Source organism: Colius striatus, chromosome 4, assembly GCF_028858725.1.
Source record: "Colius striatus isolate bColStr4 chromosome 4, bColStr4.1.hap1, whole genome shotgun sequence".
Lineage (NCBI taxonomy): Eukaryota > Metazoa > Chordata > Aves > Coliiformes > Coliidae > Colius > Colius striatus.
Genome location: NC_084762.1, coordinates 51,635,551 through 51,707,342, shown reverse-complemented (window position 1 = coordinate 51,707,342; position 71,792 = coordinate 51,635,551). Strand labels below are relative to the sequence as shown.

The 71,792-nt window shown below is 40.7% G+C and overlaps 2 protein-coding genes across 2 annotated transcripts; both read right to left on the bottom strand.

Moving 5' to 3' along the window:
• Nucleotides 1–11,137: 11,137 nt before the first annotated feature.
• DSG2 (desmoglein 2) lies at nt 11,138–36,727 on the bottom strand. Its single transcript, XM_061995747.1, has 15 exons — nt 36,464–36,727; nt 29,931–29,966; nt 28,911–29,045; nt 26,712–26,870; nt 26,294–26,438; nt 24,863–25,023; nt 24,012–24,146; nt 23,688–23,873; nt 21,871–22,130; nt 20,880–21,022; nt 19,988–20,215; nt 18,496–18,726; nt 17,375–17,506; nt 15,957–16,285; nt 11,138–13,917 (listed from the first exon to the last, which is right to left on the bottom strand). Exons 1-15 carry the CDS (start codon nt 36,506–36,508, stop codon nt 12,946–12,948), a joined length of 3,297 nt encoding a protein of 1,098 aa, XP_061851731.1. The 5' UTR covers nt 36,509–36,727; the 3' UTR covers nt 11,138–12,945.
• A 13,140-nt stretch (nt 36,728–49,867) lies between these two features.
• On the bottom strand, nt 49,868–69,694 carry LOC104561509 (desmoglein-1). Its single transcript, XM_061995202.1, has 17 exons — nt 69,647–69,694; nt 63,545–63,580; nt 63,040–63,168; nt 62,186–62,341; nt 61,901–62,048; nt 61,155–61,318; nt 60,781–60,915; nt 60,052–60,237; nt 59,610–59,869; nt 58,578–58,720; nt 58,209–58,427; nt 56,852–57,130; nt 56,534–56,776; nt 54,563–54,711; nt 54,008–54,068; nt 52,282–52,487; nt 49,868–50,839 (listed from the first exon to the last, which is right to left on the bottom strand). The coding sequence occupies exons 1-17, from the start codon at nt 69,692–69,694 to the stop codon at nt 49,868–49,870; spliced, it is 3,534 nt and encodes a 1,177-aa protein (XP_061851186.1).
• Between the last annotated feature and the right edge of the window lie 2,098 nt (nt 69,695–71,792).

The window sequence follows — 71,792 nt, the reverse complement described above, 5'->3', positions numbered from 1 at the left end:
TAGGATAATGCCCTCCTGCACCGCTCTCTGAGCATCCTTGTGATGTTGTGGATCCTCCATAAGGTGTGATGACTGTTGCTTTTATTCACCAGTTAAGAGTAATTTCCAGTGAAGAAGTTTTGGCCCATTGGTCCCTTCTTCTACATTCCTCCTGCTTATGACGTATGATCTTAACGCAGTCCATGAATGTATTTGTTTGGATTAATCCCATGCTTCTGTGAGTAAAGTTTGCTAATTCTCATAATCAATTTTATTTGCCCTGCTGAGCTGGACTTTGGGCAACCTGAAATTCAGGGGTCTGCAAAACAGTGCTGAAAGGCATGATATAACCAGTACCTGGAAAATCTCTTGTGCCTGCCCAGAGAGGGAACTTTTCTCCTCTCTGCTCAGCAAAGAGAGGAATTTTAAGTCATTCTGGCTTCCCACTCTCAGTTTGTAATTCTGTTGCTAAGTGGCAACAAAAGAAGATTATCGGATCACAGATTAACAAAAAACTCTATTCAGTGCTCTCGTGTAATTGCACATTTCAGTTACTCATTTGAGAGGTGATTTTCAACTGCCATGCTCCTACCCCACCGTCACCCCTCCATAGATCCATTATCCTCAGGGGATGCTCAGGATGCTGAACAACTGACTCTTCATTTCCACATTCAGCCCCTGTGCCCCAGTGTGACTCTGCCTACCAGGGTACCCTGAGGGTCTCTGCTTTTGGGTGCAGTGAGTATCAGACACTAAAGTCCTACCCTAGTCCTTCTAAATGGTTTATTTAGAGAGAATGCGGGCAAGAGGGGATAAAATGGTTTGGAAAGTTCAGATTTTTCAGAGGTCACTCCCACTTGCTTCCCTCACCAAGAAATTACTGGTTTCTTTTTTTCTCTTCTCTCCACTAATGCGATTCCACTCACTCAAGCAAAAGTGGTCAAGCAGCTTCAGAAAGTGGAGGAAGAAACAAAGCTGAGTGGCCAAAGTAATTATTCGTAGAATCACAGAATGGTAGAAGTTGGAAGGGACCTCTAAAGATCATCTAGTCCAACCCTCCTGCTCAAGCAGGTCTACCTAGATCAGGCCACACAGGTTTGGTGATCAGGTTTGGTAAACCTCCAGAGAAAATGACTCCACATCCTCCCTGGGCAGCCTGTGCTCCCTTACCCTCACAGTAAATAAGTTTTTCCTTAAATGGAGCTTCTTGCATTCCAGCTTTTGTCCATTATCCCTAGTCCTGTCACTGGACATTACAGAAAAAAGTGTTGCCCCATCCTCTTGACATACACCTTTCAAATACTTGTAAGTAGTGATGAAGTCCCCCATCATTAAGTTGTAAGGGTCAACTTCTGGCAGAAATTGCTTAGAATGCAGTTTGGGACTGAAGTGCTGGAAACTAAAAATATCAGGAAGCAGACCAGCTGGCCAGTGCCGAGCATGCAGGCAGAAAGGGAGTCTGGGAAGGAGATGCAGTTTCTCTCCTGGGACGAGGGGATGGCAGTTTAGCTTATTTTAAGCAGAAAATATGCACCAAGGATAACCATGGGAAGAAGAGGAGACAGAAAGGAGGTCAGAGCTGCATGGGGATCCATCCCTGGGACTGAAGGGGAGGAGAGGAAGGAACACAGAGCATTAATTTAATAAGAGCAAGGAAGGGGAGGAAAATAATTGCCTGGCTAAAATGGAAGTAAAAGGCAGGCTCGACATGGAGGAAGAGTGAGAAGAGCTGCAAAAACAACAGAAGGGAAGGATGTGTGGAGGGAGAGAGGTAAACAAAAGGATATACATTTAGTAGGTGATGGACACAGGCTGCCATCCAAATAAAATACAGAAACAAAGTAGTGAAGTGTAGAAAAGCAATTCTGTAGGCAGTTCAATATACCTGCTTTCCAGGGAATTGGTGTTTTCTATGTCTTTTTACTTGAGTCTCCCAGTGAAGTAGTAACTCAAGAGAAAACATGGCTGAAATAGTGTTTTATAGGGCAGTCTCTGTGTTTTAAACTGTAGCTGACATTAAACGTGCTGCCCATGTGCCTACTTAGGGCCTTGTGTTTGATGGACATCCTGCTTTATGGAGCCCCTTGCAAGGGAGATATTGGGAGATTCCTGGTTTAAAATTTTAGAAGGAAAGAATATGCATTGTCCTTTTTTTCTGAAGAGCTTGTGTAATTCTCCTGTCAGCCCCCTCTGCCTTAGCTTTGCATGTCATTTCTCTTTGGAAATTAGTGGGCTGTTTTCAAATAGGACACTGTGTTTGCTAAGATAGGGTTTATCTCAGTGGCCACTGCAGTGCAGCTAGTGACTGGAGTAGTGGGCCCTAAAATGGAACTCCTCTTGCTGGGATACACTAATTCAGCTGATCAAACACAAAGAAAACCTTTACTTTGCAGTTCCTACCCCAGAACAAATTTTCCCATGTATGTTATTGGATCTCCTTCAGACTGGAAGAAAAGAAGTGGTTTTGATTTCTCTCCATCCTCAGCAGCAAGCTGCAGGAGGATTTTCTTTTTTTTTATCACAGCAGACAGAGAGAGGTCACTCTCTTCCTTTCCTTCCCATCTGAGTCCATTCAATTTTTTCAGCTCTGAGATATGTTTTTGATATGCACTGCCTCTGCTTTTCATTGCTGCTCTCATGAGCAGTCTGCTTTTGGGGGAAAAAAAAAAAGGCTAAGTTTTGTGTGAGATCAGGCAGAGACTTTCATCTGAAGGCATTCTGGAAGGAAGAAAAGTACTCTTCAAAAAAGAGAGGGCATTCCCTTTTCAGTCCTACAAACATCCTACTGTTTTTGTGATTAGTCATCTGTGGTCTAAACTCCAACCAGAGTTATCAAAACCTAAATTCCTTGCACCCCTGAAAACAAAATTACTGGGACTATGGTAGCCTTGAAGAATATCCAGTTATGACAGGTCAGACAAATAACACGTTCCCCAATATGATAGCTGTGATTAGCAGCTCCTGTTAGAAGTACACTTGCCTCTCACGCCAGGCTAAGCTCTGCTCAGAAGGAAAAGGATGACTGGACCCTTTGCATATCTGCTGAGGAAAACTACCAAGTAAACCCCGATGAAGCAAACAATACTGTCTCCATGTCAAACAGGGCCTAGTCTTGACCCTAGGACAAGTCTAGTCTCTTATGACTCTCTCAGTATAGTGGGGTGGAAAGGATGGGGTGTGAAAGAAAGAAGCACTGATAGAAGAAAAATGGCTTCCTGTGGAAAACCTATGAAGCAAGGAGAGAGAAAAGGGTACTGTGTTGCATAGCACCTAACAAGGCTGTTAGCTTTCTGACTGTGCTGTCTTGTGTGATTTTTTTTCTTGATCCCTTCTTAATATTTGCTGTTAAAAACCCCAATCATCCATAATAGGTCTCTTTTCTAAACGTTATTTCTTTTGACTTGACAGTCGCACAGAAACTGCCACACAGTGAACTGGGATACTGGAATGTCCTTCCCTCTGTGCCTTGCCCTGTCCCCTGTGCCTGGGCTCATCACCTTTGTAAGCCCAGCACACTGGTAGGGCCGCCTCAGGTTCAAATCATGCAAAGCAGAGAAGAAGAAGAGCGAAGGAAAGGAGGATGGAGAGGTACTGCTGCAGACTTTGCCCCAGCATTAGTCGATGATAAGACCAGAAACGAAGCTCTCTGCTCCCCCAGGGTGCCTTTGGTTAGCTGCAGTTCCATTCATCAGGATAAGTATTGTTTTTCTTTTAATCGCAAAAAGTGTCAAAACTTCTGAAAGAAAAATGCCGTAGGTGCTTTTTAAGGGATCTGTCCTTTGAGAACAGGAAGGTGTTGGTTACTTGCCAGAGAACATCTTGTTTAAGAGATTAATGACAAAGTTGGAAAAAACATGATTATTTTTTTGAGAGGATTTGTTACCTACATGAAGGGAAACACTGGAAAAGATAGGCTGTGTCCAAGACCTTGTTCTTTATTCCCGCGGGCTTTGTTGGGAACGACTGGGTACATTTCAACGCCAGTAGCGACGAGAGGGCAAAACAAACCACCAGTCTTTGGTGTGCCGGGCGGCCGGGGCAGCCTCGCTGGCCGTGGCGAGGGGCCCGCTGCTCGCCGAGGCGTTTTTTGCTGCCCATCCCTTCAGAGGCGGCCGGAACACCCCTATTTGGGGTCCCGCCGTGTGAGCCGCCCCATCAGGGCCCGTCTCTGCCGAGCCTCCCGCCTCCGTCCTTCCCTGCGCAGCAGCGCCGAGTCCCGCGGGCAGAGGCCAGGGGCGAGCGCAGGCCGCCGCCTCGTGGCCCCCGCAGGCCGCCGCCTCGTGGCTCCCGGCACCCGCGCGGCTCCGCTTCCCATCCCTGCTGCCTGGAAAAAAACCCTTGCAGCTCTAGGCGATGGGGCAGGCGAGGGAGCCGGCGTCGTGCGCCCCTCCACAGAAGGAAAGACTTAATGGTTCTGCTCCAAGAGTTGCGTGAGGCCGTTCGGTGCCCTTAAGGCAGCAGCTGGTCACACAGATAACGAACCGATTGTCTTTGCAGTGACACCGGGGAGGATGCCTGACGTTCCTCTGTTGCCGTGATTCAGAAGCTTATCTATTGTGGCAGAGCCAGACATAAAAAAACCCCAAAAAGCAACATCTTCCCCACCTCCCTTTCTGTAACCGAGGTAAATACAGAAAAAAAAATTGCTGAGGGCAGGTTTCCCTTCCCTCTGAACGCCTGGGTTTCTGTCCTAGTGCTCTGCAAACAAACTTAATGCCCTCAGATAGGTCAGATGTTCTCAAACTCCAACTCCTCTAAACAAAAAAGCGCCGAGCCTGCTGGATGAGTAGGCGGCACAGTGGAGTATTTTGATTCCCATTGATCCTTTAATCTGGCTGTAGAGCCCAGCAGGAAAAGGTAGACGTGGGAGGGAAACAAAGAGGGGTTATCTGAGGGGCAAGGCTTCTCAAAGGAGGCTCTCTGACATCAACTCCGGTGGTACTGACTGCTAATTTATTTGTGGTACAAATTCCTTCCAGTGCAGCAAACATCCCTTGCAGATTATTTCTTTCTAACACACAGTAGATAATTTTGTGAGCTTGGAGTGAGCAGCAGGTTCAGCCCATTCTCTTCCAGAAAAGGCTTAAAATAGCAGCTTCTCTTCATCGTCCACGATGTCACGTATTGTGTCACAGTGGCCTTTTCTGCTAATCCCAAACTCCAGCTGATGCAATAAATGAGCTTTCAGCAGCCTGAAATCATGTTTACAGCTCACTGCTCTGGAACTTTCTGCCTTTTTTTTTTTTCTATTTCCTGACACCAGATCACATCAAGAATGTTTCTGTTCCATTTATGTGCTTGAAAACTATTTCATTTTGTCATAGGATGGAATACTACTTCTTAGTGAAAAATCTGAATGCAGTATCTGATAAATAAGCAAAGCCACTCTGAGACAGCACCATGTTCATTCCTTTCAGCTTTGGCACCGTGGGTGCAGTGTCTCAGCTGTGCATTCTCCCAGTTTCTTGGCCACCTCCAGCCTACTCACTGGTAGAGCAGAGTGAGAAGCAGAAAACGCCTTGAATCTGTATAAGCACTCCTTGGCAATAACCAAAACATCTCTCTGTTATCAATGCTATTTTGGTCACAAATCCAAAACATAGTACAGTAGGAGCTACTACGAAGAAAATTAACTCTATCCCAGCCAAAACCACTACAGACTGCACTAGGAATTTACCAGTGGGATTTGTAAAAAGGGAACAACAATAAAAGGGTGACATTTTTTATATGTTAGACACTAAAATATCTCCTATAAATGGGTTATTGTAGGCTTTGAATATTCAGGATTTTTTGGGAGAACTTTTACTTAAATAATTCCTTTAAAAGATTTCCTTGATCCTTGAACAGCTCAGTACATTTCAATACCGAGCTGTATTAATGAGTCTGATTTTGCTGTGGTTGCTTTCCCATCTTCTGATACTGTGTTATGCTCAACAGGGGCAAGGTACTTGTATCTTTTAATTTTAAACCAGTTTGCAGGAATTTTCTTGGATTTGAAAGGAGAACACAACATGAATGGATGAGGACTTAAAGGCAGGATCATTTTTGCTTCTAACTGCATGTTTCAAAAATATTTGATTATGCATGTCTTAATTAAGTATTTTGAAGTAATCTTATGAAGTAACACAAAGAGAGTGAGGAAGAAAATTTAGCAGAGTTTATAACAGTGGTTGCCTCTGTTCAAGTTGTAAAGGAAAATTTTCAGTGAGAGAAAACCTGTGCTCAAGTTTCAGCTTATCGTCCCTTTCTTTGATAAGAGCATCCTAACTAGTATCTTCAAGGACGCTGTAAGGTCACTTTCCTTGGACTTGTTTAAAATGGTACAAAATATATAAACACTAATTCAAATAACAGGGATGTGAGAATGATTCTCCACCCCTTGTACAGACACATCCTTTTGATCTGTTACAGATGTTTACCTGCTGTAGTCTGGACTTCATCTGCCCCAGGCGACTGCCATTTATTCAAAGTGTAGTGAGCTCAACTACTAATTCCACTAGCGCTACCCACTAGGGTGGTATTTAACCAGGAAAAGGGAATTTGTGGCATTTAGGGGGCAACCATGCTTTTATACATCTGACACTAAGTCCAGTTTTCTTGTTTGTTTTCAGAGATGCCTGAAAAACCTCACACAGAACGCTGAGTGGATGTAGTTTTGTTTGTTTGTGTTAGGGTACAATATTTTATTCTAGTGATGCAAAGTGCAGGGAGGTGGAATAGCCCTTCTCCAAGTAATCAGGACTACAGAAAATTAAATGTTTGCATGGATCTGTGTTTCAGTTCTCCCACATCTTGCTTACAGGAACAAAACAAAGACAGATGGATGACAAAGAAGCTTTTCTTCAACACATCAGTTATTTTGACAATAGCTCTCTGGGGTCCTGATTCAAAATGATTGTGAGAGGCCTTTTCTTTCCTACTGTTACAAAAGTCAGTCTTGCTGGCTACAGGACCAAAGCGTTAGGTGTATCACAGGATGATAAATGGCAAAATAATGAGTGCCCCTGCACACAGAATGAGTCTCTCCCTGCCAGCACTAGCTGTGTTGTCAGACATGAGTTACATCAGGTGCAATGCATCACCTGGAAGATATGATTTGCCTCCATCTAAAAGCCGATGCTGTAAGTACATAATTCTTTCTACTTGGAAGCTCTGCTTTTAGTTTTCCTTTCAAGAACGGATGAAAGGAGTAGTTGGTTATGCCTGCAGACTGAAAGAACAAAAAATAAATCTGCCTTACATTAGAGAAGAGTTTCTCATGAGGGGAAGAAATCAGAGGAAGTGAGGAAAGCACCAGCTTGACCAGTGTGGGTGGTAAGAGGCAGCGGTGAAGGCAGCCAGCCTGGCTGAAGGTCACCTAATGAGTCAATCATAGCCCTGTCCCTGGTCCCAAGCACGGGGTACTGCTGCAGCCCATCCCTTCCTGCTGCCCAGTGGCATGTCATGGCCACCAAGCTACTCCCAGCAGCTCAGCATTGACAACCATCTGGTGTTGCACAGCTGCTCCCAGACACCCCCATCCTGTCAGAAGCAGGGTAGTTGGGTGCTTTGGGAGGCTGGATGCCAGACCTGCGGGAGACCCTCAGGTCAGTTGGTACCAGCACTGTCCTCTCAAACACCTGCGGTCCCCTGAGGTTTAAAATTTACCCATGCTCCAAAGATCTTGGATAATCATTAGCCAAGGGAATCAATTCAGTTTGTTGCTTAATCACTGAGTTTTATTTGCTAGAGATAAAGATCTAAGAGAAATGTTATGATGAAACATTTGAATCGTAGGTCAGAAATCAGTTTGGAGCTGAGGTGGGAGGGCTATAAGACCCTTAGGCCCCCAGTGCCCTGCAGAACACAGTTTGCCACACCATCTTCCCCCAGCACATCTACAGCACCTTCTAGAGGCATTTCTGCTCTTTGGCTGAAGACATAGTTTCATATTTTAAGGAAATTAGATTCAGGGCAATTTTAAAACCAGTGCTATCACTTTGTATATGTATTTGAGTAACTAGAAGAAAATAAAGTGGAGGGGGGAGCATCTGCATAGTGTGAATAGTATGCCCCTCTCTTCCTGGGCTTCCCCAGTTCATACAAGATAATGATGGATGTTTCCCTCAGCATTTGGCATGACCAAAAATTTACTTAGTATTCAGGATGAGCATGAGGATTAAATAAAAATGTAATTTTCAGCTGGTGCCCTTACCTTCATGCCTCCTTTCATTACAGCCTCAGTGGCCCCGTGAATGGGGAACTGTAAAAATGAGGATAACCTCCCTATATATCACTTCTCTGCAACAGAGAAGCAGGTACCCAGCCCCGCTCTGCCACAAAAAAGTAGGTGCCTATGCCTACTTTGGTGTTTTTTCCAGCTGTGGAAATAAAGACACAGTACAGTGGGGAGGATGGCACAAGCCACTGGTGCCAACTGCTCGTACAACTTATTTTGTCTGTATCTCCACAGGGTACAAAACCTCAGACCCTCCACATGGTACTGCCCATGGAGCTGCCTTTTGTGGTAGGCAGTCAGCAGAGCACTGTGGGCCTGGTGATGCTCTTTGCAGCAGCACCTGAAGTTAATAAAGACCACATTTTTGAGAGAAGCTCTCAGTACCTGTTCCGCATATGCTGTATGCCACCTACTCCTTTCTTGGATTGGCAGTCCTGAGGTTGATTTGCAGCTGCCAGAGTGCTGAGCAATAGGAGGCCATAGAGGCTTGACAACCTTCAGTGCTGGCTCCTTGGGTGAGGCTTCCCAGAGAAACTGGGGGCTGGAGACTGCAACCTTTGTGTGGTTCAAGGGCCATAACAGCTACATTTCTGCAGTTGTTTCTTGGTGAAGATTACCACTAGAGGGTTGGGACACTGGGCATGGCTTATCTGGCAATCAGGGCCGTGCCCCACATCAGCTTTTCTTTCAGTGGTTGATCTCTCTGCAGAGAAAGAAAACTACCCTAGTTTTCCTCAGCCAGTTACCTCCCTAATCTACTGTCTTTTTGCCTCAGGTGACTACTGTCTTGTTTTCCCTTGACATTGATCCTGTCCTGGATCACGCCAAGAATCCTTCTCATCCAGTGTCTCATCATCAGCTTGCCCAGAGCTTGGAGCTGTTTCTGTGTATTCAGTAATGCCCAGTGGCTTGCTTTTCCATGCATTTGTGCCTTGAATCTGTGCAAACTATTGTTTGCAGCAGCCTTTTTAGCAGAGTGTATGCACAGTGTGCACTGTGAGATGGGAGACACGGTATCCGTTCCCACGTGGAGCATTCCAGGGTGGGAAAGCAGTGGGCTCAAATCCCTCAAGGAAAAGCCAAAAATCCCAAATCCTTGGCTGTGCTCTGCCCCCAGCATACCCAGCAATGACATAAAGCACAGTGCCACCCCCGCACCTGGGCTGCAGCTCAGGTCATGTGGGCAAGACTGGGGTATGTATGCTAGCCAGCTGTAGTCCCTCAGCCACCTTCATGCATGGCCCCTAGGCCAAAGCCTATGTAAGCCCAGGTGGACAGGAGCCAACAATGCCAGGCCCCACAGGGAATCTACCCTGCAGCTCAAGGTGTGCTGGAAAATTGGGTGTTATGTGCTGAGCACCTACAGGCCCTCTGGCACCTTGGTGCTGAGCTTCCCAGCTTGTATGCTACAAGACAGGCTCAAAAACTATGCCTAACTGGCACCCTGAGCCCCTGAGGAACCTGTTCAGCCCAGCCTCATGTCCTCACACACAAAAGGAGTCCGATTCCTCCCCATTGCTTCCTTTCACCCAAGTTAGTTCAGCTGGAGGAATGCATTTGAAAGCCTGTGCTGGTACCAGCCAGAGGCTGACTTTTCTACCCACAAGGCTGGAATAGCAAATGGCTGTCACTGAGTTTTGAGCTCATGGAGAGCTCAAGGGCCACCCAGGAGAAGGGGCCAGCAGACAAGCTAGCCAGAGCCACTAGCTCCACTACTGTAGCACAAGCAGAGGCAGTGATGCATTTTTGGGATGCCTCAAGGCCATAAACACTTACCATCACTCTCTTAGGGGAGAGCAGATGATTTACTGAACCGATTTACTGCTGATAACTCTGACAAGCTTTAAGACTTTGATAGTGGATGGTGGTCAAAATCTCAGGAAAGAATGAAGCCTGGAAGAAATGCCCCTGTCTTGCAAAGTCTAGTCTGGCTCCAAGCACACGCTGAGGCAAGGAGAGGAAATACTTTCTGGTGGGCGCTGGGGCCAGGCGCTCCACTTGCCCTCCTGCAGGCATCGTTGTGGCGGCAGCCCCGTTCACGTTCCCCGAGTCTGACGTGCCTAGTGAGGGCTCGCAGGAAACATAAATCGTGGAACAGCAGTGTGGATACAGCCCCTGTCATGCTGGTATTTCAGCATCACCGTGCTCTGTTATTTTTAGATAAGAAAATTACAGGCTTTGTTTATACTTTTGAAGTCAGAGGAGGCCTCACTCACAAAGATAAAGTGTCTCAGGCTGGTCCCAGACTTGGGGTTATCTAGTGGTCGGATGCTAACCAGGCCTTTCCATTAGTTTGGGTCTGCACATTCCTCCCACCAACCACCATCATTTACAAAATACGGCTTCATTAGAAGCGACTTATTTAATCTGATGGATGTTCTGCCAGCATTAGCACACACTGATACCATCTAATGTCTTGGTACAAGACTAAGCCAAATAAATAATGGACATTGGCTTGTAAAGAAATCTGCTCAAATAGACTCTTTACAGGACTAGCAAATCTGTGATAAAAGTTTACACGAAAACGATACACAGGGAAGTCAGAATTTCTGTGACACGGTCCTGAGTCTTATGTCTTCTGGATGTTAACAACTACATGTTTTAACAACTATAAAACTGAGACAATATTTTATGCCACGTTGTTTGGAAGTACAAGCTCATTAGAAGAGAAAGCCCAGTAAAACTATGGATGAGATGCTGTTGTCTTGCATCAAGTTGTTACAGAATTTAGTGCACCTCACCGGCAGTCAGAAGTCACATTTTTTTCAGAATCTGTGAGTCAGGAGGTCACCAACTTCTATTAGATCTGCAGCTTTCATATATTCCTTCAGCCTGTTTAGGAAACCCCAGAGCTCACTGTATCTTTAAACTTTTCACCTGCAGTAGGAAAGCCAATGTTTTCAGTGGGGCAGCTGTCTTATAGAGGAATGAAGAATAAAATAACCGTACAGTAGAGTTCTTTATTTCAAGATTGCATAAGACCACAGAAATGCAAAGTCAGAAGTAAGCTCATTCCCTCATACTGTGGGAAAAAGTGATGACTTAAAACTGCATGCTTGCTTAGAAGTAAATACATGTACTTTAAAAGAGAAATTTAAGACATAAATAACCAACAGCTCCAAACAAGCAAGTAGTTTGATGTGCTTGGAAGTACTCCTCCACTTAACGCAATGGCTCATCTGTCAAGATGTACCCTGTTGAGTGTAGCCATGGCTCCTACTTTTTATGTTTATGGTTTTGAATCAACTTCTACATCCTTACCAGTAAAATCAAATACATCAGAAGCATTTCTAGTCTAAGGCAAAACCTATCAGTGGAAAACATAACACTGCAGCTGCAGGAAAACTCCACGAGAGATGGAGACAGCCAGAAAGCTCTGCAGGTGCATGGGCTTTGCAGTACCGTATGACCAGCTTGCTGCTTTTACAGCTATGAGATAAGCACAGTACCAATACCTAATCTAAAAATACTTCTACTCTAAGAAAACACTAGGAGTGTTTTCTAGTTTTTCCTTTATAAAATTCACTTTAAAATGCTTCAAACTGCATATAAATATTTACATGTGCATATATACATAGTGCCAAACAGTGCAGTACTGTCTTCCAATGGATGTGCTTTTACCACACAAACTTCATGGGAAGAAAAATAATCTGAAGTGTTGCAGACTTGCAAGGAGCTTTCCCTTGTTTTGTCAGAGCTGAGGAAAGCTGCCATAATAACGCACTACAGAGGCCACTCAAGCTCTGGTACTGGAGCCAACAAAGCCTCATGCACACACACATCAGGCTGCATTTCTGTCCTGGATCTGTGATTTCACAGACGGAATTAATCCTACAGGTGTCTAAAGGCCAGAAACTCTGGTGGCAAAGCCACTGACTGAATCTCTGGCTCTAAAGCTAAGGTAAGTTTTGGCTTTTCTCAAACATTTTTAAAGGAACAATTAGGAGCCAGGGAAAACTCTGTACGACACAGGTGCTTATTTGCCCATGTCAGCCTAGATCCACATCAGGTAATGGAATTTTGTCATCCAGGTACCAAAAAAATTGCAGTTCTTGGCTTTTTTGCTACTTGCTCTCTTTAACCCCTGTGCTAATATGCAAGTATTGATTGCTTAAGGTACAAATGCTGATAACCCCACGTTGTGACATCCCTCCAGGAGACCAACACACCACTGCCCTGAGGACGTACGAGCTTTGGTGGCCTGCGCTTCCCAGGAACAAGAGATTTCTTAGCAATTCACTAAGGTGCACAGATCTACAGCTGCAACTCAGGAGGAGCTGCCCTTGCTCACGAAGTAACAGATGGCCAACATGCAGTGAGAAACTGCTGCTCCTTTGGGGGACTTCAGCAGATATGCTAAACAGCTGTTTAGAAACCCAACTTGTGCTTTGCAAGCTACTATCCATCACTGCATTGTAGATCTTTTTTTTCTGCTTTCCCATAATTATGCAACCGTGGTTATGCAGTATTATTACATTAACTGAACAATAAAAAGCAATTACAAGAATAGCAAACAAGGAAAAAGTAAAGTATTTCCCACATCTCTCCACTTCAAAAGCATCGCTGCCAATGTTAAGTAACAACAATGGCAGATTCCCTCACAAGCTGGTCATAATCCTTATTCATACCAACTCCTGCAAGCAAGTCCCAGTCATTCTGAAAGCTCCAGCAACTTTGGGTCTCAGAAAAAAGCCTGAAGCAGGCAGACACGAGGGTGCCAGACACCACAACCCCAACAAACAGTCAGGCTATGAGCGAGTGTACTGCACTGTGCTGTACTTGGTGACCCTGGAAGACTTGCTCAGTGTGGCGCTGGCAGGAGGTGGCCCTTCCAAGCTGGAGCCTACCTGGTTAGGCAGGGAGTCTGTGATCAACACATGCTCTTGCCTTCCTGGGCCGGTCCCTGCCGCCTGTTCAGCTGCCATCAACCTTCCATTTGCTGCCAAGGCAGGGAAGCCACGCGAGGCCTGCTCTGCAGCGGGCACCAGCAACCTCTCCCGCTCCCTCACCACAACATACTGGGAGTCAGGCAGATCCTGAACCGTCAGGGCTCCCGGCCCAGCACCCTCTGACTTCACCATCCTCTCTGTAACCACCATATTGCTTCCGTGTGTCAAACTGGGGATTTCCACCATACCCTGCAAGCTCGAGGCGGGTGCCAGCACTCTCTCTGTCACCACGATGTTCTCCTTAAACTGAGGCTCTGGAAAGAGGGTGGCTGAGCGGGCCGGAGCTCCCGTGGAATAGGATGTTCCTGTCACGGTGAAATTGGTCTCTGCATGGGCTGTGGGAAGAGGCCCGGCATCATGCTGCCCAGCGTGAGACGCGAAGGTCGTTTCTGTGACCACCTCCTGGGACAGGGTGCCTTCTCCCGCACCACTGCCTGCACTGGCCTGGAAGCGGTTGCCCGAGGCAAAGGCTTGTTCAGAGCTGGGAGCATTTTGCTGATCTAAGGATCGTGACTTTGTGTCATTAAGACCAAAGCCTGACTCATTCCTGGAACTACCGTCTTTCATGTTGATGTGTCTGCCTATGCATATTTCTGCCAGAGTCTTAAATTTGTCTCCTAAATCATCAAGGAAATGGTCATCAAGATCACCCTCAATAAAGCTACAGCAGCCGACAGAGCCATGGGGGGAGCCTGACTCTCCCTGGGAATAAACCAGGAGACAGTCGTTTGCAGCTTGGGCTTCATCTTCATCCGCAAAGGAGACAGCTTTCTAGAGACAGAAAACAAAAGCAAGCAAAAGTTAATTAGTGTCATTTCTAGACTTAATAAATTTGAAAATCAGTAAAGGAAAAATAAACGCTCAGAAAACGTCGACCAAGAGACGGTAGTACCTAAAAGAGCTTTTTGCTTTGTTGATGTTGGTCTGAACTTGAAAGTACACTTGATGGGAAGAAGAATCTGACACTGAACCGAAAACCTGGGATACTATCACCATCTACTGCTGTTCCTACCAGGAATTGTGCCATTTGTGGTACCACTCCGCCTTCACAAAAAGATTGCTTTTAGTTTGGTCCAGTGAATGAATTTCACCTCTAACTAGGTGTGTTTGTGGGAGAGTGCCAAAACCATGCCTCAGAGTATCCTAATATTTAAACACACTTTTAATGAGTACATGCTGACATGTTATCACCTGCCACAGCTCTTTTCACTAGTACAGCCTGCAGGATCACATCCAAGGAGCCCAACAGCAAACAAATTACAAAGTCAAATGGCTTGATAAGTATGGGAACATAGTCCAGCATATAAAATTTTAGGCTCTAGGCAGGCCACTTCTGCAACACAGAGGGCTCAAGGCTTCTGACTATAATGCCTCCAGGAAGGGCCAGCTCAGTCCAAAAGCTGCTTCTGCTTTCGGTGCTAGCACAAATCCCTGTGTATATGCTGGCAGCAGCTCCAGTTTCAGGAGTGAATATAGCCAAATCCTCTGGCCCTGCTGAACCAGTTTTACCCAATACAGTTGCTGACTTGAGCTCAGAACCACTTTTGTACCACATCTGAAGTTCTAGAGTGCGTATTGGCTCAGGCATTTGTGTAATGTGGTATATACATCCAGACTCAAACTGACCCTGTGTATTTATCTGGGTTTGATAGTGGAACTAGGCACACTACCTGAGACACTTCAACAAAAATCTGCAGGTCTGAAACTATTTGGTTTGGTTACTTGTCTATGAACCACCCCCACCCTCCCCTATAGTCTGAGATACTATAACCTTTACTAAGCTCTCTTGCAGAACTTTGTCAGGCAGCTATGCTTAAAGCATGTCTTAATATTAGGAAGCACAGAGAGCAGAAGGAAAGTAAAACTGCTACTGTTGCATCTGTTTACTCAGAAGACAAGTAGCTAGAAAGCTCAAGCAACATAAAAGTATCTTAAGCTTAAAACCTTCCCTAGCTTGAAGTGGTGATTCACACCTGCACAGCTACTCCCCTGCTGAACTCCAATATCAGCGAGCTGGAGAGTATGAAATGTTTTGTTTGTACAGCTGGTGGACAACACATACACTCCCTGGCACACAGAAGTGAAACTTTCACTGAAAGGAGCTCACCAGCCTAAGGACTAATGATGTATGTTACACAACAAGGAATAGCTGCAAGGAGTAGGAATAGCCTAACAGTCAATGGTTAGGTCACCAATAAAGAAGTCAGAAAGGAGGTTGTGACACATGCTTCATATGCTTCTGATGAATGGCCCTTTACCCAGCCTCTTGAGCAAAGAGACAAGTCCAGTACCACTGACTGACTCACATCAGCTACTTTGAAAATGCAGACCCACCCTCTACCGCATGACATCTACGGCTTATCTTTCAAAAACCTGCTTCATGGTAAAGTTTGTAGCTGTGACTCACAATGAATCATAGGTGCCTCCCTACAGGCTGCTTTAATGTGTTTAAGTCCCTGAGATTTTGATCACGTAGCCTTTCTCATGGCTTCCTCCTGTGCAAGAGGCTCCTTGGTCATTGCTGAATATTCTGGATCCCATTCCCAAGTACTGCCCTCAAGAGAAGGGTCACATTCTGAGAGACCTTGTAAGCACCCATGCTACAAGACTGAGCACTGTCATGTTCCAAGTCCCACATGCAAGTCTAATCCAAAGATCCTTAATGCCTCCATGCACACAACATTGGCCTGTTATAAACATCAGGACTGTTTATACACACACACATAACTACTCATCTGTGTTTGTTAATAACATGAACAACATTTCACAACACTAAGTGTGAATACCGAAACACTGTTGTTTTTGCTTACATCACTGAAGTAGTCTCTTAAAAATTCTTCATTCATGGCTCCTGCCGCTCCCATTGTGACTCCTCCTCCAGCCAGCACTGTCTTGCCTTCTACACTTGCTGTGCCTTCAGCCCCTCCAGCTGCCATGGCTCCATACCCAGCATCAGAAATGAGATGTCTTTGTTCTTCCCATCCTTCCTTGGTAATGGTGCTGCGATGCTCCCTCAAGTGTGAGGCAGAGCTGCCTCCCTCTCCACTCATTCCTGCTGCTGCTGCTGCTGCTGCTGTTGTTGCTCCGCTGGTCGCTCCTCTCAGGTTCCCCAGTGTAGTGGGTGGAATGAAGCTTAGCACTGGCTATATAAATAACACAAATTAGGATGTGACATGAGAGCTGAGCTGTCTAGAACATGGAACTCACCAAACCAGCAGCAGGGTTGGGTGGGACCGGGGAGGGTGCCCTTTTATGACTTGTTTGAATTTGTACTCATACATGTTGCTGCAAAGAGTAAAAGGCCTCCTGAAATAGGGTGCAGCTTCCACCAATGCGTTCCCAAGTAAAATCGTAGAGGTAATTCTATAGGTCATTGTTTTCTTGAAACTCAAAGGGTTGGGAGTGAAAGCAGGGAAATTAAAACCACAAAGAAAACACCAAAAAGGCACGAAAAACTCCAGGGAGCTCAGCTGTTCCAAGAAAGACTTTACCCAGCTTTCCTCATGCAAAGTGAGTGAGTGTGCACTGCCTGCTGCCTCTGTGGTGCTGACTGCCTCTCTCCTCTTTTCTAGCAGTTCGGCTTCCCATTAATTGTCGTTTAACAAGAATTTGGCATGAGCATTGGCCCTAAATCAAAGTCTTTTGCCTTACTTCTGCTTCTTTGTTATTGTGCAAATGCATGCCAGTGTTGTGCCCTCCTTTTGAAATCTGAGTTTTGTAGCATAACAAGAAAGGGCAAACTTCTCTGAATTCCTTGTTCCCTCTGCAGATTTTCACTCTCTGCCTTTTTTAATTAAGAATTTCCTCTGTTTAATAAGGCTTAAACACAGGGAGGTAATTTAAAATGCTACCTGAAACTTTAAACTGGTGAGGAGGAGTTAAACTTTAGAACATATTGGCTACTTTACCCTTTGTCAAGGGATGTAGAACATTCCAGGCTTGCAAATGCAAATGCTTCACTCTCAAAAAATTAGATGCTTTTCCCACACTCCTATCTTCTGCTCAGATACCATCAACATTTGCTTGACTGGAGATTTAAATACTATGGTATTCTTTTCTACAACTGCGGGTGGAATTCATCTGCCACGCATCCTTCACTGAGCCTCACAGGGTTAATTTAAATTAACCTTCATACGTGGTTGAAATCTGCTGTACAGCTTTAAAACATCAGCCTGTACTGTGGAAGAGGTGCCTTGGACAGAAAACAGAGACATGCTGTTAGGGATACATGCCTTCTCCTGGGGAGCTGCTCCTTCGCTGTTCCACTGACGCAACATGGCTTCGCTGGTGTCTGGTATAGCGGCAAACGTCTTCGCTCCTGAGACGCCGCCGGGACACAGCAGCAGTAACAGAGGGACAACTACGGGAAAAGGACGTTTGCCATTAATATGTGATGACTAAGGTCAATGCATATAGACAGCCAGTACTGAAGTTTGGTCACCACTCATACTGAAATGTATTTTTAGTGAGCTAGTTATCAGTATCGAGGGTTGATAAAAGACTTGAGACATTCTCAAATATCCAAGATATTTGCTAGACACATATGCCAGGACGGCTTCCTACAGAGTAAACCAGCAGTTAACACTTCAGGGCCTCAATCCTGCAGATGACCATGCATGTACACAGCTGTACTTCTATCAGAGATCTCATATACCAAACCCAAGGCCCAAGTATCACTGTACAGCCTCAGTACTTCTAACTCTATCCTACTAGATAATGACATAGTGTCACATAAATTCCACCTCACCACTCCTATGACACATATAAAGCATTGCCTGGGAAACTCAAAACAACTCGGTTTCAGGAGCAAAGCACATTCACGTGGCATGAACTTTGTTTTGCCACAGCTAGGTTGCTACCAGTACACAAAATGAACTATTACCATTTTAAATGCAGCACTAGTATACATGGCCATATCCTGACTACAAGCATTCTTTTACTTCCAAGCTTCTACTTTGTCCTGCCAAACAGCAACATCACATGCCACTCAGAGTAAGGCATCAGACCTGGGTCTGCAGTGTGGTTTGAGTGGGAGGAGTTGGGGTTCACACCAGGAGGTGTGGGAATACCAAATGAATTCCCTGCTGTTTTCCCACCTGTTATTTACAGCACCATAAACAAATATTAAAATTCTACATATTAATTTAAAAATGCATGGCTTGAAATCCCTTGAGGGTAAAATGCTGATGTTACTAAAATGAGTTGTGGATCTGCCATAACTTCACACAGGCTAGGAGCTTAAACAGAACATACCAAGGCGATAAAACCTGGGAGCTGGACAGTTTCTTTCCTGATGCCCTGCAGACCATATTTACAGTACTTCTGAGATGATATGAAATGATTACTTACGCAGCAGAAGTAAAAAGGCCAAGATGATCAGCGCAATCGCTGCCGGTCCCAGGCCCACTGACTTGGCGCCAATAAATCTCTCTCTGCAAACGCCATTGTTTGCACACTCACAAACAGTCAGTTGCAGAGACTGTGTCTGAGCACAGCTGAACCCTTGGAAATCCTGTATTAGGATGGGAACTTGAGCTGTTCCTGGCTTCAAGTTTTGTGGTACCAGCTGGATGCTGGTGCCTGAGGCAGAAGGAGGGGTTAAAGAAAAAGGAAAACCAACAAATGAGTAGAGAGAAAGTTGAGTTCTGTAAACTAAGGGAAATAAAACCTTCACAGCATCCCAACATGCCCCCTCCAGTTAAGTCCAGCCAAACCAATGGAATTTAGTTTAATTAGCTGCTGCTACTGTGGATGTGTTCTTATTTTTATCAAGTAATTAATGCTAGTAACAAAGCAGCAAAGCTCACTTGCAGTCTCAGATAACTCTGAAAGATTTCACACCACCACAGACTTGCAGTGGGAGAGAGCCTAACTGGCTATATAACATTAACCTTCATGTCATCTGCATAACTAAAGGGTCAATTCACAAAAAAGCCCCAACTTCAGTCTTTAGGAGATTAATCTGTTGTAGGTCACAGGCAGAGGTGAGGGACCTAACACACTATTGGCTCCTCCAGTCCCATCACATCAAGGACACAACTAGGGAAGGGATGCGCAGATGATGTTCCCAGCTAGGGAACGCCACCGTACTTGGAAAAGCTGTGATCCCTTCAGTTACTGGTAGTCTGGCTGCAGGCACAGGGAGGAAAGCTAACAAGATTCCTTCTTGGTCCTAAACCTGGCCATGAGGATGACTCTGCTGACTGCTTTGCAGTGTTACACTGTAGGATTACGAAGAACAGAATAATAAGTCTGAGAAGAAAAAAAAACGTGTTCTCTAGTGTCTTGAATCTACCTGAAGCTTTTATTTCAAAGCATTTCCCAGGTTTATACAAACGGAAATGTAAGAAGAAAATGCTCATTTTTAAATACTCATGAAAATTATTTAAGCTTTCTGATTTGATTTTGTTCCTACTGTGCTGGACAGTCTCAGACAGGTTACACTGCATTAGAACAACTGCAACCAGTAACACCAACTATTTCCCCAAGCTCAGTTTTAAACAAAAAGCATCCTCCATCACTGCATGACTTTTGTGGGAAGATGGGAATGGCTTGACCCTAGCACTACCCATGAAATCCTGGTCACCACATATGGGTCATCAAGCTAGGCACAGATGGTCCAACTGAGGGAAGGCAACAGATCCCAGAAGATAGGACTCTGCTTTTATGGCCATTAGAGAGAAGGGAGCGGAACATGACAGATGTCTCTTTGTGCCTGACTCTTTAAAAATGGGGGGTTTTTTTGGTCTTGATCAGCCAAACTGTCAGTTTGACTGAAATTAACAAACTACAACACTAGGACTCCAAAGAACTGGAAGTAATCAAAACCATATTTTCTTACCATTTCTGGATGCAATTATCCAATTTTTTGCTGTCCCTTCTGGCTCATCAATGACAGTAAAGCTGAAGGGATCACTGTATGGGTAACCATCCAAATCATTAGCTGTAACATCAACTAATTTTGCATCTGAACACACAGTCTGCACAGGGTTCACAATAACTGGGCAGTTATCATTCTCGTCTTTAACTTCAATAGCAACTGTTCCCGTGATCGTTTTCCTAGGAGAATCTAAGGTTTGAAAATATGAAAAGTTAAATTGATTTGAAAACTGTAAAAATTTAATCTAAAAATGAAACATCTTAGTATTTTCCAAACCACAAACATTGTTGAAGTAAGTTAAAGAGTTCTCCCTGCAGCTTACGGGAGTAGTATGTCATTCCTAATGTTAATAAACATACTGACAAAGTTCTTCTGAAGGCAAGTTGTTTTACTATTTTAACCTTTTTTTTTAAAAAAAAGTATTTCCTTTGAACAATTACTGAGTAACATGCAGATTACAAAACAGGAATTCTAATTAGGTACACATCAAGTTCAGGGAATCTTTCTTGCTTAGCTTTCAAGAAAACTTACAACTCTGAAGTCTGATGATTAGCATACTCAGATACTGATAATTTCCACCTTGACAAGTGACATTCCTGTCAGACTTGGTCTTTGCTAAACTTTTTGTAAACTTCCATCTAATCAAAGAAGAGGAATGGGCAGCTTGAGAACTCATTCCAAGCTTCATCCCATTTCACTGAGTTCCCTGTGTGTTTCCTCTAAATACAGAACCTCTGGTAAACTGCAGTAGGTGCCTAACTGTTGGGCAGTTCAAGATGGGGACCTCAAACCAACTATAGCTGTAGAAAGAAAAACTAAACCTTAAGGTGAAAATAAACCCATCAAAACTTACCGGTAGTTACACCCAACATGGTGATAGTGTAGGTACCGTTTACTACATACTGTGATTCGTAATCAAGGTTTTTGGCAAGTCGGATTTCACCTGTGACTGAGTCTATCGTGATCCAGTTTGCTGCATCTCTTCCTTTCAGGTACCTGATGAAAATTGCACATCAAGATGTACACATTGCAATGAGGAAAACAATCACCAGTGGAAAACATAGCTTCACAGTATGTTTGCACTTCGTTTAAAGCAGAGACCTAATCCCTAGGTCTGAGGTTGATGCTCCAGCCATTGGAATTGGTTTCAACAATAAACCTAAAATGATAAACCTACCCTGAACACTGAAACCTGCTTTTCCCTCTAGAGCCAGGAAATAGGTGAGGAAGTATTACAAGAAGTAGATCCAGTGAGTGAGACTGGAGCAGGAGAGAGAACTGCGCTGTTGGTCGTTGTCCTCTTACCCTCCATCCCTGCTCTCGGCAAACACTGAGCAGCAGCCACCTGGCACAGACTGTATTAGAGTCATGGAGGAGAGGGTTCCTCCACTGGGTATGCGCCTCCGCTGATCTGCACCATTTGTAAAAGCCATAGTGGTGGTTTGACAACATTTTGGGTCAAGAGCTATGATTAGAAATCTTTTACACACGCAGACTTATCTGCTTTACACTTTCTGTATCTGATTGATTGCTAGGTGTTTCTGCATGTTTCTGCAGACAAGAAAATCCACTCTCAAAAGCAGATAGGCACGACAAACGGTGTGCAAACACAGGGAACTTCAGGCCAAACACACACGTCTCACCATACACAATGAAACAAGTAAGATTTTCACAGCAGAGACTTTCTGTTAAAGATGATGATAATGATGTTGGTTGAAGTGTAAATTATGCATAGTAGAAATTTCAAATTGCCTTTGAAATTACTTCAGTTCAATATACACATTTGTACAGTGAGATGCGATTTCTGACACACTGGGCTATGACAGTTATAAGAAGATTCTTACATAATGTTCTCTGCTGTTCTCTTGGAGTCTTCATCATAGGCTTGATACTGTCCAATAACCTGTCCTATCTGCAGTTTCTCACTTGCTTCAATAATTTTTGTGCCACCAGGGAATACGGGGCCTTCCCGCACGTTAATCACATTAATTTTGATTGGAATTGTTTGTGCTTTGTAACTGCGTTTAATTGACTTGTGGAACTCGGCTTTGTTTGTTACAACAATGCCCAAGTTTAGGCTTTGCATTTTTTCATAATCCAGTTCCTAGAGCAATAAAAAAAAAACAAACAAAAAAATTCACTCAGAATTTCACCAAACCTGATATCTGGAAAACAGTCGATTAAAATGTAAATAAAGCTACTTAAATAATATTGTTCAATGCAACAACCTATTAGTTAAGGCTACTCACAATGCATAATGCTTCAGCTCTTTAAAAATACCTAAAGAAGACCGCTCTTCTTATTTTTGATGGATAGCACCATAGGTATGTCTTATATTGTTGAATTTACACTAATTTGAAGTAGATTAAATGAGTCCTACTCACATACTCTGCCATTACTTTCAGTGAATCAGTACTAAATATTGCTTATCTCTTTCAATTTAGAAAAATCCCCACAATTCATTTACATAATAATGCTTATCAAATTTTTACAATTATAGTTTTTCAGATAAGGAAACAAAAGCTTAAAGAAACCCAAACAAAAGATACTTAGGGTGTTATGTGGCTTCAGTTCTCGGGGATTAAAGGGGAGTGAAATGAATAAAACTTGATTTTCATTATGGAAAACATTTTCATAATTCAAATTTACGGATATTAGTAAAATAGTCTGTAGCCCATGGCTTACAGTGTTGCCTGCAATGTTATATGTGGCCACAGGTAATAAAGAAAGAAATATAAATTGCCACCAGGCAACAGTATGGGAAAGTTTACAGCACAGTTACTCAAACAACAGGGAAAATTTTGGGACTTCTGCCCAATTAGATATATTCGATATCGCAGAGATTTTAAGTGGTAAGGCTGGGAAAAATTATTATTACTTTGCACAAAATTACTGAATGCATCAAGAAAGAATACAGCAAAGGAAGAGTGTCCACCATGTAATATCAGAGTTTCTACACTAACTGAACATAAATAATCTGTACCTCAATTTGAAATAAATTATTAATAAATATACAATATCTATTACCTATTATTGAAACATAATTATATCTTATATACATTAAATATCTATGTAAGATGATGTAATGTAATATAATACAATATAACATACCAGAATAGAATAGAATGTAATAATAGATATTATCAATAGTACCAATATGATTATCTATCACTGTATATTATGATGTATTATTATATATAATTAATACATATCATTATATAGTGTATTATTATCATAGAATCATAGAATGGTGGGGGTTGGAAGGGACTTTTAGAGATCATCTAGGCCAACCCCCCTGCAGAATCAGGTTAACCTAGATCAGGTCGCATAGGAACATGTCCAGGTGGGTCTTGAAGACCTCCAAGGAAGGAGACTCCACAGCCCCTCTGGGTAGCCTGTTCCACTGCTCCCTCACCCTCACAGTTAAATAGTTTTTTCATGTGTTTAAGTGGAACATTTTTGCGTTCCAGCTTCATCCCATTACCCCTTGTCCTGTTGCTAGCTACTATAGAAAAGAGGGATGTCCCAACCTCCTGACACCCACAATTATAATATATTGCAATTATATGTTAAGAAACAACTATGATAAATGATTATAGTTTATTAAATATATTATATTTATTATTATAGTTAAAGAAAACTCTCTGAAGTATATACTAACCTTCACAACAGTCAAAATTCCTTCATTTGTTTTTTCATCTGTTACTATACGGAAATAGCCATCTTCATTACCAGAAACAAATGCAAATTTTGCCAGCCAGTTATCAGAAAATTCTTCATCTTTATCAAATACTTTCATTCTCAGAATTTCCACATTGGCTCTGTTTTCTTCAATACTTCCTTCAAACTGCAATCAAAACACATTCTTCTTAAAAAAGATGCCACCATTTTACCTCACTTCACCAGTGCATGAACGTTTGCACAACCTCATGTCAAACAATGGCAGGTGCAGGAACATGCCCAACACTGTGATCAATATACCTACCGCGTGACTTTCAAGCACAGGCAGATTGTCATTGACATCCAGAATCTTGACATCTAAAGAACATGTTGCAGCATTCCCACCTGATTCACCACCACGGTCTTTTGCTTCCACCACCAAAGAATAGCTACTGTGTGTCTGCCATGGTAAGAAAAAACTGCATTTAAACCAGGCTTTTTTTCCTTTCTTGTATTATCTATTATCTCTAACACATTTCAGTAATCCCTCTTGTGGCCAAATAGAACTCCTTTCCTCTCTAGGTAGTAGCAGATGTCACACATGACTACCTTCATAGGCTCTGCAAAGGATTTGGGACCTATGCATCTCCCCACAAAGAGTTAGACTGTACTCAACGTGACAAATGAAAAAATATCAGTGGCCACAAACAGGGACAGGAGCAGTAATATCTGCATGTCAGGACAGGTCCAGAGGAAGGGATGTTGCCTTCAGCTGCACAGAGCTAACAGCCAGATCACCATCTGCTGGCCAGTAAAGATTCATGCAAGCACAAGCAAAGCTGCTGATAATATGTGGCTTCCAATGCTGTTTCACAGCAGCACCCATCCTAACTCTTGCAAAGTGATTTGTGGCTGGTGCTGTGCTTGGGAAGTCGAGGGGGACGGGGGGTGGTGGTGGTGATGGGGAAAACAACCTTAACCCCATCACCTGCCCATCCCTGCCACCCTGCCCCAAATTCCTGAAAATCATGCATCAGTCAGACAAGGCTTTTATCTCAAGGGAAGTGAAGGAAGGCAAGGGGACCAGCTCTCACACCCCGTAGAGGGAAGTGAAGGTGACACAATAGGCATCAGAAGACTACTGTTAACAGATTAAAAATGGGAAGGTTCTTTTACCTCTCTGTCAAGGTTTATTTTTGCTACTCGAACCTCGCCAGTATTCTTATCCATACTGAATGCAGCGCTAGGGCTTTGGGAAATTATCCTGAAAGCAATTTTGGAGTTCAAGTTATTTGGTTCATCTGCATCTGTTGCATTTATCCGCATTACAAGTGTACCTGGGAAAAGCAAACAAAATATATAATGTTTACACTGCCATGCACTGGCAAGTATTTTTACTGCAAAGCCACAGTTTACGAGACTGTTGCTGGATGCACCACACTGATGCTCTTGCCTTAAAAAGCGTATCCTCTAGCAAACAAACACACTGCATTAACACATCTGTAACTCATAGAAATCAATGCACTAAAATTACACAACAGGTTGAATTCTCAGAATTCTGTCAGAAACCTGTAGGTACAATGAAGAGAAGTTTCTGGGCAGCTGCTGGACTGCAGCAGCAACAGGGAGCGAGAATGTGAAAACATCTCCACAGACACCAATGTTAGTGGAGGAGGGGGAGGAAGTGCCCAGGCACTGGAAGTGGTGCATCCCATGGTGACGCAGCTGTGTCCCTACAGTCCACGGAGGCCACCAGGGAGCAGAGATCCACTTGCAGCCCGTGAAGGACCCCATGCTGCAGTGGGTGGATGCCTGGGGGAGGCTATGACTTTGTGGGAAGCTCACGTTGGAGCAAGTTCCTGACAGGTCCTGGGAGCCTATGGAGAAAGAGGAGCTCAGGCCAGAGCAGGTTTGCTGTCAGGACTTGTGATCCTGTGAGAGACTCAGGTGGAGCAGTCGGTACCTGAAGGACTGTTCTCCCAGTGGATGATCCACGTTGGGGCAGGGTGTGAGGAGCTGCCCCTGTGGGAGGAGCTGCCCCATGCTGGAGAAGTTCGTAAAGAACTGTAGCCCATGGGAAAGACCCACATTGGAGAAGTTCATGGAGGTCTATGTTCTATGAAAGGGATCCCACACTGTAACAATGGGAAGTGTGAAGAGGCCCCTCCCTGAAGAGAAGCAGCAGCAAAGTCTGTAATGAACTGACCACAACCCCCATCCCCTGTGCTGCTGGGGGAGAAGGAAGGTGAGTCCTGGGAAGAAGGAGGAGTAGGAGGAGGTGTTTTAAGATTTTTATTTCTCATTTCACTGCTGTGTTCTGATTGTTCATTAATAAATCAAACCATTTATCCCAAAATGAGTCTGTTTTGGCAGTTTAGGAGGGGGAGTGATAAAACAACTTGGTGGGCATCTGGCATCGAGCCAGGGCTAAGCCCTCACAGCCCTGAATAAAAACTTGCATTCATACACGGATAACCTAGCTTATGCAAGTATGAGAATGCATTCTTGTTACTCCAGGTATGCTGCTGCAAAGAGGATATTCACTTGTGCCCTTGTATGTCTTGGCAAAAGTTAAATGAAATAAACAACTCTGAAAAGGAATGTTACCTGTTTCACTTAATTCTTCAACTGAACCAACAAAAACTTCACTGGAAAACACTGGAAAATTGTCGTTTATATCCACAATTTTAATTGGGAGGTCTATTGGCTCTTCCAGTTTTGCACCAGTCTTATCCAGTGCATGACCTCTGAGCTGAAACAGATAGAAAAAATAAGCAAATACAGTGTCTGACTGTAATATATAAAAATACACATGCAAAACAGAAACATATAGAAATATACTCTCTCTATAAAACAAAATGTAAGCATTATACAAGCATATATAATATGGTTAAAAATGCAAGCATACACACACACACAAATATTCAGAAACATTAAATCTAATTGAAACAAACACATTTGAACAAAATACATTAAAAAATCTATAGATAGGCCCGTAGAAGGAAAAGGATGCTGTTCAACTTACAAGCAGCATTGGAGTCTTTTCTCTGTCAACCACTCCTGTTATGTTCAAATCTCCAGTCTTTCCATTGATAACAAATAATCCATAGGGGGGTTCTGTTACTCCTTGACCAGATATCGTGTAAGTCACCACCACCCCTGTATCTTCAAGATCAGAATGTATCTAGCACAAATATAACAGATTAATTAACCAATAAATAAAACCACACTTAAATACAAAACCAAAATATTATTGCTGTTCTTGTAATCATCAAACAAAAATAAATATTAAACACATTTTTTCCTGCATGTCTTTGAATGTGGAACTGGTGAGATGAATGCACGAATAATTAAATGTTCTATTGGAGGATCTCATGCAGTGAGATATGAAACATGATGGGCAGTGCAACAGCTGAGAGCCATGGAGCGAAGAGGTCTGTGAGGGAAGAGAATTGGGACTGCTTGGACAGAAAGCATGACAGGATTAAAGTGCAAGGACAGGCTGATAAACCATTGTAAGAAGATGAAAAGCTGGTGAGAGAAGGAGGAAACTGGCTGATCAAATGGATGGGGGTAAATAAAACGTGGAGAAAGATCAAAGGAAAAAAGAAAAAAAAGAAAAAAAAGAGAAAAAAAAGAGAACCTGCAACAGTGAGTTGAGCAGGGGAAATGGAAGTTACCTGAGCAAATTCTGGAAATAAATATATGACAACTTTTTAAGGGATATTAGAGCTAAGCTAGCAAGTGTGACCAGGACTGAGGAAGTGAAAGGGTGGAGGAAGAAAGGCCAGACCTGGAGACGAACAGGTAGAAGACACTGTAATAGACTAGAGGTTATACCCTTCCTCTGCTGTCCAGTCTAGCTTGGAATATCTCCAAGAGTGGAGATTCCAAGGACCTTTTGCTCAATCTCTTTCAATGTTGAACCTTTCACGGTTATTTTTTCCCTTCCATGCAACTGGAATTTCCCTTCTCCTTGCTGCAAAAGGACCTAGGAGTGTTGATTTACAGTCATCTGAATGTGAGCCAGCAGTGTACCCAGGTGGCCAAGAAGGCCAATGGCATCCTGGCTTGTATCAGAAATAGTGTGGCCAGCAGGACCAAGGAAGTGATTGTGCCCCTGTACTTGGTGCCGGTGAGGATACACCTTGACTATTGTGTCCAGTTTGGGGCTCCTCACTACAAGAAGGACATTGAAGTGCTGGAGCATGTCCAGAGACAGGCAATGAAGCTGGTGAACGGTCTGGAGAACAGGTCTTACGAGGAGTGGCTGAGGGACCTGGGGATGTTTAGCCTGGAGAAGAGGAGGCTGAGGGGAGACAAGATCACTCTCTACGACTACCTGAAAGGGGATTGTAGTGAGGTGGGATTGGTCTCTTCTCTCAAGTAACAAGTGATAGAACAAAAGGAAATGGGCTCAGGTTGCATCAGAGGAAGATGGAGATTAGGAAGAACTTCTTTACTGAAAAGGTTGCTAAACACTGGAACAGGCTGGCCAGGGAGGTGACAGAGATATTTAAAAGACATGTCGATGAAGTGCTGAGGGAGACAGTTTAGTGGTGGTCTTGGCAGTGTAAGGTTAGTGGTTGGACCTGATGACATTGAAGACCAAAATGACTCTATGATTCTATGAAATACCTGAAACATCTGGAAAAGCACATGTGCTTTGTGCCAGCATCACCATGGATGCAGCAGCCCAAGCAGAGAGTAACAGCCTGCAACCCTCTGTAGTTACTTTACATGCTGAAGTGGCAGCTGCAGTGAATTCTGGTTTGAGTATTGATGCATATGACTCTTGCGCAAAGGGTTAACACCTTGGTTATTTTTTCTCTGTTTTCTAAAAAAATTAGGCATACATAGTCATGCTCCATGTATACCCTTCTGCCCAATGGCCACCAGCAGTTTTGGGACCCACTTGCCAAGTTCAACCACCGCTAAATAGGGATGGTGGAGTGAAAAATCTCAAAGAAATTGAATTCCCAAAGTTTTGTGAAAACTGGTGGCTGGGAGAAGATGAGAGACTGAGCCAAATCATGCTGCAAGAGCAACTCATTTGCTGAAGGAAGGAAACAGCAGGAAATGTGCCAGTCTTCAAGTGATGCTCAAAAGTCCTTTAAAATTAAATAAATATTTGTGCGTGTGTTCAGGGCAGCCACACACTTGTTTTACATTTTCATCTCTAGTTTTATGTGTCTTCTGTATTCATCTTTTTTTCTGGGCTTACTCTAGCGATTGGATTCTTATAGGAATTGTCCTCCTCTTCCCGTATGAAAGCTGGAGGGACTGTCCATTCTCGCTTCTGTCTGACCAGGCCACCAGGATGAGACAACAGGCCACTCACGCCATTTCGATTATAAACCTGTCAAAAAACAAGGTTGAATGACAGCATTACATTTAGACATTTCAGAGGAATACTTTATTGCTGCTGTAGTCCAGGCTTCTGAATAACTCTTGTGTTTTCCATAGCTAGTAACAGCAAAATCACAGAACAGCATTAGCTTTCCGAGCCACAATCTAAGAGCTTTATGCTCCTCAAGTTGTTTGAAGAGGAAAACTACACTAGTCTTTTCATCAAGACAGAATTAGGTAACACAGGCTTTAAATATATAAGCAAGTTCCCATGACCAGCGGTTGATGAAAATACACTCATTCTGAAGATTTAAGTACTTGTCATGAGATGTAGGAAGAAGTTTGGCACTACGGCTACTTTGAACAGTCATTTCTGTCTTACTACCCAGTTTACCTTTCAACCTATACTGCCTTGTACTCAACCTTCACTCTGAAACAGACTACATGAAACAGCAGGCCTCTGTTCAATCCAACCACTGTCTCTTCTACCCCTGCTCAACTATCCCTCATTCTCACTTCACATGATACCTTTCACCCTTTACAGCTTAGTCCCTACTGTGCCTGCTGACTTCCAGGTTAACAACTGGAAATGTTTCCAATTAACATCTTCCATAAAATAGTAGTTGATTGAATTTACAGCATTAAAATAAAGATACCTAGAAACTTAATATTTTAGGAGTAATTTCTCAAAGTTGAATGCCACTCAGTTTGCTGGATGTAGAAATCTATCCACTTACATTTTGGCTTTCACTATCCATTACACAACTTTCACATTTCAGAAGATAGTAAAACTCAAGATATTTATCAACTGAAGTGAGACACGCCTTTGACACTTTGCTCAGAGAACCGTTATTCATGCACCAATAAAGAGAAGCAGTTTTCCATTACTTCCTACCTTCACATAGAGTCCATTTCCACAATTGAAACAGATCTGCAATGGAAATTATGATAATCATTATTAATTATATATCACTTTAGCAATACTAAAACTCTCTCAAAAAACCCAGCAAAGCCATAATTAAGAGGCCATCTGCACTCTATCAATTAATATTTGCTATTTGCCCATAACAGATTCACTCATGACCATTCACATTAAAAGCAGACACTATAATTATATAATTATTAGGTTTTGCAGTTTTCTCACAGTAGGAAACAGACAATAAGCAATTTATATATCTTTCTTTAAAAAAAATGTAGACTTTATATTAATTTATTTTAAAACTGATTTTTTAGGGCTGAACAACACTATTCCAAAACAACGAGAATTTGGCTTTGATAGAAGTGCCAACAGCACTCTGGAAAAGCTTAGCATTCTGAGCTAATCATGGATAATACAGGCTGTGGTGGGTTTCCAACCACATCAGTCAAATGAGGTTTGAAGATTAATCTGACCATCTGCTGAAATGTGCATCACAGAAGTAGCTCTCTATTTAGCACCTTGCTGGGAGGACAAAGTGCACACATGCATTCCTCACTTAAACATGGCTGAGACACATGTATGCAAACAAATCATGCTTGCTCTGATAAAATCTTACATGCCAAGATCCAGTACTGGGAATGCCCATCTCTTCATGCTATCACATCATCCAGCATAGCTATGTATGCCCTTAAAAACCTCAGTTAGGTGCCTTATCCTAAGTGGAAGGAACTGGAGTTTCAGCCAAATTACCAGAGACCCTGTGCTCATGTTCACTCTGCACCCACCAAAGACTCTGCAAGCAACAACACCCCTCAAACAGTGCAAGAAAGTAGGCATTGGGAACAAACAAAAAAAAAAAAGTAGTTTATTACAACATGTGAAACTAACAAATAGATCTTTTGAGCTTTGTATCAGTAGAGAATACTGTTACGGTTCTCAAAAATATTATGCCTACCTACATTTTGCAATTTTGGCCATTTAAAAAAAAATACTAATGCCTAAGGCAAAGCAGGCAAAGAAATGGTTATTTCCAACTGGAATAAGTCAGGGAGTACTTCTTTATATTCTCTGTCTGGTTTCTAGATAGTTGATAGAGCTCTCCCTATTCATCCCTGTGACTCAGCCTTGACTGCTGTATCAATAACAGCTTTTTTGTTTAAAAAAGATGTTATCTCTTTCCCACACAATGCAGCTACGCAGTGGACAGCGTTGAGCAATGCAGCAGACCACTGTTTTGACTTGCACAACAAAACTATTTTTCAAATGGCAATTTTCCCAATGTATACACTCTGAAGACAAAAATCAGCAAACACTAGGTTTCCTAACAGATGTGTATTGTTAGGTCTACAGGATCTTAAACCTCAGACCAAGTATATAAATGGTGAGTGTCAGGAGGTTGGGTCATCCCTTTTTTCTATTGTACCTAGCAACAGGACAAGGAGTAATGGGATGAAGCTGGAACACAAAAAGTTCCATTTAAACATAAGAAAAAAATATCTTACAGTGAGGGTGAGGGAGCCCTGACACAGGCTGCCCAGAAGGGTTGCAGAATCTCCTTCCCTGGAAGCCTTCAAGACCTGCCTGGACATGTTCCTGTGCGACCTGATCTAGGTGGACCTGCTTCTGCAGGGGGGTTGGACTAGATCATCTCTAGCAGTCCCTTTCAACCCTTACCATTCCATGACTCTATGATTCTGTGACATTCAAGAACAAGCACATCTTCCACTGAGATGCACATCAAGAAAGAGGAGAAAATCCCATTAGTCATTATAAACAAAAAATCTTTCATTAAGGTAGCTAAAAGTAAAAATCAGCTTGTTTTCCCATGCTGCAAAGCAGCCTAAAACCAACCTGGTTTATTGCTAAAACATTAAAAAGTACTTGTACTTCTTAGCCTGCATTCCACAGTCAATTTCATAAGGGATTTTATAACATCAATAAAAGGTGTTTAAGATGGGCAATTTTATTTCCAAGATGCATAAATACATTTGGAACAAATATATAAAGTCATCCTGCATTTTTACTGAAAATGTTTATAGGCTCTAAAAATTTTAAAAGGAAAAAAACACCCTTCAATGAAACTTTCTTTGAGAAAATGTGAAAAAGTCCCATATCCAACAGGTGTTGAATTCAGAGTTTCCCTTTTGTATAATATCCTAGAGCTGCTTTCTACTAAATGCCTCGGGAAACAGTAAGAAAAGCCTGTCCGTCATCTGATGTGGATGACAGTCTTGGTACAAAAAACATATATCTACTGATGACATCTGTTGATGACACAGAGCTAAGAAGGCATTATCAGAAGACAACTGGACGGTTATAGAAACCAAATGGTTATCGAAAACCTGAGGCCTGAAGTAATAGAAATGGAATGAAATACTACAGGAAAGCAGCAGGAGTAGGCAAGGGGACAGCTGAAAGAAGGGAGTGACTGCCAGGCACAGGGAGTGGAAGACTGCTCTTGCCTGAATCTGGGATCATGTATAGTCAGGAAGTGACTAAAGGACAGATTTTCAACATGCAGCTTACTTTTATAATTTAAAGATGAAGACTGTATAAGCAAGATGGTACATGTCTGTATTTACTACTCTATGAAACAATAAGTTCTAGAAAGGTGGATTTCCACGTATGCTCGGTGTTGGGAAATTTGGGTCTCCTGCCTCCCGTGAGTCAGTTTGGTGTTGAAGACGATGGGAGTGTGGATATCTTCCACACTTAGAGAAGCAGGCTGAAGGGACCATCCAATGTTATCTACTAGTCCATCTTCTGGCCCTGGGGCACGACGAACTACACTAAGCGCTTCCTGGTGACTGTTTAACCCATTATTAAAAATGAGCAATGGAAGTCCCATAGCCTCACTAGCTAACCTAAGGCAGTACCTACCCTACATAGCCTCACAGATGTAAAGTCTCCAGTAATCTTTATCCTCATTTTATCATCCTAATTTGTAGCTCTTTGCAAGCTGATCGTATGGCTGTTTGGATGAGACTCAGTTTTGGATTAAGGCATGGAAATTTACATGTCTAAATGAATACCAAGTGCCTAACCTTGTCTTACAATCAACAGAAATACAGCCAATACAGACAAAGAGACCAGAGAGAAGTTCAACTTGCCCCAAAGCCAGCCTACATCTATTTCTCTCTGAGCTCCACTGACTGTAGCTATGTCTATGTTTTAAGCCCAAGATGAGAGGATCTGTAGAGCAAAGCAGTTCCTGCTGAGAAGCTGACACTACATAACTTTTTGTGGTTTTTACTTTAGACTAGAATTAGTCCAGTCCCAAAGACCAAATACCCATGAGCAGGTGGATGCATCTCCCAATGTAGTTTCAGAGGGGTCAGATTCACACACTCCAGACATTTGCTTCAAAAGTGCAATTTGATCCAATCAAATAGATGCACTCTGCATCCACTGTATCTCCATGTTTACTGTAACAGAAAGTCGAACACCTTGAGATGTCTTAACCCTAAATGAAATCTCCCTCTTTGTCATGTTGACAAAAGTATCTGAAAACTTAGCATTCATCTTACCTACTTTCTTTCCTTCCCAGTTCTCCAGTCTCCCATCAGGAATCATACAACAGCATTTCCTGAACTTCGACTGCATTTTTTTGCTTTCCTCTAGTCTTTCCTAGGCAGATTCGCTTTATTCTGAAGTCTACAACACTTTAGCTCAACAAGATGGATAAAATACTAGATCTTACACATTTCTCACCTGCTTCCACATCTCACCATAATGCCAGTTCTCCCCCCACCTCCTTTATGGAACAATATTAAATTGTCAAATCAATTTGCAGGTGCCTGTGAATATTTTTTTTACCATGTTCAAACATGTTACTGAGGATAGGAGCTAGGCTGCTTTGAATTATCTCACCTTTGCTCTTTCTAAATCTAAACATCATGTTGTTGGTTGTTTGGGTTTTTTTAACTTGTTTTTATAATTTTTGAACAGTAATTGCTATTGACATTACAACAGCAATCTAATGTATTCTGAACTGAATTTCATCATACCCAGCCTAAGTCTAGGATCCCAAACATCAAGGAAGTACAATCTGAGAAGACCTTCAGAGAAAGCAATGCTATCTTTTTCTACTCTTGTAGTAAGATTCATATATCTTCCAACTCGTCTTTCACTCAGATATAGTAAGTGCCTGAAGAATTCCCCTCCTGAAGACATGCTGTTCGATCCTTCCAGAAATCTCCCTATCTAATAATCCTTGATAGCTGTGTCTGCCTGGTCATCCAGTGGCTCTGGGTGTGTGTCCTGACCACACAACAAGCCAAGCCCAACCCTACGGGTGCACTACCGATCGGAATGTACAGACATCCCCATGAAAGGGTGGGAGACAGGCATGTGAGAGAAAACTGCCGTGACCTCTGTGAGGTGCCCATATAGCCAGCAGGCAGGCAGGGAGTGCAGATGGCCAGGAGATACTTTCAGGAAAAAAAACAGGGAGATGAATTTACAGTTCTGGATGCTTCTAAGGCAGAAGACACTTTGGGAAGACACTACTTTTAGACTGGTTTTGTTTTTCAATAGTTTCTCAAGATTTCAAAGTTATCAGTGTCATCTCTGGGTATCGTAAGATGTAAATGACCCTAGCCTGATGCTCTCAAACAAACAACTAGATATCTCTCCACATCTGTGGCTTTGCCTAGATTAGGGAACCAAGCAAACCAAAGCCACCAAAAACGTCCCTCTCCTGGCAATAACCAACTAAAGCAGCTTTATTTGCTCTAATATTCCATTTGACAATGAGGCATTTAGGTAGTAAATTCAGCCCACTCTTAGTATACTGTACCCTGCACCAGCTTGAGCTGAGACTGAGGATGATGAGGACTTGAGAAAAATGATTTTCCTTTTTTTCAGGCAAAAGCCAACAGCATCCTGAGGCAGTGCAAGCCCACCAAAACAGACAATGGTGGGGCTTCAGGTGTTAGAGAAGAATTGGTGAAAACTCCTGTATGAAGAGCCCTCCACATATTTTATATTCTTTTTGGGGGCAAAACAAGGATAAAACAGTTTTCAACCAAACCATAACTCCCAGCTAACTGCAAAGAACAGAGTAAACTGCTGCTGGCTGACTTGTGGCCAACCACAAGTCTGCGTTAAACCTGTCACAGAATCACAGAATCTCAAGGGCTGGAAGAGACCTTGAAAGATCAGCCAGTCCAATCCCCTGCCAGGGCAGGACCACCTAGAGTAGGTCACACAGGAACTCATCCAGGTGGGTATTGAATGTCTCCAGAGAAGGAGACTCAACAACCCACTTGAGCAGCCTGCTCCAGTGCTCCATTATCCTCACAGTGAAGAAATTCTTCCTTGTGTTTCTTTGGAACCTCTTATGTTCCAGCTTATAACCACTGCCTCTTGTCCTGTCATTGGACATAACTGAGAAGAGCCTGGCTCCATCCTCCTGACACCCACCCTTTACATATTTGTAAAAATTAACGAGATCACCCCTCAGTCTTGTCTTCTCCAAAGTAAAGAGCCCCAGCTCCCTCAGCCTTCCATCAGAAGGGAGATGCTCCACTCCATCATCTTGGTGGCCCTGTGCTGAACTCTCTCCAGCAGCTCCCTGTCCTTCCTGAACCGAGGGGCCCAGAACTGTGCAAGAGGCTCTGCAAATGTGATCTTGCTAGATCTTGTGCTTCAGGAGCAAGGTCCTGGTCTATAGCGCCTGACAGCCTGACCATGCAACAAGCTGTTAATGCTGCCCGGCCGCCTGGCAGCTCCCTGGCGCAGCCTATGGCCCGGCCTCCGCCCCTCGGCTTGGTCTGAGCGGCAGACGCCCAGCTTCCACGGGCATTTTGCCAGCCTGGAAAGGTGAGGAGCTAAAGAACAATGCTGTGGATACGAAGAAGAGCTTCCTGGAGAATATCTAGAAATAGCTAGAAGCATCAGTCCAAATCAAATGAACCCAATGTTTTGGTCTCAGTTTGTTACTAAATTTTCCTTACTTTTAGCCTAAAATGGTATTTCATAGGATAGAGGGTCAAGCTAAAAAACAGTGAGCGCAGGGAAGGAGAAGGCCTAAGTGCCTTGGATTGTTACGAATTTGGTATAATTTCTTTAAGGCAATAGAGACTTCCATTAAATCATGCATTATGATCCACTTTCCCTCCTGTCACTATTCCTTCAATTTATTAATACAGATAATACATTGACTATGAAGACAGCATGTCCTCATGGCGCCTCAAAACCCCTCCATCCATTCAAGCTGCCTTTCGTACTGGATTTTCTACCTGCACCTGCCTTCTGACTGCAAACGGACATTGCTTCTACCTACTTTCCAAAGAAAGGGGCAGCCCGTCCCCAAGCACCGGTAGCCCGCGGCGGAAAGGCTGCCAAGCCCCGACGGGTAGAGCTCTGCCCCGCGGCCGCACGGCAGCTCCCCGCGGCGCCGCTTCCCCCGCAGCGCCCTCCCGCCCGCGCAGCCCCGCAATACCCCACGCCTGCCCGCGGCCAAGCAGCGCTGGGGAAGCGCCCCGTCGGGGCCTGGACTCACTTACCAGCAGCGCCAGCAGCCGCACCGCCGCGCCGTGGGACCGCGACATGGCCGCCCGCTCCTCGCCCTGCCCGACAGGCGAAATGGAGGCGTCTCGTCGAGGGGCGCACAAGTAGTCGCGGATGGGTGGAGTGTATCGGGCGGCGACCGCGCCGCGCCGGGAAGGGGCAGGTGCCGCCCGGGGCCGTCCCGTCCCGCCCCGGCCCAGGGAGCCCCCTCTGCGGGCCCGCCGAGCGCCGCCCGCGGGAGGGAGGAGGTCGCGGGGGGGACGGAGAGAGAGAGGGCGCGGAAAAGCAGTGCCGTCGCGGGATAGACAGAGGGAGGGCGCGGAAAGCAGTGCCAGTGGCGCGGCCGCGCGGCCGCAATTTCCCTCGGACATTCAAAGTTTGGTCTTTTATTTGCCGCCCCGCTCCACCAAGAAGCGCGAGCTGAATCGTATGGGAGGCATGCAGAGCAACTGTGACAATAAAATGGTACATGAACGAGTAAAATGGTAAATTAACGATTGGGAGGCGGGGGGGAGGGGGGAATATACAATCTCGTGGGAAAATAAAACTGTGAATTGTTTTAGCATAACCTTTCCAGTAATCTACTTTTTAATATGCTCCAAGCCATAGCCTTCCTACTCTTATCTGGCAAAGATCTTTCCTGGATACACTTAATTAATTGATGCTTATGAAGGCGTAACTAATGCTTCATGATGATGAAACAATTAAATATACTTCCTGTACATCCTCTCTTCTCTGAGGCAGTTACCTCCATTAATCTTTCTAAGATCACACTGAACTGTTGCGGCTGTTTTTCTGAAGCAGCTGATTATGATACTATGTGTGATACTACTATGTCTCAGCAAGGGAACCAGCCTTACAGATGTCTTCCCTATTGTTTTATGTCCTATTACTGTTGTAACACTGTAGGATAACTAATTTCATGCTGCACTTGATGTCAGTTTCAAATATTGTCCTTTACATGGGGATCACAAAGGAAACAGTTTTACCTCACAGTTTATTCTGAAGTTATGTATGTACTATTCTCAGAATATTGCAGTTTACAGAAATTGGTGAGTACCCTTCCATTTATATAACTTTCTTAATTTAAAGAAAACAAAAGGTGGAAACAAAGAAACCAATATACACAAAATGACTATATGAAAGGTTTCCATATTCTTTCTTGGTTTGGTCACTGAGTTGCTGTGTTGGACTGATCATTTGTAACTAAACAGAAATGTGTACATTTGCACAAGAATATACTCTGAGGATCTTTGGGGTCTCAAAGGCAGGAGTATCTTTTGGTACAGGTTTAACAACCCATGTGTCTGGTGCAGCTCATGTTAGTAAAAGTAGTGGGAAATTCTCTTTTAATAATTGCTGTTTGAGATAAATGAGGCAGAACATATCTCAGAGAGGCTTCATATTACAGTGCTTTTCATTTGGTGATTTAGATGTTGATTCTAGCAGTGTATTACATTTCCTAGCCTGATGGTGAAGCACAGCTTGAGAGAATTTCTGTACATCAAAAGGCTGCAAGAGAAGAACCTTGATTAGTGACTTTCTTCTTAATCTGGAAGTGATCTCCCTGAAATTTTATAAAGTTTTTGGTTCCTGATCCAGTGAGGTGTTAGTAAATACACGTATTTAAAACTGCGTTTTTTTTTTTAAATGCTGATATAATACAGAAAAAAGTGAAGTTAATTTCCATTGAAGAATCCTTAGCACTGATTTCTCTTGAAGTTACATATTTTTAGGTGTAATGAGTAGCATTATCTATTCTTCACAGAGCTCAATAGCTACAGAGAGAGAGGAGCTGTTCAGCAATTAATTTTTCTAGAATTTAGATATCTGTTCTCATGTTGCCTGTAACTTTCATGTAAGTCAGCTATACGTCCTGAACACCCTACACAATCCCCAGTCATCGTAAAAAAGTTTGGGGCTTTTCTAAAACTTTAATTGATCAAAGCAGGAATAATTTAAATATGATGAAGTCTCCTCAGTTCCCTTGTATGGAAAACTTCTATTCATATTTTACAGAAAGAATTTGCCTGATGTTATGAAATAAATGTCCAACAGTATCAATTTGAGTGAGTAGCTGTGTCATGGACCACTGTGGTCGAATTTCTTTATGACTTTCCTCCACTTTAACCTGGCAGCTGCTAAACACCCCTCCTCCCACAACCAGGCCACAGTTCTGCCCTTAGAATCAGTTTGCAGGGGAGGATCCATGGAGCTTTAGATCTTTGTTTTCCCTCTGGAGCCAGCAGCAGTTCATAGTTTACCACACCGCAGGACAAAGAGGAAGTTCATCTTTTCAAACCATAAAACCTGCTGAGCCCTTCTTCAGTGCCTGGTGGGAAGAGGAGCTTTCTAAGGTGTGACACATGCACCAGATTACTCTTTTTCCATAAGTACAAACATCTAACAGCAAATAAATTATCATCTAAAAGAACCTAACTTTCTCAGGGGGAGAATGTTTGCTTTCAGGGATAATAGCTACTAGCACAAATATTGTAGCGAGTTTCGTGCCAGGTAGCCTCAGTGAAAGGGGCAGTGGCTGGTCCTTGGTGACTACCCCAGAAACCTTTCCTTATCCCCAGCTCTGCCTGCCACTCCCTCCTTTTGCTGAGTAATGCTTTACAGCAGGGTGGAGGACAAGGACATGCTTTAGAGCAGACCAGTAGAGTCCACCTCTGCTTACAAAGGCAAAGATAACTGTACTGCAGCTGCAGGGGGAAGGATGGGGGTGGGGGTGCTTTCTGTTTGGGGTTTTTTTTTGGTTGGTTCATTGGGGTTTTTTGTGTGTGTCTGGAGTTTTTGGGTTTTTTTTTGTTTCTAGAAATGTATGGTTTCTTCTTTCAGACAAGTGATTCAATCAAATGACACAAGGGCGGTATCTAGCAAATGATGTTAAGGTGGAAAATCCAGTGAATATTGTTAACAATGCGATGATGAAATGTATTTCTGATTCATATGAAGCTATTATGCAAATATTTCACATTGTTTGGAATTATGTCATTAATCTTTTCTGCATTGTTTAAAAGCTCTTTACTGCACTGTGGCCTAAGCTGCCACTCATTTATTTTGGGAAAAGATCCCAGTGGAAGGCAGTGTATAAAGAATGCTTGTGAACATATCAAAATTACATTCAAAGTAAATGCTGGATAATGCATATTCTGTGAAAAAGTAGGCACAACACAGAGCTGGTTTCTAAACCCCGGACAGCACTTAGGTCCAGAGCAGTTCCATTAAGTACAGTTAAAAGCTTTCAAGTGCTTGCAGGACCAGAGCCCTTGGGGAGGGAAAATGATTGGACTGAGAAGTACATTAACAGCAGGTTTTGATACTTTTAAGTAAACAGCTGGCACTCCCAGAATGGAGCCATTGTTTTTCTTGTGTGCTTGTGTCTTTGATTCTTGTCTCCTTAAACAAATTCAAGCTGTTTAGTCCTTTGTAACCACCAGGAATAGTTCCCTCCCCTCAGCTGCTTTCTCCTTATCTTTCTCTCTTCAGCTCTTTCCCCTATATCCACTCTCCTGTTTGCTGCTTGCCTGGTTTCTTTTCCCGTGTGGCTGGCTTGTTTAACTTTCCAGGTGCCAGCTGCAGCTGTAGGAATGAGTAAGCCAGCCGAGCTGTGAGCTGTGGGATTGGCAGAGCTGTAAAAAAGTCAGATCCTTGCCCTGAACGCAGACATTTTGTTACCACCTGACAGCATGAAATACAGTCTTTTATATGTACGAAACAAGGAGTGGCAGAGCAACTCTTTTATTGTTTTCCTCTGCGTAGCAACTGAGGCCTCTTTGAAGTTATCTGCAGACCGTTTTTTCAGCACACTGTGACTCTCTTTCTTGGAAAACTTACATGACAGGGTTTGTTTAGGTAGATAAAAGCAAATGATCACTTTACTGTGCATCTGGTAGAACAGAACTGAACGCAAAAGAATAGACTGTTTTGGCTAGAAGAGACCTACAATGATCATCCATCCCAAGTGCCTGACTGTTCAAGGGCTGACTAAAAGTTAAAGGATGTTATTAAGGGCATTGTACAAACGTCTCGTGAACACAGACAGGCTTGGGACATCAACCGCCTCCCTAGGAGCCTGTTCCAGTATTTGAGCCTCTTAGTAAAGAAATGCTTCTTGATGTCCAGACTGAACCTTCCCTGGTGCAGCTTTGAACCATTCCCACATGTCCTGTCACTGGATACTAGAGAGAATAGATCAGGACCTTCTTCTCCATTTCCTCTACTCAGGAAGCTGGAGAGAGCAATGAGATTGCCTCTCAGCCTCATTTTCACCAAACTAGACAAACCCAGAGCCCACAGCTGTCCTTCATATGACATGTCTTCCAGCCCTTGCACCAGCTTTATTTCCTCCTCCTCAGGCATTCAAGGACTTTCACATTGTTCTTAAATTGTAGGTCTCAGAACTGTATGCAGTACTGGAGGTAAGGCTACACCAATGCTGAATTTCTACTGTGTTTGATGCACTTCAGGACAGGGTTTGCCCTTTTGGCTCCAGGGCACACTGTTGACTCATATTGAGCCTGCTGTCCACCACACCTCCATATCCCTTTCTGCAGGGCTATTCTCCAGCCACTCTTCTCCTAAGTCACAGTTGTGTTTGGCATAACTAGAAAGATTAGGCCTTTTTGTCCATGAATCTTCATCAGTGCTGCACAGCTGAAGGGTATTCAACAGGAAGATTATTTAGCAAAGCTGTAGCTTGGGATATGGAAGCAATCTTTTCATCTGATTTATCTAGTTCAGCATTAGCTGCAATGGTGCAGTACAGTGTTAAGTTTTCAGGGATGGTAGGTACGGGAATGTTGCATTCCCTGGCTCGGGAAAAAAAAAAAAGAGTATTATTCTGTGATGTTTTTTCCTGTCTCGATTGAGGTACATGAGCTAATACACTTAAAATTATTATGTATGTTTCTATACTAAGTCAGCATGTAACCTTAGAAAGGCTTGGCTTAGTGAAAAAAAGACATCTCTATTTTAAAAGTGAAGAACAAAGGCACAAAACCAGATATCAATTGATCTAAAGTTTAGTCTGGAAATTACAAGAACAGTGAACCCTCAGATTGGTGGGATTTGAAGTTACTTTCATTTGGAAATGCAGGAACAAGAACTCAGCTGTTGTTTTTTGGCAGATTTCATTGAGTTCATAAAAGATATTCTATAATGTAGTTGCCAGTTATCAACGGATGAGATGTGGTAGCAGAGAAAGTTCCTTCAAATTTTCATAGAATCATAGAATAGTTTGGTTTGGAAGTGACCTTTAAAGGTTGTCTAGTCCAACCCACTTGCAGTGAGTAAGGACATCTTCAGCTAGGCCAGGTTGCTCAAAGCTTCACCCATCCTGACTTTGAATGCTTCCGGGGATGGGGCATCTACAAACTCTTTGGACAACCTGTTCCAGTACCTCGCCATCCTCATCATAAAAAAAATTTCCCGTATATCTAGTCTGAATCTACCTTCTTTTACTTTAAATCCTTTCATAGAATCATAGAATGGTTACTTCTTAAAAGGCTGTTTGAGTGTTATATTGGTGTGTAAAATACACATCTGAATGCTAACTGAAACCTCACTCTGGGTTGTTTCACCAGAGTACCTTGTTGAAAAACGTATTCTTTACAGGTGTCTGTCTCCTTGGAGAACACATTTGTCATACCACTAAGTGAGGAGCTGGCTGATCTGCTAGGATATGTTTTCACTACAGTTAACTGGTGTTCTTAAGAGAGTCACCAGAACATCATCCATGTGTGAAAGCTTCTTATGAAATTATGTTAATGATGATATAAGCAGAGTGGGTACTTCGACCTCTGCCTCCACTTTTAATTGTCCTGGTAATTTGTCTGCACTGCAGTGAGGTTACAGACTAATCCATTCAGAGCTGATACTCTTCTAATGCCTATCCTGAATTCATTACATGAATCTACAAGTCAATGCACAGCCACTGAGGAAGAAAAGCTCCTAAAATAAGTCAGCTCATGCCATATGTAAAGAGTCATCTAAGACCACCTGAGAAGCCTTGGAGCAAATATAACTACTTTTGCCTTATGCATGGACTTTGCCTCAGATCTATGGTAGTGTTCATCATAAAAAAGTAAAATATTTATGAGACAAATCTATTAAAGTGATACAAAATACTCAAGGCTGAAAAAAGGTATGGAATTGAAATTTGTTCCATTATTATTTGGAAGATTTCCTAAGGGCTTGCTGTCACAGGACTTTGTAAATTGGCTTTTATGTTAATAATTCTTGTGAAGTCAACTGGGTTGTTCTTTTCACTGTGGTACTTTCCATAGCTAAATTTTGGAATATGTTGGCATTAGTTGTGTTTACACGAAAAAATTACTAATGTTCTCTAAAAAGACACAGGATAAATGAGAATGCATATGGGCCAAGCCAACATCATAAGCAGTTAATAATAATAATTAATATATAATAATAAATAGGACATAGTCCATATACATATTCTTGCATTTTCTAAGTCTTTGATTTTTAAAGTGAAAAGGGCACTTAGGAGGAGTCACATGGTTCAAGCTAATAAAATAGTCAATCTGAAAATAAAAGCAAATCTTGGTTCCCATGTCCTCACAGCGTCGAGGAAACTTAAGTGAGACAGGATGAATCACAAACCCAGAGGGCTGGACTAGGTAATCTTTGAAGGGCCCTTCATTCTATGTTTCCATAATATTTAAAAGGTACATTAAAGAGGGCTTACGTGCTCTCTGTATTTACAGAGGATGAATAACTGCAAAAAGGAAGATTGAAGTAAGCTGTCAGTTGAACTTTCCAGCAGTAATTAAAGGATTCATGTCAGCTGAAAGGCTGTTGAATTCTCATTGCCGGAAGATCTTAGTATTAGGATGGCTAGTTGTTCAGAAAGATAGCAGTAGAGTTGATCCTGTGTTGAGTCCCTTCTGTTCTTATTTTCATAAACAATTCAACTGATTAAACCACAAACAAGTTAGATGAGTCTGCGAGATCCAGTCCTTTAAACCACTGGGCTTTCCTACTCAGTGTCTTCTGGTGACTTAAGAGGGGGTGCTGATCTAGTCAGGTGCAGGTCATTTATGATCAGGGATGTAGATAGAATCTGACCTTGTAATTCTGTGCGCACTTGATTTTTCTTGTAATGACTCCAGTGCAGACTGCTGAGGTCTAAAGCCTTTCTTGGGATTACTTTCCTTTTTTTGTTACCTCTTTTCCTCTCTTGTCTCCTCATACTAGAACCTTCCTCTTGCACTCCCCAAGCAAAAGGTCTAAATGCTCTTCCACCTTCTCTTTTCACCTCAGATTTAGCCCTGACTGGGTGCCAGATGCCAGAGTCCTTCTATCACTCCCTCTCCTAAACTGGACAGAAGCGAGAGAAATATAACGAGACATTTGTGAGTCGAGATAAGGAGAAGGAGATCGCTCATCAATTAGCATAATGGGCAGAACAAACTCAGCTTGGAGAGAAAATGGTTTGATTTATTAGTGAACCGTCAGAACAGGGACATGAGAAATAAAACCAAATCTTAAAACACCTCCCCCCACCTCTGCAGGACTCTCCTTCCTTGCCCCCCAGCAGCATAGGGTATGGGGAATGGGGGTTGCGGTCAGTTCATTACAGATGGACTTTGCTGCTACTTCATCTCATGGGGAGGCCTCATCACACTTCCCACTGCTACAATGTGGGGTCCTTTCCACGGGAGACAGTCCTCCACAAACTTCTCCAACATGGGTCCTTCCCATGGGCTACAGTTCCACACAGACTGCTCCGGCATGGGGCCTCCCATGGGGGCAGCTCCTAACACACTCCCCTGTTCTCTTAAATATTGCTTATGGGCTTTACAGTAAATCCTAGATTCACTCTTCTTTATGTTCCTACTATAGGGGTTTTATGTGGCCAACCCTCTTTGAAAATACTTGCTGATGACAAAAGAGGAAAGACTCTGAAGAAGACTCATGCATGTAATGAAATGTTAATGTCAAAGCCTGCCACAAATGAAAATACTTTAATCTTAGCTAAATTTAGTTAAGGAAATTCTTTTAAGGATAAATTAACAAGTACCAAGCTATAGTTTCAGGAGCTAAAAATATAGAATGAGTCAATCGAGCCACAGATGATTTCAACAGAGAGCACAATTTAATGTAAAGTTAAAAGAAATCATCACAGTTTGCTTTGTGGAGAAGAAAGATATGCCATTGGCATAGTTAACATTTTTTAGTACCTCAGCGTGAGGGAAAGCAGGGCATATTGTATTCAGATATTGCATTATATATGCTAACTTTGTCCTACGAGCTTTTATTTTATAACAAAGCAAATAGAACTTTTGAGATGAAACTTTTACTGATGATTATCATTGTGGTGTTAGAATTAGCAATGTCGTCATACTTGCAGCAATATTGTTACTGTAAATTGGAAGATGGAAAAGGTTTTTTTCTAACTTAACTTCCTGAAAAGATACCTCATTATCTAAGGTATGTGTGAGTGCCAAAAATATTGCTGTATGAAATACTGCTAAAAAACAATGTCAAAAGCTTACGGCATAATAAAACAATGCATTTGATTTAAAAGTAAATATATGATTCTCTTTTTTTAAAGCAGTATTTTTACTGCATTCAAATATACCCTTTTGAAAAATCTCTCTTTAAAAATATTATTATCATGAATACTGGCCTGTAAAATTAGAAAGACATTTGATTAAAAAATGTCAAAATGTCATTTTTACTTTAGAAACAAAGTGGCTTTCCTTGGCTCAACTCAGCTTGACCTGTATACCCTAAATGTACCTGTAATGCCTGCTCTGCCCAAATGCTGTGATTCAAATGTCTTTTGGTTACTTCTCTGTGCCATGTACTTCGGCATTAATCTATAGCTCCTCTGAAGCACTGTTTGAGTTGCAGGACAGAAGGATATCACAGGGCTGTCCAAAGAAAGAGGACAATGCAGAGAGTGATGGCTTGCAGAAACTGTGCTATAATTCTTGTGAGACCTGACACAAGCTTCTGCTTGACAACCTAAATCTAAGTATCTTAGTCAATTTGTCACATGGAATAGTTTCACTCTGGGATGTCCTGCCTTCTAAATCAATACCTTTTGTTTCTTCTTTTTTTCGTTTCTTCTTTTTTTTCTCTGAAGGAAAATTAAAACTTGATTTTTTTCCTGCACAAATGAACACTTTTAAGAAAACTGCATTTCCCACTGCTAAATGGAAAAATAAAAATCAAGAGTCACTTTACTTAAAACATGATGTTCCAAATGATCATTTATTGTATTTTTTTGGTGCCATTCAGAAAGTATTACAAACAAACCTCTAATATGTATATTTTTTAAAATGAAAATACAATAACACTGTAATATTAATTATATTTTAAATAGAATGAAAATTATGCATTTGGTTACTCAAGAGTGAGGAGTACTTGAATGGTGCAGTTACGTTAATTCAAGCAGAACAGCAGACTTGAAAAAATTTTTGCTTGTGTGATCTTTTCATATTACAAGTAGTAGGTGCTGTTCACAACTGTTTAAATACCTTATTTATTACCACAAAATTGGGACTGAGTAAAAACGTGCAGCTGAGATTCAGACAGTGTTCCCAAGATAGAAAACTAATGAGATCCCCAACATGTAGCTCAGTTTTCTTCCATGGCAGTATAATTTTCATCCTGCCAAGATCTCAGTGACTCTGTGTAAAATTGTAAAATCTTGCTCCACAAAACTCAAATAAAAAAAAGCAAGCCATAGACTCAGTGTTGCACGCTGCTGACACTTAGGTTTTTTTACTTAAATTGTTTAGAGTAGGATTAATGTTACAACTCAAAGTTGTCTTTCTTTCCTGAAAACCATTCCTTCTTCATTATTAACCAACATAATTAAAAGTAGACAGCAAGTGAGCTTCTAAATTCCAACGAAAATAAAAGAAATAAAACCAATCTCTGTTAGTCAGCATTGAACTATATGCTATTTTTTAAGAATTTGCATGGAATTTTAATGAACTATGTGTTCACATCTTTAGGTATATTTTTCTTCATGATTTGCAGTAACCCTAAAATGCTTGCAGGTCACTAAGAAAACTATTTTAAGCAAGTTTCTAAAAATCACACATCTACAGAAATTAATATTCAGAAATGCACTGGAAATATGCTGCAGACTACTGTTGTGATTGCTGTTTGAAGTGAGACATTGATATCTAAAAAATACTAGAAATCTTTGAAGAAATTCTATTAAATGATATGCTACTTATCTTTAGAAGTTGGTAAAAGATATTATTAGAAGTACACAACCACTACATAACCAATTCACTCTTCCTCTTTCAATTTCTAGGTGTGCTAGATAGCTTATTCAAGGGGATCACAATTAATTTAGCATGTGCGTCTGAAGACTAGATGTTACTTTGAAGCACAATTCTGAAATGCATTTCGAAGTAGTATAAGATGATTATGGAAATATTTACACAAGACTTCTTTTGTTTTTTTACATTAAAAATGACTATATTGCATAGGCTTTCTAAATATTCAGTGGGTCATTCTTATCTAAAATATTTTATTTTTTTAATGTCACTAGGTGGTTAGCAAAATGAAGGAGAGCTTATTGGCATCCTAGTGAATTTCCACAGAAATTCTCCAAATATAAGAGGATACAGCTTTATGTGTGAGTACTTATTTTCCTTTTTAAAGAATGGTTACAAAACCCATACTTACAGTTGATACATAATGTGTAGGAGAGGTTAGTCCCACTGAAGTCAATGTAATTTTACTGATACTTAAGGTAATCAAGGCTACAGGATGATGTAAAAATAGCAGTACTTCAGATATTATGGGGACAGCATCTAACAAACACAATCAGTTGCTTCAGAAAAAAACTCAAGCCACCAAACTGGGAGGATTGGTTGATTCCCCAGAAGGCTGTGCTGCCATTCAGTGGGATCTCGACCGGCTTGAGAGTTGGGCAGAGAGGAACCTCATGAGGGTCAACAAGGACAAGTGCAGAGTCCTGCATCTGGGAAGGAACAACCCCCTGCACCAGTACAGGCTGGGGGTCGAACTGCTGAAGAGCAGCTCTGCAGAGAGAGACCTGGGAGTCCTGATTGATAATAAACTAAATGAGCCAGCAATGTGCCCTCATGGCCAAGAAGGCCAATGGCATCCTGGGATGCATCAAGAAGAGCGTGGCCAGCAGGTCAAGGGAGGTTCTTCTCCCTCTCTACTCTGCCCTGGTGAGGACTCATCTGGAGTCCTGTGTCCAGTTCTGGGCTCCTCGGATCAAGAGGGACAGGGAACTGCTGGAAAGAGTCCAGCGCAGGGCCACCAAGATGATCAGGGGACTGGAGCATCTTCCTTATGAGGAAAGGCTGTGGGAACTGGGGCTGTTTAGTCTGGAGGAGATTGAGGGGAGATCTTATTAACGTTTATAAATATCTAAAGAGTGGGTGTCAGGAGGTTGGGACATCCCTTTTTTCTATAGTAGCTAGCAACAGGACAAGGGGTAATGGGATGAAGCTGGAACACAAAAAGTTCCACTTAAACATAAGAAAAAAACTATTTCACTGTGAGGGTGAGGGAGCCCTGGCACAGGCTGCCCAGAGGGGTTGTGGAGTCTCCTTTCTTGGAGGTCTTCAAGACCCACCTGGACATGTTCCTATGCAAGCTGATCTAGGTGAACCTGCTTCTGCAGGGGGGTTGGACTTGATGATCTCTAAAGGTCCCTTCCAACCCTACCATTCTATCGTTCAATGATTAAATGATTCTATGAAGGGTCCCATTCTCGAGGTAGCCTTGGATTTGGTCAGGATTCTAGGGATTTCTGGTATTAATGCTAGTGGCACCGACTTCGAGGGCACTGTGGATTTTATTTGACAGCAGATGTATCTGCATTTCCAAAAATCTCTTTTAAAATGTCTTTTTCTGATATTAGACTCAATCATCTGGGTATGCAACTGAAAGTTTCTTCTCCATTTTATAGAGTGGGAGGTTCACAGATAACTCTTAAACTTTTGGCTAACCTATTCATCAAAACTGAAGAAGTAAAATTTGAGGGAAATCTACTGATTTGGAAGTCTGGCAAAAGAGCTAGCACCTCTATATAACTCTCTTGTATATACACTGAAGTCATGTTGCTACACTATGTTTACTATGCATATGATACAGAAGTAAAATGAGATAGATACTATATTTCGGTACTTTGCTCCTTTAGATCACATTTTAGGTCATGTTAAGGTGTTACCAGAATAACAGAGGCCAGCAGAGCTGTTTTTGTGGGAAAATAAAAGCCAGATTTAATTAAGATTATAGAATCAGAAAGAATTTTCAATTAACACATTCTAATAAACTTCAAAATATCAATGCAAAATACATTTACACATGAAATAACAATTCTCTACATTGCATATTAGCAGATTTGCATTACTTGCAAGTGTGTTTTTCTTTTCATGAAGGACTTGAGCTACGAATGTTGGTGATTCAATACTTGATGTTGCCTCCCCACGTCACAAAACTTCTAAGACTTCATTTTCTTGTCACTATTAGAAAAGAGAACTTTTATGGTCTATTATAGTTGTCTCAATACAACTTTACAATGGAGATTTAAAAAGTAATAGTAGTTGGGCACAAAAATCTGACTTAGAGCTCCTGGTTGTCCCTGAAGTCCTTTTAGATTTAAGTGAAGTTGTAATGAAGAAGAGAAGAAGCCAACGTCTTCCTGGGTGACAGTGTCAATGTAGCAGTGCCAGCTGTGATGAATTGCTGGTCATGCTCCTCGTCAGGAGAGTAATAATATGGCAGGCCATGAGAGAGTGATTGTTTTACTGAGAACTTCAGAAAGCGATGAAAATGTATTATGTTTAAACAATTATTATTTATAACTGTTGCTGGTGATGGGAGAAATGATTGAAAGTGCCATTTCATAGCGCTCCTTGAATTACATGCAAAGTAAAGTGATGCATTTGAAAGTGCTTATTTAGTCTTGAGTTGACTAATTACTAATAACATTCTTTTCCTGTCTTGTCAGTGAGGGGCTATTAAGCCAAATCTACTTATTGTATGAGATCACTCAGCAGTGTTATTTTAGCACTTTTTATACAAACATTAATTCATGCTGATACTGTATACACACAAGGATTCCCTCTCACTGCTCCACTTGGTAATCAGATCTCTTTCCAAAAACATTAGTACCTGTACACTTGTAGTGCTAGGTGGAGAAAAGGAAATAAATTTAAAGCTAACTTCAACTTTCCCGTCACTGATAAAGTCCTGTGTTTGACCTTGAAACGGAGCACCCTTCAGAGATCTTCACACAAGCAGAGATCCCTGAAACTTTAGTGCTGTTTCCTAGTTATAAATAAAAATAAAATTCTTGGTGGGTGGCAGCTAATATATTTTGATGCAAGTGGTGATCTCGACAGGAAGAGGTGCTGGCAGAGGCCTTACTGACTGGAGTACTGCACAGTGCTGTACTTTGTCACCCTTCTCCGGGATGTGCCAGGTGATGCTGTGCCCATTGCTTGGCCAAGGTGACAGTCAGCGCTGAGCATCTGACCCGCACTGCTCAGGCCCCCCAGATTTGCCCCAGCAAGGCTTCCCCCACTCAGGGTGCCCATCCCAGATCCTGACACTACCCTTTCAGTGACCACCACGTTGTGGGCATTCGATAACTCTGAGGGAATATTTATTAAGCTGCCTGGCATGCCGGAGGCAGGCCTGAACACCCTTTCTGTCACAACCACATTTGACCCATCTACCAAATCAGGAATGCTCAGAGATGTCGGGAGCCGGGAGTTAGGTGCAATTACTCTTTCTGTGACGATGACATTGGATCCATCTGCAAGATCAGGGATATCTAGCATGCCACGCAAATCAGAGGCAGATGCAGGACCGACAACCCTTTCGGTTACCACGACGTTGGATGCACGCAGAGGGTCAACACAAAGAGAGGGGGAGCCGGAGGTATAGGTTTCAGTCACTGTCATGTTGCCATGCAGCAAAGGATCTGGCATTGGCCTTGGGGGCTGTATGGTTGACCCAGATGTGTAGGTGTTTTCAGTAACAACCGTTGTAGTGCCGACGGGAGGAGGCATAGGTGTGCATCCGTTGACAATGATGGTGGTTCCAGGTGGTGGGAGGTTTAGGTCACTTTCAGGGTTGGGAAAGGTGACATTAATGCCTGGCCAGGGTGGGTTGACATCAGGGAAGGGTTCAATCTCTTTGCCCAGACAGACCTCTGCCAGGGTCTTAAATTTTGGTCCTAATGTATCCAAATATGTTTCATCTGTATCTTCGCCAATAAAACTGCAGCAACCTACAGAGCCAACAGGTGTACCAACTCCTTCATGATCATATATTAATAGGCAGTCATTTGCTGGTCGACCTTCATCTTCATCTGCATACACAAATGCTTTCTGTAGTTTCCAAAAGCAGGGAAAAAAAAAAGAAAATAACAGAATGACTTTTCATTAGATTTTTAACCATGAATACTAACCACAATAAGGTTAACCTTCAAGTAAGGCCCAGCTGACTTGAAAAACAGGACATCAAAAGGACAATTATCAACATTTTTGTAACCTAGAAATAAATTTTATTCAAAGGTTACTGATGTTTTTATTCTTGTTTCTGCCAACACTTGACATCTCAAATTTGATCTGTCATCAGTGGGCCTGCCTGTAAGGTGAAGGGGGAGAGCAAAAGGAACAGAGAAACAAATGTACTCTTTGGGCTGCAGTATCCAAACAAAAGGGTAGGAGGGAGAATGAAGCAGGATGGCAAAGGGAGCAGAGGAGAGGCTAGGAGAGAACTGATGGGACAAAGGGTAGTCCACAGCAGGGAAAGCTTGGTGAGCCTGGAGGGGAATCCGTCTCGAGCAGGATGGAGATCATTGATTTGGGATGGCCTTGGGTGGTCAGTCCAGGAGGATTGGGCAGGAAAGAGTGAGGGGTGAGGTTGAAGGAAGCAGGGAAGGACAGAAGGGGAGGTCTGGGAGGGAGAGGCAGAGGATTTGGAGATGGAGATGGTCAGTAAGATGGGTAATCTGTCTGCCTATGTCTGGCAGACAGTTAATACACAGTGGTCCCAGCCTAGGCAGGGAGATTGTTGTATGTGAGAAGTCCGTGCTTAGAGCTTCAGGACTGCTGTGTCCTCTCCTCCATTGAATCTTGTTTAGATTTTGAAATACAGCAATCATTGTATATTAATTGATATTTTGGTGACGTGTAATTATAGTCTTTATACCTCACAGCTCCTGCTAATTATGAAAATATATTCCATTAATCCATTAATCGTGTATACTCTGTAGAATTTTTAAACATCAAACGTAAAGGCTAATTAATATGTTGCCAATTACAAAACTGCGTATTTGTGTCACTTGCAGTTCACCAGTCTTTTACAGAACAGAAATGGCAATAAAAATAAGAAAGTGAACTGGTATTCACAGTTCTTTAAGGATTGAAGTAATTTCATTAAAAAAGCTGCACAGGAAGTATGTGTGAACAATTACACAAAGTTATGATCTACTTATACACTGAAAAATGTGAAAGATAAATACATTTGTGAAAGATAAATACATTTGATGGTCACTTATGAAACTGAAATAATTTAATTGCTTCCTACCAGTTTGTTGTTAGTTTTACCAAAAAAAGGTATTGAGCAATCAAATCTACTATGCCATCAGCTCAAAAGCAGTACTGCTAGTGTTGCAGTTTTTCCTGCTAGTATGGTCAGCTTTGCTGACATAGAAGTCATATTATGGAAGTTTTAGTTTGAGTGATTGTTTTGGTTTTCCACCATGTAACTTTGGGAGGAAAATCTTAGACTCACAGATATAAAACAAAGAAGATCAGGCAATTACCTCAGAGAAGTAGTTGTCTAGGAAGGCCATGTTCACCCCTCCTTCCCGATACTCTTTTATTGTTCCTCCAACTGACCCCTTTACTTCCCCTGTTCCAGAAATTCCTCCAGCTGTTCCGTAACCAGTACCCGTGCCATAGCCAACCCCTGTAGTTTCTTCAACACCAGAAGCTACTACTCCTCCTCCATATGTGTTTGTATATATGTCTGAAAACATAAAAATAAAAGTTATCTTTTCTGTGCTCTGTTAAAATTTACACAGAATTTTCCAGTTGCTTTTGCAAATAATACAAGGACACTGCTAAGTTTCTGAAGGTATTTTAGACTAATTTCAGTCACAGTTTTATGCACAGGTGACAAACTTTTGAGTGCATATTAGCAGACATTTAAGATGTTGATTTTATTCCTGAAGCTAGTCAGCATATGCATATGATCAATGATTGCATGTGTAACTGTGTAATTGACTGGAGAGATTCCTCTTTCTGGTATACACACATGCCATTGTGGGATTTGCATTAGAAAATCAGATAATGCTTATGGATATTTATGCAAATACATAAATGTGTATTTATGATCACAGTGGGTTGAAATTGTTTTGTCTCAAACTCTTTTCTGAAAGAAATAGCTCTGTAACTCCTTTCACATGTTCTAGTTGTCAGATTGTTAAAGAGGATTTAGGAGAACAACAATGGATCATAATAACCACAAGTGTTCATAATGCAGGGTGACAATGACTTTAGCAATAAATTATAATATCACATTTACAGGATTCTATCTCCTTCAGATTTTTTTCATATATAATAACAAGGAATGAATGGTCTTAAATATCAGCATGTAATAAAACAATTGCATACAGTAGTCTTGACTATGATTATGAAGCATAGGCTAAATTGTATTGGTTTTATTAATTTGATCTGGTTAGTTTCAGTTTATAGAATTTGAGTCAAGGACTTTCACCATAATGGTACTGAAGATAGGAAATAAAGAAAATTATCTGCGTAAGTCTTAAACTTTTCAATTGTCTTTGCAGCAGAACTGCCCTGAGAACAAAGACTCCTTATTCACACTTATGCCCCTAGAATGTTCTCTTTTGATTTTACCTTAAAGTTGAGAACATTTTTGAATAATCTATAGTCATCAGTGAAGTTGTCTTGCAGAGTGACATTTCGTTCTGCCAGAAGCTAGTGAAAATGGATCTGTGCCAGCACCTTTCCTTCCTGTTATGCAGTGAGGAATGGGGAAAACCAGAAAGTGGCACTGCACAGCTTGACTTATTCTCTATGGCCATTGAATTAATTAGGGAATCTTATGTCAGAGGCTATACCAGCTTTCTATCTAGGCTAGTGCACAAATGATCAACTGACTATTTGACAGATCCCATCCTCTCTTATGGTAAGCAGATTCTGGAAACTAGAAAGAACCGAACCTTTCACCACTGAGTTACGAAAATTTCCTTATTCTGGCATCCACTGAAAAGACCCTCCCTTCACCTGAGGTTTGAAAGCCCTGGCAGATATTTAAAAATAAATGTGGTTTGTAGAAGTGAATCTGATGAAACTTCAAATCATTCATATTGGAAGTCCAACTAGCATCAGTCTGCAGCTGTAAGATTGGAAGTGTTGGGTTATAGTTGCAAAATCAAAGTTCTCAGTGAATCAGAAGACGTGAAGTTCTTCTGAAATATGTCTTTATGACAGCGCAAGTAGAAAATTTTAGGATCTGCTTACCAGAGGGCTCTCCAAAATCACCTCCTGCGGCTGTTGTTGGGGCAAGAATGTGAGAAACGTCCTGGAAAACAACATTTTGACTTCTTGAATGATGACTTTGAAATTCTCAAATGAAGAGCAAGACTTTATGAATCATGTTAAGGAGTGTGCATTTAATGATAGCTATGAATTACTGTCCCCATTAAAAATAATAAAAAAAAAAAGAGACAAAAAAGTAGTTTTTGAAGTCATTGAAGTTTTTTTTGTTGTCAATGTAAAAGATGATTAGTGAAGATTTGTGTTACCTTGTCCTACTTTGCACTGAAAAAAACTGCTAGTTTACTATGTTTCAGCTGAGGGAAAAGTAAAAACTGTGGGCCAAGCTAACTGAACACAAAAACTTCATCTATAAATCTTAACTAAGAATCTCCTTTCCTATCTGCTTGGCAATTGTTGACAACAATAGGTCTCTTTTAGAAGATAATACAGTGCTACAATTACTTCTATTCTAGTGCAATGCACTCTTTTCTGTAAATATGAGTTACTGGGGGTTTTAGAAACCTGGAATGTACTAACCCTGTCTTCAGGCTGTGCACCTTCTATTCCCCATGGATGAATTGCTCCTTCCGTGCATTCAGGTACAGGTTCAAATCCAGTTCCAACTCCACCTGCAGCACCGGGTCCACAGCCACAACAGTCACTCATTGACATCAGGATTGGAATCACTTAACAGGAAAGAAACAGGAAATGAGAATTTAGTACATCTCTTCCTTACAGGAATAGCTGCTTTATGCAGAGGGCAGGTGCTCAAGAACTTTTGAAAATCTGTCAAAGCTTTTCAGAGTCATTAACTGTTTTGGAAATGCATATATTTGGAAATTCAGAATAATTTGTACCTTTAGGTATAGCACAGCAAAGCAGGGGTGGAGTAAGGCTGTTACTCCAAATTTGTGCCTATACACCTGGGAACAATCTTTGTTCTCCTCTGAATGAATATAAGTTGCATACATATGAAAATTAAACAAGCAGATCCAGTCCTGCTATGTATAGCATTCAGTGATATTCATTCTTGATACATAAGCAAACATCTGTCTCTTTAAATATTGCAATAAAAAAAGCTCATTAGCAATAATAGACTGAGAATCAGTGTAGAACTGTTCATCTGACTGCAGTGACCCTTGGCTGAGGTTCAAGTTGCATTTTTCACATCAGATATACAGAAAGCCTGGTTTGAAAAACATGAAGCAAGCCCCAGACACCAGTTTTAACAAATGATGACACAGAGTGAGCCAAGTTTCCCATCATGCTGTATTGTGCTTAGTTGTTTCAAGAAATCAGTGTTGGAAATTGCCGACTGCTTTAAACACCATCGTTGAAAACATTGTTCATTTTAAAAAGGCACTGCAATATTAATTCTGGCTGTCTCTAGGTCAGATAGCTAAGTTAATAACCTAGATAGCTAAGTTAATAACCTCGTGTCACTGTAGAGGGAGTGGAGAAACAGTTGTCTATACAGGTCCAAGCATCTAAAACTTTCAGTTTAACATCAAAGTGAACTGAAGAGAACAGAGGAAAGGGCTATACAGTGTACAAAGTATTGCCTTACACTGCATGACTAAGGATGTATTTTCTCCAGACTACCAACTAGGTGAGGAGGTTTCCAAAGGCAGAAAGACAATCTGTTCTGTGACATTAACCATCTGGGAACTACAAACAAAACAACCCTTTTCAGCTTCCAAACTGTTTGTTGATTTCTCCTAATCAAAGATGAAAACTCAAAACTGCCCTCAAAAAACTCATTTCCTCCTGTTTTGCAGTCACTGTTTCTGCACTGAGAAATACTAGATGTTGGTCACTTTATGTCCAGGCCATGAAAGTAAGATGACCACATCTGATTGTGATGTTCTGAGAAGTAATTGCGTGCATTCTTACCCCTGAAACTCACATTTCTTAAAAAATACTAGGACAAATGAATGAATGCCTGTCTTGATCCTGTTATCACAAATGCTATTTATTTTTAATAGATGGAATGTTTGGCGGCAATAGCCAAAAGCTTCAGAATTTAAGACAATTAGATTTATTGTTCAATTCCTGAAATCTGTCTTTGAATGCAAAGAAAGGTTGTTCTTTACATCTTTTCACACCCAAATTGAAACTGATACTTTCCATTTCTTTTAATAATATAATGGAAGTACAAATTGAAAAGTTTAAACCATGTCAGAGACAGCTCCTGTGCAAAATCTTCTGAATCTTGTACTAAATATTTTTATCCTGTCCAGCGACATGAGAACTAGATGCACCTTAGGGAAAGGGAAAAAACCCTTAGGAAGGAAATAGTTATTTCTGAATGAAATATACATATAAATATGTAGAATATAAAACATATAGAAGTTTGTAAGATTTAAAAGAAAAACTTTTCTCTGTCAAATGGCCTATGGGAGCCAGTAGGTTAATAACCACTAAGGTTAGTCACCTTATTTTAAAAGAATTTAAAAAATCACACATTTTAGAAAAGAAATATATTTGTTTTCTTAATTTTATACTTACAAACAAATATTAATCCACCAAGAAACATCAGGCCAATGGCAGTACCGCTAAGTGTAGTAGATTGTAAGTTTCTGCCACCGTAGTTTCCATGTCCACTATAACCATAGTCAGTGGCTGCAGTATATCCTTCAGTACCTTCAGTGTATCCACCAGTGTAATCCTGCCAGTCTGTGTATCCCTGATCATCTCCTCCAGTTCCATAGTCCTCCCTTCCACCACCAGCACCACCACCACCAGCACTGCCTCCACCAGCAGCACCACCACCACCAGCACTGCCACCAGCACCACCACCAGCACCACCAGCACCGCCACCAGCACCACCACCACCAGCACCACCAGCACCGCCACCAGCACCACCAGCACCACCACCAGCACCGCCACCAGCACCACCAGCACCTCCACCAGCACTGCCGCCACCACCAATGATAATTATTTTTGTGGCCCCACTGGTGCAGTAGTTACGACTGTCACATTGACAAACTTGCACAGGAATTATATGTGGTCTAGAGCAGCGTCGGCCTTGGTTATCACTTACAGTGACATAGATCCTATAAGTGTAAAAGTCAACGTTCTGATTCACTAATTCTGCAGAGGTAGCTTTGAAGAAAAAAATGAGAAAAATATTTAGATTAAGGTGTGGACTATGAATACTGTAAAAATCTGTAATTTTGTGAGTACTGCTCATATAACAGAATGAAGATTAAGAGTTTTCATTCTAAGCTATTCAGTTACTTATGTGTCTACAGTACTTATTCAAAGCCAAAATTTAAGATACTCCTCCACTTTTTAACCTGAGAAACAGAAAAGGGGTAAATACCATTTTTTTGTATCTACTGCTGCTTTTCCAGATTTTTATTCACATATCAAAATTGCAAGTTTAATATATTTTTTTCCTCACAAAAGGAATGCACATGTACTTTTCAACAGTTTTAAAATATTTAAAGTTACAGTTTCTCATCTGTTTAGGATAAATAGGAGACACAGAAATAGTTTTAACTGTGATATTTACTATTTAATATAGCCTTTTATGCATACAGTAACTGACACAAATTCTGTCAATTAGTTGTGTATGAATTTTTCATGAATTCATTAGTTTGTTATGTCCTGTTGAAGGAAACTGGAAAAGCTCCACTGAGCACTGACTAAAATGATTTTCTTTTAGAAATACAAATACAATCTTTATTTGCCATTTTCATGTGCCTCTCACAAAAATAAAGTTTTGCCAACCAGTAACTGTGTAGTCTAACAAATAAATGTGAGAGTTTTGTCATATGCTTAAAATCTTTTAGATAATATAAAAATCAAAAGGTATAAAATTAATCCTTTTGAATTACTTCATTAGTTTTAGACCAGTAGAGGTTCTTATCATAGCTACATAGTAAAGCTACATAGTAAAGTACAGTTTGTCTGCTCTATTTTTTATCAGTATATTTTTAGTTTCCTTTAAAAATGATAATTAGATAAAACACGTAATGATTCTGGTTTTAGTTCTAGTATGATTTATATATGCAAATCCAGAGCAACTTCTTGGATTCATGTGAGCATAAAATCACATTTAAGTGAGATTAGAATAGTTTCTATTAAATGTTTAATTTGTTATTAAAAGATTATCTTAATCTGTTCTTAGATAATTATTACTGTGGTTTATTCTGTTAGAAAATGTAGATTAATTTACCATTTATTGATCTGATAATCCACGTAGTTTGAGGTTCACCATGTATGCTGAATGTAAAGGGGGCACCATACAGCTCATTACCCCTGTTCTTTGCTGTGATAACCACTGATGGGGAGTGCATACATACTTTCCTTAGTTCAGTATTAATAGTTGGGCAGTTGTCGTTGATGTCTTGTATTGAAAGCACAATGGTGCCAGTGGCAGTATATCGAGGAACCCCTGTAAAAAGAAGATATTTGTGATTGGGGGCGATATTGATACTATAAATAAATGCAGTTCAGATGGGAAAACAAGAAACAGGGAAAAAAAATTGAGAGACATCTGGAACAAAGAGAATTTTGCTTCAGAAATCTTAATCGCTTTTCTTACCTCTGGTGATAGCCAGAACCTCTGCTCTGTACTGCCCGTTGACTACATGGATTGATTCCCAGTTAATAGCTTTGTTCAGTGTTATTTCACCAGTATTTTGGTTGATTCTGAACCAGACATCTGGATCACGTCCTATACTATATCTACATTAGGTGAAGTAAAAAATACTCAGCATTATGTTATGAATATATATATTCAATATTCATTCCGCAAGTAATATTTATCATTTTGGAATATTTTTCTGTAGGCTGTCCTAGGTTCTACTGCATTTCACCCTGTTCAAGCAAAATTTCTGTAGACTTCAAAAGATGTAGACCAGAAAAATACTTAGGGATAAAGTAAATGCACAGAAGTCCATTATTTCTTGAAGGTGATAAACCTTTACTAGAATGCTCATTATGTTGCTAGTTAAATCCACAGCTCTTCCTATAACAATGTACAGTTGTATTTACTGACATATTTCTCTGATTTATGAAAACTTTTCAAACCTTTATAAATTGAGTATTTATTTTAATTCACATTAAAAATCAAATTATGGTCCCATTAATTGTCATTAATTTCAGCAGAAGTAAATGGCAATTTAAATTTTTTTTTTTTTTGCCATAGAATGGTAGTGACCTATTCTGAATGTATAATATTGCCCATTATTGGGGAGTTTTACTTCTTTTTTTAGAGATGCTAACAAATGCCTTATTTTTAGAAAGCATTTCAAGAAAAAGTATTCTTAGATTGGGTCAGAAAAACAACCCAAATCTATTCTGACTTTTTGAAGTTACAATCTGTTAGAAAAATGATGGTTTTTTTTCTCGTGCACAAAGCTAAGAAAAGTAGGTCAGAAAACAAAAGCAATCATAGCATAAAAATGGGCCAAATACTAGACTAGTCTTTTACTGTTATTCTATTACCAACCTATTAACATTTTAAAGTTATTCTCTTAAAACATTCTATTAAAATATCTATTTCCCGTGCAATTGAAATATCAAGTAAAAGAATAAATATTCCATCCAGAGAGTTAAGAAGATCAGAGCTTACATAACATTTGATGCAATAGCTCCGGTGTCCTCATCAATGGCTGTGTATGTTCCTACAACATAATTCGCTCTTGTGTTTTGTGGTACAGGAAACATTATTGAAGTTGGAACAAATTTTGGAGGTTCCACAATATTTTCTACTTGTATTGTCAGGGGTGTTCCAGTTATTCGGTAGTCACGTACAACAGAGTGATGGAAGTCAGCTACGTTCTTGACACCAATAATCAGTGAGTGAGTTTGGAGGTGTTCATAATTCAGTTCCTAAAAGGTAAATCATAGAGAACTAGATAATGAATACAAGTTCCTTTAATTTTGCTTAAATATTTTCTATATTAAATAGTTGAGTGACTGTGGCTTTATTGCCCATTTAATTTTGTTAACAATTAATTCAAACTTTAAAAATATGATTATTTCAATAGTTGAATCACAATATTTATCCGTACCTTAATTACTCTAAGGATTCCTTGATTTGTAGCTCGATCTGTAACAATTTCAAACCAGTTGTCTTCATTACCAGAAATAAAGAAAAACTCTGCTAACCAGTTGTCTGTAAACTCTTCATCAGCATCCAGAACTTGTATTCGTAGCAGGTCTGAACTGAGTGAATTTTCTGAAATACTTGCTGAAAACTGTAATGATAGGTAAATACCTATCAGCAAATACAGAAATATATAATATGAGGAAAATATATATCATTTCAGAGATTCTTTTGAAGGATGTCCTGCCCACAGTCCATGCCAGTTTTCTAAAAATCATGTGTTCTGGGTAAATTGTGATTCTGGTTGCACACCTGAAGAGGTAATTGACCTCAAGTGTTTGCAGAGGCAGCTTAGAGGAAATGGATTTGTGCTTTCTATTAGAGAATATCATATAAAGATTGAATTAATCTTCATCATGTGGCCATATTGCACAGTTCTGGACACCTGAATGACCGTATTTCTCTGAATATAGAGAAGTCAGTCAGGACTGGCTTCTCTGAATGCAAAAGTAATCTATGTGTATGTTACCAGAATTTGTGCACAAGAGACTGATTGGATTTTGAGTGTGCTTCAAGGAAACAACGCTGCTAATCCAACAGGGCATTTGAGTCTGTAAGGAAGGGTTCTAATATCAAGTAGGTTTTTGAACAAGATTGTAAAACAATGATGTTGCTTGTGGTATTAAAAACTTACAGAGCTCTGAGCAAGAGTTGGGAAGTTGTCATTAACATCAATAACTTTAATATTGCAGCTACAAAGGGATGATATTCCATCTGTTGCTCCATCCCGGTCTGATGCCTTTACAACAAGAGTGTAGCTACTATGTTGCTGTCACAGAAAGAAAAATGATCATGTTAGAAGAACCACCTGTACATCTTAAATGTTATAAATATTCATGTCTTGGACGTATTTCCTAAGGCAGAAATTTGCCTTAGATATTTTATTGTGACATATAGAAAATTACATTTCTCCTTTAATTTTGGTAAAACCCACAGCCTCTCTGACCACCTCCCGACACATATACACCACAAAATCATGTCATTTCACTTTGGAAAGGGAAATGTTACCTCTCTGTCAAGATAATTTGCAAGATGTAGTTCTCCAGTATATTTATTCATAATGAACATGGGTGGACCTGAAGGTTCTTGGCTCTCTATCTTGAAGGCAATTTTGGAATTCAAGTGATTAGGTTCATCTGCGTCTGTTGCTATTATTTTCATCACCAGTGTGTCTAAAAAGAAAAAATAAGTAAGTACTGATCTCATAGGTAGTCACGAAAGAAATACCCACAGTTTGAAATGGAAATTTCTACAAACTAGAAAATGAGCATTAGGCACCGTTGTCTCAGTGACATTTGCATGTCTCGTGTTGATTGCCGTACTTTTGGTAAAAAGAATTACTTCGGTGCCACAAATACAAATATATGAAAAATGAGAAAAAACTTATTTTGTATACCCTTGAAGGAAATAAGTGTAGGTGTAATGTTCATTTATTTAATGAGAAGGAATGGACTTATTTAGTTTAAATTCTCACATCTTAAAGAATTTTCATGATGATATAGTTAGAAACTGGAACACTCAGAGTTCATGTGTGGGAGGAAGGGGGGAAGGAAGCATTGCTGCTTAAGTTTAGTCAATGAGTTCAGACCTGGACTCCAATGACACTTGGAGAAGAATTTGCTACTCCTTCCTTTGCAAAAGTCCTGGCCATTATATGTCATTGCCTAAGAAAAAGTAGAATGAGCCACCCAGGTTTCTATTAACCGTATTCTGGGAGCTTTACTTACTATGATAGGCATAACATAGTCACTTACTGTCCATACTGCTTTCTTCAACAGATCCTGTAAATACAGTTTGTGCAAATATAGGAGCGTTATCATTTATATCCAGAACTCTGACTCGAAGTTCGAGAGGTGTTTCCAAATCTATACCCGTCAGGGAGTGTTTAGCAAAGCAACGTATCTAGATAAAGAGATTTACTTGTTTTAAAACCAAAAGTGAAGTAAGCAAAATAACAATCTGAATTTGTTTCTTTGTGCTCTCCCTGCCCCACCCTGGATCCATCATTAGAAAGGTAATAGAAGGAGAGGAGTACTTACAACAAATACAGGGGTTACTTCCCTATCCACTATTGATGTTATATTAATTTCTCCTGTTCTTGGGTTAACAACAAATATTCCAAAAGGGGCACGGTCAATTCCAACTCCAGAGATGCTGTATGTGACTGGATTGTTTTCTTCACAATCTGATCGGATCTATAATAGTAGATAATTATATTTATGTCAGTTTACTGAACATACCTGCAGAGCTTTTTTTTTGCCTATAATTAGATCATCTAAAAAGTTCCATATCATTTCAGTTTCTCAAACACATATTGCAAGGTTCAAGTAACTGGACCAAAGGAAGTCTTTTCTACAAAACAATCATCCTAGAGATCCCTCTCCTTTTAAGTGCTGGGTAAGTTTTCTATTTCTCCTAAATCTTCTGTCAGGGAAGTAGAGAGAAACTTCTAAGAGTACCACGCTGTGTCTGGACTTTAGTAAGGGTACAGTCATGGTGAGAGAATCTGAAGATATCTATGCATGGTTGCCCACACAAGTCATGCACTACACTTGAATTTATGCTTAGGGGTTTCTCGGGATGAGAGAGAAGAGAAAAATATCACAGCCTAGTACATAGATGCTGCGTATGAAGAAAGAATGGTTGGAGCTGTCTGGGAAGTAGACTGAAGGCAATGTTTAGGATGTCTTGGGTCATTCCTCAGCAGTCATGTAGGTTCATCTTATGAGAATGTCTCAGCATGGCTGAAAATGTTGCATTATCTTTCTTTTATTCCACATTCCTTGCTTTGACTACTCTAAGCAAATATACTTTAAAATCTTTCTGGTTCTATCAGCCTGCATTTAGAAAAACTTCCTTTTCAGTGAACAATTTTGTTTTTCTTTCTACTTACTCTGGCAATAGGATTCCTCTTTGAATTATCTTCTCCTTCTCTACAAGCTGCAGCAAACTTTATCCATTCACGTTTTTGTCTTTTGAAGGTTTTCCATCTTGCCATTCCATTTTCATCCCATTCCTTTACCTTTGACAGAGAGTTCCAGGATCATATGACCAATAACTTCAATTCATTTTAAATTAATACAGACATTTAGAATTTCCAACAATTAGGAGAAAGAGGATTTTAAAATAGATCATATGCTTTTTAATATTTCTGAGGGTCCTAAACTCTAAGACTGCACATGCTTACTTCAAAATTATTCCTCTGTGTGAGATACTCATTTAGGTTCCAAAATTCTCTTGAGAGAGTGAGCAGGTTATTACCTGCAACTGCTTAATGTTTAGGTATGGTTTCAATCTTCAAGTTCAGAAGCATCTTAGTTCAGTATTTTCCATTTTATTTTTGCATTAGTTTCCTTTAATTTGATCAGAAAATTAGTTTCTAAATAAATATGTATTACCTCTACATGAAATCCTGTGCTGAAATCCAAGAGTACCTGCAAGAACAAGAAGATTGGCATATAAAAATGCAGTAAGAAAAACTTGGCTGCCATACATTTCTATACTGTGGGACTGGACTAATACTTTTTCTAAGTCTATTGCAATAGCCTTTCTAGGCAGTAGCTACAGGACTTCCATAAATTACTTCCATAAATTTCAAGTTATACCTACATCTGAAAGACAGCTTTCACACAGAGTTTAAAAGAAGAAAAATGTTTTCTTGAAACTTCATATTGAAATAGAAGAGATTCAATGTAAGATGGAAAGTCAACTGCAGTCATCAGGTAGATTTCTCTGGAGTGCATTGAACTTTCATTTGAAGTCTAACTATGCGAACAAAGTCTTGAGTAAATAAAGGTGGTAGAATCAGATGCAATATATAATTAACATAATAGACAATCCTAAATTTCTCAGCATAATTTAAAAGAAGGCACAGTTTATGTAATGTTATTCCTAAATAAGGTGTGAAAATGAAGTTCACTTGGTGAATGTACCTTTTCAGTGCATCTCTTTTGTGTTTAGGAACTGCCTCTGACCTTTTCAGTCAGTAAAGGGTGAAGAGTATGTCATTTGCAGGACTGGATGATTGCTTCATTCATTATTGGGACAAACAATACATCCAGGTGACTCCAAAAGTGTTGCACAGTTTCTCTTTTCTCACCAAATGTGGTTAACAGCTATAGTTAACAATTTCCTACTTTCCTTATTTCCTTCCTTACCTTCATGTTGTAAGAGGCTCACCATCTGTCATTTACAAACAATGTCTCCGATGATCTGATCTTGCCCAGAATCTTCCCTGAAATCTCAAACCATATTGGCTGCCGTAATCTAGTTCTGAGTGAGGGAATTTGTGGGTTTGCCTGTTTGGTGTGTATATTTATTGAAATTTGTCAGACTATTCATGGATTTTTTCCTAATTTATTTGAGCAAGCTATTGACATATATGTTTAAGAAAAGTACTCTGCACGAAAACCATTACTATATGTTCATGTTGTGCTAAAAGCATCAATGCATCTTTTAATGTGGGTTTTTGTCTTGGTGACTATTTAAATCTTCACCTGCAGAACAGGGTTCTAATTCATGTGCAGCCATTATTAATCTCAGTAAAGGAACGGTATCATACTCCATTTAAACTATGGGGTTTTTACATTTCAGTGGGAGCTGTGACCTGTCTTTTATAATACCCCCTGGAGCTTGGGAAAATATGGGAATATAGAAGGGGCAGATTATACCCTCACCAGAGAATTTGAATGATCAAGTCTACCAGGAATAGCACTGATTATATGTCTCTTATTGATTGATCCCATCAGCATAGCAGAGCCTTCTTTGGTGAGTACAGTGAAATTCTTTCCATCCTTAGGCTGAAATCTCTTCTGGCATGCAAGAAATTGTCTTGACCCAGAAAAGTATGGGTGTACACTTCACAGTGCAGTGTTAGTGGATCTTGTCTACTGCTTGTATCCTGTGGCCTATTCTGTTATTTAACAATGAAACTAGTATCTCACATCTAGCCACATCATCCTCATATTCAGCAGGCCTCACTGAAAAAACTGCATTGTATATCTATGAAATAAGAATTATGCCTGTAAAGAGTTCTGTTCTTTAAGGATATGAATGTTCATAAAATACTTGATTTCAGCTTATATAAAGTTCTGGTTTAAATCAGTGAAAAATTTAAAATGGAATATTTTATACTGGAGTTCCATTCATTGCTTTTGAGCATCAATAATGGGACTGTCATGACTTCTTTCATCAGTAATGCTGAGGATTGTAAGTTTAGGCCCCATATTTCCATGTGTCCCATGCTAACTAACAAAAACCCCATTCTGCTCTGTGTTGCTAATGGAAGATCTAGAAGAAGACTTGACGGTTTTAAATCCAGAGTCCTTAGTACAGTTTGTGATACTATTTGAAAATGCTGATCCTATGAACTTGATGTCTGTGTGTGATATGTCTGTCCCAGTTACTGCTATGTGTAGGAAGGAGGGCAGGCAGACAACAGACAAAGTTGCGTAGCTCACCAGATAAACCTCAACAATTCTGGGGTGACATCTATGAAACTTGATCCAGGGATGGAGGTTCCTCTGCCTCCCCAGCTTATGTGTTCTAGTTCTTTACACTCATCATCAGTTAGAAGGCTCCTCCACTCCAGCTGTCTGTTTCTAATATCCCTCTGCAATGCAAACATTTTTTTTTTTCTTATTCTATTCACAGCAGGGAAGTATTGCCTCCTAGCAGATAACTCCAGTATACTTCTAGGTAGTGAACAAATTTCCCTTCTAAACTAATATCCAAGTACAGTCATTTCCACAGATTCAGCAGTTAATGATAATTAAAGCAGTAGGAGCCACTGGAATCTGTGGGATGCATCCTGAGGATCTTGGGGTAGACAAGATAAACAGAATGATATCAAGATTTACTGACCTATTAGTCTCTGAGAGACTATGCAACAATTAAAATCCTGCAAAGAAGCCAGAACCTTGTTGCACAAGCTGTTTCTGGTTTGGCTTGCAAGATGTTTAGGCAGGAAACACATTTATGATGACTGTCATTTGCACAGTGGCCTGACTGAAAGCTTGTCCTTTATTGGAATGATACAGACCCTGAACCTTGTGTCCAAAATGCCACCTTAATCACACTGGAGTTATTCTGGATTTATCCTGATGTAACTGGGAACAGAATTAGGCCCATAGGATGTGTATGGTTCTTTGCACCTTCAAAGTAATTTGCAGACAAGAGTTAACTAATCATAAATTGACTGCCAGGCAATATTATATGCAATTATGGAATCCTCCCTCCTCCACCTACTCCAATCTAAATGACTGAACACGCCTTTAACATCTTCCCAGCATTATTCATACTGGATTTGCTTCTCTTTGAAGTCAACAGCGCTATTGTCATTGGCCTGGATGGGATGGGAGGAGTGCTGAGAACTCATATATTAGTCATCAGGGCGCCATGGTAGCTCAGGTTGTGTCAGCATTTTGGGACTTACGTCTTTCTTACTCAGCCAAAGCTCTTACTAGTAAAGGGTTGAAATAATGAACCCTCCCCTTTATTCATTCCACATCTTTTTAAAAAATGATAAATCAATGCATATGAAGTAATGAGAAGCAGAGTTGAAATATAAGACAAAACCTCATATTTTAAAAAGAAATCATTTGATCACTTTTAAAGTGAAACACGATAGTATTTGTGTGTATACTTTTCACTTTTGAAGATGAATGTGCTTCTTCCAGTTTGAAGGGGAAGTTTTTCACAATGATTTTTCCTGCATTTTGGTTTGTAATTCTGCAGAAGTCATGTGCTTTTATTGCTTCCTGTCTTAGCAGCTGACACCAGTATTTTGTATTGCATTCAGTATGGAGATTTCATTGCTATTTCAGCAGAAGTATAGCAATGCTCCTGTCAGTTAGAAGAATATATTCCAAAGTTCTATTTGTAGACCACATTGGCAAAATTCCTACTGAGATTGTTTCTGTCCTACTGAGTTATACAGATATAATGAATTTCCATTGAGCTTAACTATTAGAAAAATTAACAGAAAAGTGATTTCAATGCAAGCTGTATGCCATTATCATTCAAATTTAAGTGTTTCGATTTAGGCATGCTAAGTGTCCTCAATAAATCTCCTCAATAAAACCTCAATTCTAATATGGCTTAGAGTCTTTTGGCTGCAAATTCATGTCTGCTTTGGAGCGATTTTTACTTAGGAATGTAAATTGATGATTTAAGAAGGTGATCTTAGGTGATAATTTCTGGATGTGGAATGCTTTAGTTTCTATTTCTACAATAAAATTCTTTGGCAGAAGAGCCTGTAGGTTCCTGGCTACATCCTGACAGATGTTTCATGTGCATATGCAAGGAGAAGATTTAGCCTCTTAGTATTTTTACATACAACTAAGTTATGAGTAGGAGGTGTAACCGTAGCCTAACAACTGGGGGGAAAAAAAAGTAGCATAGATAACACATGGGAAAATGAAGCCAGACAAAAGTGCATGTAAGAGATGTGGTGAATGTAAAATTATTAGCTGTCACATGATAGCTGGCAGGAGAAGAGTCATACCTGATCAAACAGGTTATTTCCATTAAACGTGTCTGTGCAAGTATCACCAACAGAACTCCCTTATTCATGAGAATAACACCTTTGAAGTCACATGAGCAAGAGTTGCAGAATCAGTCCCACCAATGGTGAAATACATTTAGAAAATTATTAGTTTCAGCACTGGTAAGCTTTCTTTTTTTGAAAATGTAGCAGTGTTCTAAAATATATATAACTCCACACCAGTTTTATTTCATACCACTTATTAATATACTAATCAGACACACCATTCAGACAGGTGATTTTCATAAATGGTTAACCAAGCTGAAAGCCAAGACTTTCCCAGAATACACTAAAATTGGATGCATAATTTATAATAATTTAACTTCTACAATTTGTCTGTCAGCTTCCTACAATATACTGAAAGATGCTCTTTAGCTGTACAGGTCACCATGGACATTGCTGTGCACAAGAACGCAAAGTACAAACAACAGTTGTTTCCTCTGGGAAGTAAAAGTTCAAATATTTGATAGTCATCAAAACAAAATCGCTGTTTTCACAATTGCTCATTTTTCCTGATCCATGTCCTGCATCAGTCACAATTGCAACAATAATGTACTGAAAGAGTCAAAATGGCTCCAGAGCTGGTGAGAGGAGAAAGCAGTAAAATCTCTTTCGAATGAACTAATCTTAGATGCAATATAGTCAACTCTTTTTTGAACTTCAGAACATCAAGAATAGTCATCACAAGGTAACAGAGGAAAATGAATAGTCCAGAGGAAAATGAATAGTGAAAATCGAGAAATGTTAGTGCAATGTGCAACATGCTAGGCTCAGAAACCTCTGTGCTGCATTAAACAAGCAGAAACTCATCCAAACCATAGTTTGCTTTTGCCAGGTTTTGTCGTTGTTTGCTTGGCAGCTGCCCTGTGTTGCTTAGTTCTACTTTACTGACTGCAGAGCTGTCACCTAAAATTAATAGACTATCTTTTCAAAGTAAATCTTAGGATTACATATTCTATAACAACAAACACTTTGACTATAACATTTCTAGAGGGGTCAGTAACAAGAAGTTAACATTTATACTTTCTAACACATTGTGTAAATGGTAAAATTGTGTGAAAGTCATGGGATATAATTATAATAAAAATCCTACTCTATTCAATCTTCAGGGCCTAAAACTTCTACCTAATTTCAGAAGAGTAGCACAACCAAGTAAAATAATTCACATTAAAAGAACACAGATTTCTGGAGCAAAAGGACCTCCATAATTCTTTTAAGTCCTTCCTGGGTAATTTCCATACCTTGATGAACACATTGTACAACTATGCCACTTCACCATAGCCACAACTTTCCTTTTACAGTGAGAAAAGCAAATCCAAATAGTGACACTTTCATGCCTTCACTTACTCAGCATATGGTGGCTCAGACACTAATGCGCTACAAGACGGGAATTCTTTCTGATGTGAAATTATGTTTAGAGTCTCCATTTTTACTTGACTAAGGTCTTCACTAAATTTCATATTTTCTCTTGAATATAGCCATAGGATTTGGTCAGCTCTGAAGTGTTCTTACTGATTACTTTAGAAAAAAATATTTGCTAATCATATTACCTTGACTGATTGAAAAAATAAAGACATAGAATCCAATGATATCCACTCACATTGTTAGGATTTTTATCGTGATAAGTTGTTTATTCATAATAATGATTCCTTAAATGATAGCCACAGACAATATTCATCTGAAAAGTTACAGGTTAAACATAGAAAATTGCATACTGAACATTGACAGACAGCAGAAGGTTACAATCAAAAGAAACATTTGTCAACATTTAATAAAAAACGAAATCATTTTGTATGAATCCCCAGAAGTGCAATTTAAAATAAGCACAGGGTTTTTTAAATGCTAAATTTCACAAGATTTTTTGGTGGGATAGTTTGTGAAATGTAATGGTCCTGTGAGGAAGACTCAACTGGCATAATCACAGAGTTCACAAATATTGTTTTAAAATCTGACTTACCAATAAAAGGAACAGAAAAGCAGCTGTTTGGTGAGGAAACCAATCCATGGCATCTGACTTCTTGGATACAGGTCCAACTGAGTTATGGTTAAAAGTCTGTTCCTTTTCCCCTCCCCCCCCCAACTCTGGTGTCTATTTAAAAAGACACTCAGTAGATGGCCTTATACTCAGCCCTTCAAGGTGTCTCTGCCTCCCTCTGAGGGAAGCACTGAAGATGCTGTATAACAGAGTGTCTTTCCCCACCCCAAAATCCTGGGCAGGTCTCACCTGAAACGCTTGACAACATCATTATTGCTTGCGGGTAAAAGCGAAGAGACACACCTTAATTCTTATTGCACTGAAACCCTTTGTTGAATACGAAAGGGTACACTTTAAAAACAGAAAGCAAGCTTCACTGAGAAGATACCGAGTGATTTATAAATTACTCACAACATAAGGAATCATTAAAATGGTAACTTATCATTGCTTTGAGTAAAATTACCAGTTTTCTCCTTGCATGAAGTATGAAGAAAATCTTAATGAATATTACTGTAAAGAGTACGGACATAAAGAAATGATTAGCTTGAATTAAAATATAGGTCCATTTGTTTATTTCCAGGTGCAAAGAAGTCAGTTTCATGCACATTGTTCACAGAAGTGCAGCACTTGTCACTCAAGAGCTAACATATTAATTTGGAAAAAAATGTTTTATTCATTAGACAAGAATATCTGAAGCAAAGGAAGGAGACTTTCTGCTTTCACCGGCTCTTATGCCTCTTCATGCTATTCCTTTCCTTTCCTATGTGTTGTGCTCTGACTGATCTGGTAGAGCGAGAGATATATACACATCCCATGCCAGAGAAACTGGAGAGCTGCTCAAAACAACAAGTAGTGGAGGAAAGGGAGGATATGCTGCACAGCTCACTTCTGTCCTCATTTTGAATCGCATGAGCACAGATGTGAAATCAAAGAGGATTCCCAATTTGGTCAGCAATACACCAGTCTCTGTTCTGCAGCAGAGGCACTGTAAGTTCCTCCTTGTGTCCTTGGGGCACCGAAGCCACCCCGTAACGGGCAAGAAAAAGATAGAGTGAGCTTCTGCTCTGCAAATGAACCTGGGAGGAGACTGCATGCTTCATTCTCAAAAGTGCAAGGTAACTGGTGTGCTCCCGAGTCTGCCAAGCACACCAGAGTGCTGGGCATCTCTCAGGGCTGAACTTAACCTGGGAAAAGAGGGCTCAGCACCTCTGGGGTTATTCAGCACCTCCTGGGATGAGACCTCATGCTCCTGCTAGGTAAGCAGCTTTGCAGCATGCCGTGCCTACACGCTGCTTAGCATGGGTACTTTGCTGCCTTGCAGATAGCTGGGGCTGCCAAAGCCAGTTGTGTATGTCCCTGCTGTCACTCGGCTTTTGGTATTGAGCTAGACAAGCTCAGAAGTGAATCAGTGAGATGAGCCAGGACAGGCAATATTAAATCTATTTTTTCCCTTTTTTTGGAAATTTTCAAAAATTTGAAATTTGCCTTTTAGTTGAGTAAAAAGTAACAAGTTATTCGTTGCACATATAAAATGTGCATATTCTTTTATGAACTAAAGTATTTTATTTCAGAACTTTTGACAAATCAAATATTCCAAAAGAAGCAATTAAAAACCCCCCATTTTTCTTTCTAGATTTTTCAAATATTATATTAATATTTAATATTTAAGCATTGTGTTTTTATTTGGCAGATTTTTTTAAATGTTATTTTTGTATATTTTTAAATGTTTCATACCATACTAATGTGATCATTATTGCAGTAACAAATAAAATATCCCTATTACTAAAGCAATAGTGCTATACTTTCTATGTGGGGAAAATACATAGAATAAAGGCAAGTGTAGCTTCAGAATAAGCAGTTCTCAGACTTCTCTATAGAGCTTCAGAAAGTTAGGTCAGTAGACTATTTTTGGGATATCCTTGAAAGAAGATTGATAAAATCTTTTCTATTTAGAATAATGAGAATTCACAGCATGTGAAAGCTGTATGGAAACCTAAATAAGACTCCAAGAAAGGCTGAAAGTGTGTGTCGCTCTAAACTGGTCCTGTCAGCTCTTAGTTTCCGTTTTGACCACTGGATAGAAGAAGTTATTTTTTGCAAATGTAAAATACACAGGTTCTTTTACAGA

Coding starts and splice junctions, on each gene's coding strand:
- LOC104561509 (XM_061995202.1), bottom strand. CDS start 69,694: ATGGATTGGTTTCCTCACCAAACAGCTGCTTTTCTGTTCCTTTTATTG. Junction 63,581..69,646: donor CTTTTCTGTTCCTTTTATTG/GTAAGTCAGATT, acceptor TTGTTCTTGCAG/GTACTCTTGGATTTCAGCAC. Junction 54,712..56,533: donor TGGTGGATTAATATTTGTTT/GTAAGTATAAAA, acceptor TTTCCTGTTAAG/TGATTCCAATCCTGATGTCA.
- DSG2 (XM_061995747.1), bottom strand. CDS start 36,508: ATGTCGCGGTCCCACGGCGCGGCGGTGCGGCTGCTGGCGCTGCTG. Junction 23,874..24,011: donor CTGTGCTTGAAAGTCACGCG/GTAGGTATATTG, acceptor TTTTGATTGCAG/TTTGAAGGAAGTATTGAAGA. Junction 13,918..15,956: donor TAAGAGACTACTTCAGTGAT/GTAAGCAAAAAC, acceptor TTCTGTCTCTAG/AAAGCTGTCTCCTTTGCGGA.